Raw genomic sequence first — 72,089 nt, forward strand, 5'->3', positions numbered from 1 at the left:
CAAATAGACACAACATACGGATGTATGTAGACATATTTTAGAGTGTAGATTCACTCATTTTGCTCCGTATGTAGTCACTTGTTAAAATCTCTAGAAAGATAAATATTTGGGAACGGAGGGAGTAATCATGTTCTGTCCTCACAAACAAATTCTTCAAGATAACTAACAGACCATGCATTGTTATATACTCGTGTTCTGTGGGCAAAATTTTTGTGAGGATATTATTCTAGCCATTGATTGCTGAAGGGCGAATATAGGTATGTACACATGGTAAGCATTGCAGGATTTCACTACTTCCAAATATAGAGTTCTCCATATGCACATTTACTTCCCTAATGTATGGTTAGATGAAACCAACAGTGTGGTGCATGTTTCTACATCATGAAAATGAGGAAACTAACATGGCCATTGATACACACTCATATTTAGTAGTAGTATATAGATTACTGTAAAATAAGGATAATATCCATATATTCCTAACCGTTTGATTATTCAGGGTACAAATTGGCTGTAATGACATGGTCACAATCGCATGAATTAACTCATTCCAAATATAGCTAATTTACGGCGTCTCTAATACATTGCCATAGTTCTACTCAAATTCTGCTCAAACAGGGATATGCCAATCATCACAAAAAGTTCAAACAATGTCATGGCGTCATCATTAACATGAGACGGAAACAACTTACACGCGCTGTCCCAGCAATACGTGGTGCCATCTGCTTTGTCGATCGCGTAGATGATGCCATTGTGTTCAATAGCATCACAGAAGTGTGTATCAGCTTTGACGATGATCCACTGCGAGCCAAGTTGTCTCCAGCTAAAGAAGGCACCGGCGTAAAGATAGGCGAGTCCGCGGTCGAACAAGGCAATTAGCTTGAAGTCTGCGTAATTCACATGTCGTGTGGGCACTTGGTAGATTACAATCTTCTGCAAAACAAGGTCCGTCCAACTGACGTAGTAATCTAGATGACTTGGACCGCGATGGTAATACTCTATATAATCCAACGGAGGAAGGATAATCTCATGGGAGGTCTGGAAGTTCACGAGCACCAACTTTTTACCGTCTTCTCTGAAGGCAGCCATCCAGTGGGAGTTCATGCCGACCCAGTACATACCTGCCAAGAAGTTTTGGGCGATGGTGATCGGATCGATGTCGAGGGAAATGATGTACGGCGACCCACTACATACCTGCAAAGAAGTTTCGGCTAATGGAGATCGGATTGAAGTCGAGGGGCATCATGCACGTCTCCGTATCATGGTGACCCAATCTCGCAAGACCAGATAGCAGCAAGTAGGGTGTCTTGAAAAGCTTAGGCCTCGCTTCGACGATGGCTGTGTGCATGTCCCTCGAGCATGCAGCCAGCCGCAGGGCGCTCAACATATCCATACACGAACAACAAAGGTCGAGGATGTCACTGGGGAGATTGCTCCAATCACGGCTCATATGGATGCTGCGCGGTTCGCGTTCGGCCATGGTGGAGTTTGGAAGGGGGCTTGATTTACGGGGGAGAAGGATGTCGGTGCTGGAGCGGCTAGCGAGGGAATAGTGGTACTGGGGGAGGCGAGTGAGGCAATGGTACACGGGGGCACAGTGAGATGGAGACGGAGACGGAGACGCAGAAGGAGATGGAGATGGAGTGGTGCTATGGGAGCGGAGAGGGAGACGAGGCGAGGCGCCAATGTGCTGTACAACGGCGGTGACAGACGGCACAGTGCACAGGGTGAGGCTGACTTTCGTAACCCAAACACGCCGCCTGGACTAGTGTCAGGCGCAGGGTGTTGTCACTTCACTGTGAGGACCGGATGAATAGTATTTTGACCATCAAGTGTACCACAGTTGTACTACTACTACTACTACTACTAGTAGGAACATGAGTACTCCAGTATTGTATAGCGGAAATAGGTCTCCCGTGCTAGCATGCCTGTTCACTTCATCGTTCAGGTATCATCCATATTGCGAGCAGAACCAAATTCTCGTGCATGCCCAATCAACGCCCTGCCGCGATGCATGCAGTGGTCGTTCTGGTGCATCAAGGACGACATGCAGATCGTTCCACACTTGAGAAGAGGAAAAATGGAAAGGTAGAACACGGCAACAGAGGAAGAGAACGCTGGCTAACGAGGCTGGGAGGGGATCGAGCAGGAAGTTAATGCTCCATGCCTAAAGGTTTTGGGAAAACCTGATTTTCATAAGGTGACTTATACTCACCTAAACGGAGGGAGTATTCCTTAACCAGAGAATGTTGTGTCTCCCACTCACGCGCTCAAAAAAAAACCACGACACATTTTTTTATCTGTTTGCATAGGTCCCACCTATCAGGAAGGATGGGCACGTACACGAACAGGTACGACTCATTAGTCTACCCGCATAGCCTTTTCGTTTAGTCTACCTAGCCGTCTAATCAACTGCCTGCACGCCACTTCTCCCATTTACTTCTCCATCGGGAACCGATTCTCCTCGGCTTCTTCACCTCCCCTTCGTCTTCATTTGCATCCAAACCCACTGCGTTCACATTGTTTTAACCTCTTTAAATAATCATCTACTACTTCAGTTAGACTAGCCATCTAATCCTAATTCTCCAAACCATAGCCCTCCGTTCCAGCGGTTCCAAATGGCGAAAGAGATCGAGATGCAGGTTTTTAGCGTCCAACATGTCCTCGTCGAAGGGTCGATGCGCATAGTTGCCACCGGCACCGTCCACCCAAGGGTTGTTCGGCAGTGGATCAACAATGTATCCAACTCCCCCGAAAAGGTAGAGACGAGGGTCATCGGTCTCGACGCAGAGTACACAGAGCGTGCCCCTGGGAAGATCCAGCGCGCCACCGTCCTTCAGTTGTGCCTCGAAGATGATGTTTTGGTGTACCACATCATACACTCGCCCTCCATACCAGGTGAGCTTCACAATTTCTTGTCTCGGGAGGACGTATACTTCTGTGGGGCAGCCATCGAAGGGGACAAACAGAAGCTGGAGCCGTACAACCTTGATTTGAAAAGCATCGCTGACCTACAAACCAGAATCAAAATTCCTGTAGAAGATTGTGATAAACAGACACCATCCCTATTCGACGTAGCAAATTTTGTGCTCGGTACAAATCTTCAGAAGGGTGACGAGACGGTGGCATTAAGGTCGTCTGGATGGGAGAATTATCCCTTGACGTACGAGCGGCTAAAATATGCTGCCCTCGATGCCCGTGTGAGTTTCGAGATAGCTGCAAGGTCCAAAGACCTTGTTGCGAAGCCGTCTCCCACAGAGAATGAGAACAAGAAGAAGAAGAAGAAGAAGAAGAAGAAGAAGAAGAAGAAGAAGAAGAAGAGGAAGAAGAAGAAGAAAAGGCTGCACCAGCAGGAGGGCATTATGGATGGATGAACTATTTCCTCTCTTGTAAAAAAAATTATTCCCTCTCGGTGTATATTGATATAGATGGACTATTTCGATGGTGTGCATGTCTTTGGAACAGAGTAGTAGCATGGGTCCGCTTGACTATAAGGAACTATTTATCCGCATATATAGCTTTCTCTGCTACTCCTTCCAGTGATCGGTATGCAGTGCATGTGTCCGTAGACACGACAGCTTGTCCATGGAAGTTCAACTACGGCGACCATCACGTTTCATCTCGCGATTCCCACGACGCCTCTCCAACCCATGGCACCACGCCCCCCGACGTGTGCCTTACCCCTCTCGGCCGCACCGCCCCTCTGCCTTTGTGTGCATGACATGTGGGCCACCTAAATTGCGGTGAGCATCAAGTTTCTACCACAACCACCCGCGATTCCCACGATGCCACTCGAACCCATGAAACCACACGTCCCCCGACCCGCGGCTCACCCCTCTTGGCCCCACTGCCCCTCTGCCTACGGGAGCATTACATGTGGACCAGTCACCTATAGGGTCCACATGTTATTGACTCAAAGGTAGGTGTAGTAAGGCGCTGAAGCTCAGTCCCGACGGCCCTGAGAGGGAAATGTAACTCCTGCGCCAGGGCTTGTGGTGCTCCCGCAGCACGAACTCGTGCCAAACTCAAGCTTTGTTTCTTTACTATACATGCACGCAACGATTTAATGGACATTGTAATCTCAACATGTGATGGGGAGCTCTAAATTTGAATTTGAAACTTATAAAACGAAAAGATTCAAAACAAATAAACTGGGAGAGAGGGAGTATATCGTAGGATGTGTCCCATACAAAATAAGTCCCCTGGTTTGTCACCGCGAAGATGCGGTTAGAAAGGAGCACAACGTCTTCCTACTCGTACGACAACAAATCGGCCGCAAACAGCATGGTCCGCCTTTGACCGCCATGTGCAAGGTTCGTGCTATCTTATTCAATCTCACCGTGGTTCCATTGTACCAATTCATGCGGTGCCCCGTTGCATGGCTGATCCCAATGTTGGACAAAGGTTCTACAGGAACGGTGTCACCGTTGTAAATGTTGTGCAAATTGATGTTGGTACCCTCCCGTACATATGCAAGCCAATCTCCACTCGCACCGAGCCTAACCTGTGAAACAGTGGGCAGGGGGAGAATTAGGAAATGGACACGGAAGTAGTCTTTAGAATGCATTTACTACGTGATCAAACTCATCTTACCTGCTCATCGGAGGAAATCCGAGTGCCCCTCAACGTCGGCATCTCAAGGGGCGTCAACTTGCAACTACGGCCACGCCGCGCTGGAGAGACCCCCAAGGAAACATCCTCGTGCGTTCCATGGAACATCAAGATGCATTTGTATGAGTAGTTTATATTGTGAGAGAAAAGGATGAACGAGGGAAGGCCTCTAGAGATAGAGATGGACACTACTACTACCAATGTGCTGGCCTGTGCGTTGCAATGGATCCAAAGTAGTAGAATAATACTTGTTCACGTGCTTGAAATATAAACACTCTAGTTTTGATATACATGTGTCAGCAGACATGACAGCTTGTCCATGGAAGTTGAACCACGGCGACCATCACGTTTCTTGTTTCTACCACTGCCACACCCACACGCGATTCCCACGACGCCGCTCCAACCCACGGCACGACGTCCCCCGACGTGCACATGGATCCTCTGACGTGGCTATCACTGCCTTGCCCTGCCTTTCCTTCGGTGATAGGTGGGACCCACGCTTATGGGTCCCACATGTCAGTGACAGAATGGTAGGATTGTTCGCGTCAGGGGATCCTCATCCCCCCGACGTGCCCCTCATCCCTCTCGGCCCCACCGCTCCTCTGACTTTGTGTGCATGACATGCGGGCCAGCTGAACTGCGGCGACCATCAACTTTCTACCACAGACACACCCGATTGGACGCGGTTTGCCTGCTCCGCTGCTGTGCTCCGATCCGTACTCCCGTATCATCGAATTTTCATCCAGCGGCTGTGACACATTTCGTCCCGGTCATCAATCCTCAGCTAGAGTACTTATGTACTACAGGTGGTACCCGCCGGTGTGGCCATCTACGCCTCGTAACGCCCCGACGCCCAGCTGTGGCACCCTCGCCACGGCCACACCACCACCGGCCGGCTCATCTCGAACGAGTGAGTCGCGAACCACGCCACCACCATGAGAATGACATGTGGGCCAGCCGCATTTAAGGTCCGCATGTCATTAACTCATAGGCCGGGCACTAAGCCACTGAAGTTTGGTCCCGTGGGCCCCGAGAGGGAAATGTAACTCCTGCGGCAGGCCTTGTGGTGCTCCCGTAGTACGAGCTCGTGCCAAAACTGGAATTTGTTTCTTACTACTACCAACTAGTACTAGTAAGGTACACGTGCATTGCACGCATGAGATTCTGGTGGTTTGTGCATTATGCTTCTACATGTGGAGCTTTCTGGATTCTAACATGTGGCAAAATCTAGTGGAATGTAAGGTTAGGCAAGTTTGATTAACTTAGGTGAGTGTTTGGTTCAAGCCACACCTTAGGCAAGCCACACTAAGGCCCCACATGACATACACACAAAAAATGTGGCAAGATTCCCTTAGGCTTGCCAACTTGTGGCTCTCATTTTGAAGAACTAATAACTTTGCCTAAGCTTAGTTGTGGCAAAGTTAGTCATGAATTAAGTTCAACCATGGAGTCTTCTAGATTATACATGTGTCAGAATCTGGTGGATGATATCCAACGGCCAGTAGTGCTCGAATTTGCCATCTTTGTACCATCAGATTGGCTTCATCCAACGACCAACTTTCAAAGTTTTTCACACACTATATAGGGGGTATAGATATAGATGTGCCGGTCCATTGCAATGGATCCAAAGTATATCTATCTAGTGGAGTGCACTCTAAACACATTATCTATTTATTTTTCTCTAACCTTCCGTAGCCATGCAACCAAGCCACATAAGCTTCATGGGTGCCCCCCACATCATATTATTCATACTACGTTGATTGAAAAAAAGATAAATCACCCAAAACAAGATCTTCCCGCTTTTTGTTCCTACGATGTTGTGCCGTGCACGTACCTACTAGTTGCATAGTGGTAGTACTAGTAATATAGTATTAGGAGTACAAACTTGGTACTAGTAGGAGTAGTACTAGTACGGAATGCTCCTACTCTATCAACGAGCCCCGTCTGACACCAAATTTCTTGGCTTCCGTGCTACAGCTAGATCTTCCTCTCATTTCTGTTTTCCAACCCGGCGGCGGGCGGGGTGTCGGTTTGCTCAACGGCGGTCCCACATGAAAGTGAAAATGCTAGGCAACATGCCTTCCCTAAGCTATGTGTCATGCCGGACGGGCCGTGTTGTACTCCCGATTCCCGGGCGTGTGGGGGTGCGACGCGAACGTGGCAGGCCTTTTCCTTTTACCAGCAATGTGCCAGTGCGTTGCGACGGATCCAAAGTAGTAGAATAGTAGTATTTGTTCACAAACTTGAAAGAAATCACTATTGTTTTGATATACTCCTAATATATTACTCCCTCCGTACCTAAATATTTGTCTTTTTTGAGATTTCAAATGGACTATCACATACGGATTATATAGACATATTCTAGTGTTTCTAGCAAGATGCCCGCACGTTGCACAAAGTTGATGGAAAAGGTAAGCACAACTTATAAATTGACGGATGGAGTACTAGTTACAGTGATGCATATAATTAAGCAAAGGGATCGCACATGTCGGTATTGACTGGAACGAGAATGCAACAACACAATAAGAATTAAGGCCACGATGATGCGATCGCAGTGGTGGTTACAGAAGGCAAGAAGAAAGATGGATCCACGAACGTACGACCTCCTCCTCCTCAACTTAGTGCGCCGAGCCACCGACCGGCGGCTAAGGAGCGGCGGCTTTTGTGGCGAGGTCGAGGTGCTTCTCAGCAAAGGCATCCAAGGCTTCCAGCCGGTTGAGGAAGGCCAACGTCGTAGCTTCCTCACTGGCCTTGTAGATACCTATGTACACGATTTGCTTGTACACGTGGATGTGTAGGTCGACGAATTCTTGCAGGGCGAGGCGCCTCGCGGCGAGCGCAACCTCCAGGTGGACATTCTTCGTGGCGTTGGCGGGCAGTCGCAGGGCCGCCAGTGCTTGAAAGAGGTTCCGGCCATGGAGGCCGATTACGGTGGCAGGCAATGAGGAGCCCGGGCGCGCGGGCTCGAGGAGTACGGCGATGTCGTCCGCGAGCTTCTTGAGGACGGTGAACTTGTTGCTGGTCGGGAACGATCATCTGGTCCAACTGAGAGTCGTAGTTGGCGTCGACGGCGGCCATCCACCAGCCGGTCTCCAACACCGTCTGGAGACGATCCTCGGCGCCATGCCGCAGGCCGGCGTCGTGGACCATCTGGCGCAGCTGCTGGCCGCTCACGTGCATCGCCGCCATGGGTCTAGAGTGAGCTCTTTTGTGCTTAGTGTAGGTGCTTAGGCAAATGCTTAGGTGCGTACGATGTGGTAGATGCATTGGAATGGAGGGGCGCCTTTATATGAGGGCAATGAGGGCAAACTGCATTGCATTCACATCGTGCAGCCTCTTTTCCCGGACCTCCTCCCATTACTTCCCTCATGCATTAATTGAAGGAGGATGCATTGGTCGTTCGACATATCGGGAACCGCTACTCCCTCCATCGTCTCCATTAAAGCTGTATCGGGAACTGCGCCGCCCGCTGTCAAATTGAATACTCCCTCCCGTCTAGGTGAGTATTAAGTCATCTTACGAAAACCAAATTGTAAACACATAGGCGTGGTGCATTAACTCTCACGTTGTTTCTTATTTTTTGACATAAATAGAGGAATCAACCAAGAAGAGATGTGGGGCTTGTATGCTTTTAATGACTTGAGACTATCAAACATGACATGCAGTGGTCAGTTCATTGCACAAGAACAAATACAACCCACGTCAGCACACACGCATCTTATATAGCATCACATCCAATGGCTATAAAAGATGAATGAGACCAAATTATATCTCATCTAGATGAGTTCTAGCAAAACTGTATTAATAATACTTAGTACTCCTGCGCCATGTATCATATATTAGTATCATGTAGTACTTTATTTACTGCCATGTATGACACATAGTACTCAACTCTCTCTCTCTCTCTTTCTTCATTTAATTCTATGACACCTCATCAAAATTGCTAAGGCTAGTACCATTACAATCAGCCTTAGCAAATACTAAACATTAAGTTCTCTCGTTTTCCTCTCCACCTTGGTCACCTAGACGGAGGGAGTATACTGCGCGGGCTTTTCCTGTGCGGTAGGCGGGGCAGTTCCGCCTAGTCGGTTCGACTGAGATGCGAGAAGACGAGGGAGTAGGCTGCTGCAAACGTTGGGCTGTGTGATTTGACAGCGAGTTACTGCTGGACAGGTGGGGCCCCGTGATTTGACTTGCCATTATCATTTTAACTGCGGCGCTACGACCGGCGTGAGTCTCCCGATTCCTGACCACCTCCATACAGGTGCCTCTCCCAATGCTCCACCATGTAGTAGAGGCTGGCTCTTGCATGAGAGCCCACTTCTCCACTTTTTCCTTGCCTCTCTTCCTCCACATATGCAAAAATGCCATGTAAAGCGCACTATTGTACTTAAGCTTGCCACATAGGCATAAAGTCTGATGTGGCAAGTTAATCAAGAAGAGAGAGACTAGTTTGGTGACCCAAGGAAGAAACGGTGCTAAGCGCATGTACCTAGGTGAAAAGACAATTTTGAGTCTATAGCTAATTAAATGAAGCAAACTTAGCAACACCATTTCATTGGAAGAGGTCACTCCTTGGCAAATGCAATAAATACTAGTACTCCCTGTGTCCCATAATATAAGAACGTTTTTGGCACTACACTAGTGTCAAAAACGTTCTTATATTATGGGACAGAGGGAGTACGAAGAAAGAGATAGAGAGAAGTAAAATAAATAAATACACTTATAGCGAACCTTATAGCCAATCTTATAGCCAAAATCTTGTTGTAGTATGAGTGACTAAGTGATGACTATGTATGACATGCCAACATCAGATAGCCTAACGCACCGTGTTAAATCTCCAAGGGCGCGACTGCACGAGCAATGCAACGGTCATGGTAGGCGCGACCACGATACGGGCTGTTGGCAGCCCTTGGATCTGAGATCAAACGGTCGCATGCTAAGTTGCTGAAAATTTGCGGAATAACCCTCCAGGATAGGATATTCACCCATAGGTCTAGAATCACGCCATGCAACCGTTCCATCTCAGATCCAAGGGCTCTCGGAAGCCCGTATCATGGGAGAATGGAAAGCCACTACCCTGCCGTTCGCACGCTGGCAGTTCGCTCCTACTCGTCCCCGCACGTCCTTCAATACTACGACAGTTCGCTCCTAGTCGTCCCGTCCATTCACATCATGGCAGTTCCACTAATCCTAACCCTCCTCCCAAATCCATGGCGTTCCAAATCTCCCCGATCGGCGGTGAGTACAAGGTTAGAACCATCACCGGCGATGAGTTCGACGTCATCTACACCCGTTCTTCCGCGATGGTGAAAGGATGCCTTTCTCGCTTCAGACGCATGTTCGAAGACTCAGATGATGAGTAGGTCGCTGGGCTAGATGTTGAGTACACCACAGTCCTGGGACGAGAGAAGGATCTAAAGGACGAAGAGAGGAAGAAGCCCGCCGTGATCCAGGTTTGCGTGCATGACTTATGCTTGGTCTACCACATATGCCATGCCGACGTTGAGTGACAGGATTTTAAGGACTTCCTCGAGAGCAACCTAGTCAAATTCGTTACTGTAGACTTTGGTAACGACAAAGAAGTCCTGCGCCGGATAGGCCTCGTTGTAGGCAACACCTTCGACCTCCAGAAGAATCGGCTGGTGTCCTCTCGTCATCCTTCAATGCTGACCCTGGTAGGAGCCATGGTTCATCCTTCGTACGGTAAACTGGAGAAACCTCCATACACGTTTCATCGTCATGCATGGCAGCGGAATGTACTAGATATAGACCACATCCACTACGCTGCAATGGATGGCTACCTTTGCTTCAATATCTACAAGGGTTGGATGAAGAGCAACAGCCAAGTGTGCGGCTCAAGCAAAGAAGTATCAGCCAAGAGGAAGAGGGACAAGGACGAAGTCGAGGACGTGGACGAGGACTCCGAGTAAGGTGGCAGTGTCGTTGCTCATGGTGGTTCTAATGTAGTGTCTACCTGAATAGTTTTAAAGTTTAATTTCAGGTGTGCTTAATTTAATTTGAGGGGTGTGTTGTGCTGAGCCCCCAACAGAACTATGTTATGTTTCTTCTTGTTACTTTAACTCTTCAGTACGTACATACTAGTATTTCTTACATTTCATCTTTTAGTTGGTATAGTACTACCACTCGTTTCTTCACATTATATACGTACAATATATATGGCCAACATCATATAGCCAGCAGTTTAGTTGTCAAAGAATTTCAGGGTGCTTAGTTTTGTCAAAGAATTTTAGGGTGCTTAGTTTTATTTGAGGGGTGGGTTGTGCACTTGTGCTGGACACCATTATTGTGACAAGCCTTTTTAATAGTACTATATGCATAATTTGGCAACGAGCGCTCTCTATATGTACCACCTTTTTTTTAATTTCAAGTTTTGCTCCATGGCGCAATCCATCGATACTACTACTGTACAAAAGTGGAGTATATACATTTTTTTAAAGGCTAGAGGGCGGGGCAGTCTAGCTCGGTCGGTTTCACGAGAGGCGAGGGCCTTTGTGATTTGACGGCTCATTACTGCTGTCAAATCGAATAGTACTGCGCCGCCCGCTGCACGCCCGGCGCCTCCATTAAACCCCTCCGTTAAACCCGCATGCAAACCGAGAATCCTACTCCTGCCACACATCCGTTCATGAGCGGGCCGAAATTAAACGCAACACCGACCGAGTTCCTCCCGTCCGCCCTCAGTTTAAACGAGGCCAGGCGCCGGCCAAGTTCCTACCGTCCGCCCTCTATTTACATGAGGCCAGACAGACAGCGAGCAAGAATCGCACCCCTCCCCCGCTCCCCCATCTCCTCCTTCACCATTTTCTCCACTCTTCCGATGGCTTCCGATGAGATGTTCTCCGGCATATTACCCGGCTGGGTGGCCCGCCGAGCCCTCCGGATACGGGCGAGGCCGCTCGGTGCTTCACCAACCTCGCTTGGCCCGACGGAGCCAGTTGCCGCCCCAAGCAGGTGCGTGGTTCAGCAACTCGCCACTCCAGTTCAGCTCGATGAGGAGTGGCGAGTTGCTCCACGCCGGCACGCCAGTACGGGCGCCGTCGCTGCCGCGTCGTACCGCGCCACCAGTGTCTGCGGTGGCCGCGCCTCCCGTGTCTGTGGGCACGCCTCCCGTACCTGCGGCAGCGCCATGCAGGCAAAGACAGAAGCTGGGTGCGTGGAGAGCGACGAGTCGGTGGCCAGCTTCTCCGTGTCCGCCGCCATCATCGAGGAGAAGTAGAACACGGGAGGCCGCCGCCACTTGGGACCCATGAAGGCCACCGCCGAGGCGACGACCGCGGATTCAGGTGGTTTCTTTGCTGCTTCGTCTCTTCTGAGGACCTTCGTCGACCCCGCAAGTGTCTGACGGACATGAGGAAGACAAAGGGATCCGCAGGCGGCCATTTAGAACTAAAATAAGTCTAGATACATCCATTTCTAGGACAAGTATTTCCGGACGGAGGGAGTATTAATTATACAAGAGAGCTGGATTGGCACCTCTTAGTTCATGTAAATGTAATGAAATCCATCATGTTTATATGAAGATCCGGCTTTTTTATACGAAATCCTTCATGCTTATATCAAATCAGTCCGTGTTTGCACGAATTTCATCTGGTTGGTTAGAGTTGTAAAAATGTATGCCGCTGGCGTTTGATGTCGTCCTCCGCTTAAGGAAGCCGGAGGAAATTTGCCGGCTGCCGTTGGAGATGCTCTTTATGCTGGAAATAATAGAGTGACATCCAATCCATTTGAGTTAATTGCCTGTATGATTGTCCCTCTATAAAAAGTTAATTGCATGTACAGTTTACACGTGACTTGCAGGGTGGCTACAGCTTCATACAGAAAGTTAAAAAGAAACAAGTCCATCCTTAATCTTGTATTCTAAGTACTCTGTGGGTTCCATTGTCAGTACAGTAGCGAAAGAAGTATATATTAAATAAGTAGAGTAATATATAATATAAAAATATAAAGTTAAAAGACAGAATTCGAACTCATGTCATCGCGTTGCGAGCATCCGGCGCTAACCAGCCCAGCACATTTTTGTTGTAGACCATGCTGGAGATATATCTCCATGTCTACTCTTATATATACTCCATTCGTTCCTAAATATTTGTCTTTCTCATATTTCAAATGGACTACCACATACGGATGTGTATGTAGACATATTTTAGAGTGTAGATTCACTCATTTTGCTCCGTATGTCTTTTCAGGAAGGGGTCAGATTTGTCCTTGATTTATTTATGAGGTATCCAGATGGCACTGCACCGCCAAGAAAAGAGGGTAACATCAAAATTATGGACTACTTTTTTGAGTATGTTGGTAAGGTCCGGTCATAGTCACTTGTTGAAATCTCTAAAAAGACAAATACTCCCTCCGTCCGGAAATACTTGTCATCAAAATGGATAAAAGGAAATGTATCTAGACGTATTTTAGTTTTAGATACATCTCTTTTTATCCATTTTGATGAAAAGTATTTTCGGACGGAGGGAGTAGAAAACAGAGTTGGTGATGTTGGTGTGCGTGCCATCCTGCAATATAGGCCGTCGGATTTATATCTAACGGATAGGAAAGAAACTATGACAATTTTGCAAAGTTATACCCACACGTCTCTCCACGTTCGCAAATAAGGCCTTCCCTCGTTCAACCTTTTCTCTCACAAGATAAACTACTCATACAAATGCATCTTGATGTTCCGTGCAACGCACGGGCAGCTAGCTAATTTCTTTTAAAATAGTTGCTGCGATAATTGGGTTGAAGTGATATATTTTATGTCTGCCCCGAATGATTTCAGATTCACTAGTAGTAACAAAGAAAAGGTTGCCTTGTTAAGTAACAGAAAATAGGGTGAAAACTATCACATGAGGCCGGTAAAAACAAGGCACACTGGGTTCAGCGTCATCGTCACTACAGCTGTGCGCGCGCGAGAAGTCTACATATCGAGGGGGCTACCGAGCGAGGCACCGAGACACAATGTTTGAGAGAGAAACCAATTGAAAGATTATGATCAGATCGAGTTGTACCCTTCTGCTATCATTGTTGGGGGGGAGGGAGAGAAAGACGTATCGAGAGTTTGCGCGGTAGGCACAGAGGCACAACTAGTGAGTGTGTGTGTGTTTGAAAGAGGAGTAGATAGATTATTATTATCAAGATCAATGTGCCACCCTACTCCTTCGGTGCCGGGTAGTGTGTGTGTGTGTATGTTTGAGAGAGAAGCCAGTCGATAGATTAGTATCAAGATCGAGGTGTCACCCTACTCCTTCGGTGTTGGGAAGTGTGGGTGTGTGTGTGGGGGGGGCAGTGACACTCACATATCTCTACTCTTATAAAAAAACAGAGTTGGTGATGATGGTGTTCCTACCATCCTGCAATATAGGCCATACGATTTATATTCGACGGATAGGAAGGAAACTATAGCAATTTTGCAAAAAGATAGCATATGTGTGAGATACATTATTATACTTTGAGACATTAGTGGCTGTGGGTGGGCGGAATTAAAGGGGTGGGCGTGTTAGACATAGAGAGTGTGTGTGTTTCTGTGTGAGAGACTTGTAGGATGGGGTAGAAAGACGAATTTAATCCTGACGGAGGGAGCGAAATACACGAAGTGCGCGTGTGTGATTCCGATGCCCACAGGGAAATGAGATATGTATGCGTGTGAGAGAGATTGCACAATTCATTCACATATCACTATCTAGCGATCGTGGACGTGCATCGCTTGAACATAAGTCAATATCTACTTTGTATCGTGGCCAAAGGTACAATATCGATTCAACGCTATAAAGATTGGACACTCACATATCACATTTTTTTCCTATTTAAATAAACCTTTTCAGTTGTGCATGCCAAAGTTACAGTGATGTTTCTTCAAACAACCAATGTAGCTATCATGTATATGCACCATTTTTACTCTTGCATTCAAATTCATTAGTCTTGGATGATTTAAGTTTCTATTTTGAAGTAATATATGTAATATTCATATATGAATTCAATGGGTACGCAATTTATGAAATGGAGGTTATGTAATCATATGAGGTAACACTTTTAAGTAGCTGACTACAATATCCATTTCTTTTTGTGCGCCTCTACACTAACACGTCAATGCATTATGTTTAAAGTAAATAACCAATGGCACTAAATTATCTATTTACACGAGAAATACATAGGCTGAGCGTTTGATCCCTTTTTTTGTGAACGCGCCACTACACCCATACGATTGGCCGCGCCCGTGTGAACGTCCAAGTTATCGGCGCATCATCCCGAGTTATTGTCTTTTTTCTGGGGTGGACTTCACACCAGTTATTAACTGCTGACGTGTGCCCCGTGTACACAGTCTAGCATGACTTTCCCGCTAGCACAGTCCAAAATTAGTTGAAACTGGATACGCACGATCCCGCGGGCGGCAAAATCTCCCACCTCCTTCTAAAATTTCCGCCACCTTAGTCTTTAGCATGCGAAATCCCCCTTTTGTCCTTGGTGCACGGAGACCAATAGTTACAATACCGCCCTCATCTACATGATAGGTCGGGGCTGCTTTGGTAACTTCCGGTTCCCCCACTACACGGCACCCCCATTTCCTCTCCCCCTCCCGCAAAAACGACTAACTCCACAGCACCAGAGCATCTTACATCACGCCGTCCGTACTTCATCGCCCTTTCTCCCCTCCCCTCTCGAAACCCTAGACTGCTCATCCACCGGCGTACCATAGCCCATTCACTGCCAGTGGCGTCCACCTCGATGGATCTGCTTCTGCGGCCGCATCTACCCCTCCCACCTCCCCTAGAAACAAGTAGACTGCTCATCCACCACTGTACCACAGCCCATTCAGTGCCGGCCTTGTCCACGGCGCCGGATCTGCTTCGCCGGTACTCTCGTCAACCGCCGCGCATCTGAAGCGGCTCGTTCGTACTCCCCACCGGAGACGGTTCGTCCACACCCCCCGGAGCCGCCCCACCGACGCCCCCGTCGACGGCCTCTGATCCTCTTCGCCGACACCTTCCTCAACCCTACCGGAGCCGCTTCGCCGACACCTTCCTCAACCCTACCGGAGCCGCTTCGCCGACACCATCGTCAACCCTACCGGAGTAGCTTCGCCTATACCATTCTCAACCCTACCGGGGCCGCTTTGCCAACTGAAAAGTCCACGGCCTCAGATCCGCTTCCTCGCACCCTCATCCAACCTACCGGAGCAGCTTCTGACACCCCGTCCATGGCCGCAGATCCGCATCGCCGACACCACCCTTAACCCAACCACCGGAGCATCTTCTGACGCCCCGTCCACGGCCGCAGATCCGCATCGTTGACACCATCCTTAACCCAACCACCGGAGCAGCTTCTGACGCCCCGTCCACGGCCGCAGATCCGCATCGTCGACACCATCCTTAACCCAACCACCGGAGCAGCTTCTGACGCCCCTTCCACGGAGGCAGATCTCCGTCGTCGACACCATCCTTAACCCAACCACCGGAGCAGCTTCACCTACGCCCTTGTCCACGGCCACAGATCCGCTTCGCCCACACGGTAGTCCACCCTACCGGAGCCGCTCCACAAACACCCTACTCGACGGTTCTAGATCTCCTTACCGGACCCCGACAGCCAGCGCAACGTCATCACCCTCGACGTTTCTAACCCGATTCCCACCGTCTGGAGAGATGCCAAGCACCCGCCACGGCCTAGGTACTTGTCACCTTTAAACCCGTCCAGCATCACCTGCCCGATGTACTTCAAATATACTAACCGGTCGCTGTTACCTATTATGCAGCTGGCAAAAACTACAAGGACAATGTTTCTTCTGGATCTAACAGCTTGGCCAACCAAGATCCTGGACTGAGGCATTGCTATGATCTTGTAAGCGCGTCTCTCTCTCTCTCTCTTGTATTGTTCTGTGCCTGCCAACGTGCTTTGCTAGGATTTTCGACCAGTAATCCCTTTGTGCAGACAATGATTTCTACTACTGGCTGCTAAATTAGATATGTAGATGTCATACATGATACTACCTCGTACCTCCGTTCCTAAATATAAGTCTTTCTAGAGATTCCACTATAGGCTACATACGGAGCAAAATGAGTGAATCTACACTCGAAAATGCATCTATATACATCTGTATGTGGTCCATACTGGAATCTCTACAAAGACATATATTTAGGAACAGGGGCAGTACATTACACAAAATCGTAGGTGGCATGTAGGAATTCCAGTGCACTACATTAGGCTCCCTTAGAGTGCCTGCTAGTCCAGCATACAGAGTCATGGCTAGTTTATGGTACGCACACAATCGTTAATTGGTGGTTTAAATATGTGCAAGGGATATGCAATGTAGTATCATGTAGAGATGTCTGAAATTAGCCGTGTCAACTTGCAGATAGGGTTACACAATGAAAAAGTACAAGATGTATGTGGCAATTTTATGGAACATCGCAAAAAAGGAGAGGCAGCGCTGAGCCTATACAGTGTGCTATGGTACGTCACTCCTCCATTGCAATCATCGTGACATGTTATTTGTATGCCAGTTCTATTAGCCAAGTTTCTTAGGGACAGTTATTATGAGTTATCCTAAGAAAATAAGCACATGTGAATATAAGCTCCACGTAATAAGCCAACCAGTTCTTTTCATTGCGTTTTCAGCTTATCTTTGGCATGATCAGTGGAAAGTCTAGATTGCATTATATTTTTTTCATTTTGCGGCCCATATGGAAATTAATTTAACTTGCAAACATCACAAATTGAACCCAATGCAGTAATTAATATGATAGGAAAACAGACCATCACTATTTGCTCAAAATGCAAATACAAAGATACCATCTACTTGGCACAATCTACTTTGGTCAATGTTTTCCATAGAGATCCCATTGCCTAATTTAAACGAAGAACGCATGACCCACATTTAAATGAAGAACAATTATTTATTGAAATTCGATGGTCCAAGTGGCTGGTTATTATCGTATAGCAGCACCACCTGAAAGCATCATATAGCAGCAGCTCATAGCAACTCATCATACAGCAGCAGCAGTCTGCAATTCATCATATACCAGCAGCAACTCATAGCAATTCATCATATAGCAGCAGCAGGAGCCGCTCATAGCAATTCATCATATAGCAGCAGCAGGAGCAGCTCATAGCAATTCATCATATAGCAGTAGCAGGAGCAGCTCATAGCAATTCATCATATAGCAGCAACAGGAGCAGCTTGTAGCAACTCATTATATAGCAGCAGCAGCAGCTCATAGCAATTCATCATATAGCAGCAGCAGCTCATAGCAACTCATCATACAGCAACAACAACTCATAGCAATTCATCATATAGCAGCAGCAGGAGCAGCTCATAGCAATGCATCATATAGCAGCAGCAGAAGCAGCTCATAGCAATTCATCGTATAGTGGATCAGAATGAAAATTTGGCAAAAAATCAGAGGAGATCCTCACCTTGTTGGATGAGCTCATCCTTCAACATCACCTCAAGGCCATGGCCTGGGAGGAGGGGAGGGGGAATAAGGTGCCTTCTGCCACAGTGTGGCATCAGCCGTAGTTGTGCAGCGCCTACCAGAGTAGTGCGTTGGATGAACCACAGTGGAGCAGCTGCTGGAGACCATGAGAATGAGGGGAGGCGCCAGAGGGAGGAGCAGCCAGGGAGATTTGCCCCTACCCGCCGGCCATGTAGCCTAGCTGGACATAGCATCGTCGAGGACCAGGCCAGATGGGACCAGTGGCGACGGCTTGCTGGAGGAACCCTAGGGCTGTAGGCAGGGGATCGAGGTAGAGGGAGAGGGGAGAGGAGATGCAAGCGGGCAGGGCAATGAATGATTGTGTGTTTGTTTTTACTTGAGGGTCAGGTGTGACACGGGCGTCAGCAGTTGCATTTTGAGTGTAATATAGGCAGACAACAGAGTCATTTCACGATTCCCCTTCCCTTCAATTTTTAGTGAGGTTCTACCTGAAACACCCCCCTCCAAAGCGAAATTAGTTAAGCCCAAGCCCATAACAAAAAATGACTTCTTTACATCTTTTATGGCTTATTTTGACAATATGCCCTGAAAAGGCGGAATCGAACTGGCCCTTAACCTGCAATTCAATTGTGCGTGCAATGATGAATCACTCCTGCCTGCTATCTGTACATTTAGGCATCATCATACATGGCATAACCTAATACATGTGCATTCCATTGTAGAATCTGGAATATGCAATGTTTATGTTAGTTCATACGTTGCACATGATGTTTAAATGCCCCTTAAATCTGGTCAGTCAAGTGATGGTCTTTAAGCCTCCTTCTTTGCTTCTTTTCTTGATATGTAAGATTTGCTCACACATCTGTTCAATTGCTTGTTTGCATCAGCCAGCCATACTAGGACTGTTTGCTTTGATTACTTTCTGTTCTTGACCTAACACTCTAACAGAGCTTGTCAACGATTTTAACACTAAGGGCTGCTGTAGTGGGGCCTTGTCTAACTCATAGGTGACATAAAGGTTTGGCTGTACACTACAGTAGGGTCTCCAAGAGTACCTGGAGATCCAGTTCGAAGGTATGCCTAGTTTTTACATAGTGCAGACATAGTAAATGCTCATTTCATTGTGTGCAAGTGCAAGAGATGTGGCATGTTTCATTATGGGGCGTTGTTTTGTTATAATCTCATCCTTTTGTGTTCACAGACTGGAAAGTATGCATATTTATCTCCCAAGGAGACGAGTAACTAGTTTGTGTCACCTTGCAGAGGGGGTGCAATGAAGATAAGATTGAGGATTTCCAAGTACAAGATGTTAGGAAGGAGCCTTGCAAGAGAAGTAGGAGCTGCGCTGAGCCTCTTCAACCTGCTAAGGTAAGTCACTGTATGCAACTCAACAGTTCAATTCCTTGTTTTTTTCAGGCATAGTTAATTTTCTCTTTTCAATTGCTTTATTTGTCCTCAATTAATGAGATGCCCAAATAATCATGCCTGATGTTTGGTACTTGTATCACTATTAGTTGACATAATTAAAGGCCTTACCATTTAATTACTCTGCCGAAGTGTGCCTGAAGCTTTGAAGTCTATTAACCAACTATTATTGCATGAGGCTCACAATCTAGTTTATACTACGCTAATGATTGCATAGTTTTGCCCGCTGTGGTATGTTTGTATGAAACCCTCTGTTGTTCATTATGCTCCCTAAGACTTTAATTGAGGCACAGAATGGCCAACTACTTGCTTACTTATACGCAACGTGTTGTCTAAATTTGTAACTTGTCTGTGTTTTCGATTGGGCCCCAACATCATGCTCCTCTGGTGAGCTAAGAGGGATTTCTGTATGCAGGCTGCACAGACTATCTTTTTTATAATTTTTAAAATATCACCTGCTTATGCTTCATGACGTGTAACATTTTTTTAAAGTGACGTGTAACATTATTGTTAGTCCTGTTTTGCCATGTAGTACAAAATAGTGTCTTGTTCGCTTCACTGTTGTAACTATATTTTTTCCCTAGTCATGTGTACTTACAGAAACATTTCAGGATGAAGTGACATCAACACAAAGATCTGCGAGCAGTGCGGCATGGCCGTTACCGAATGATTATGGATTGGAATTGGAATGTGCTGATGTTCTCGAGCATCAATTAGAGGTGGCAAGACAACATGTACATGATTGCCAACGTATAATCAACAAGTTGAGACTGGACATGCAGGTATTAGATGCAGGAGTCAAAAAATGAAACAAGACACTGAGGTAACCATGAAGGAATTGGAGATTTTGCAGACTGAAATTTGTGCTATCTGAATCCGGCCAATCCTATTTTCTAAAGAGATTATAGTTCAAATGGAGTTAAGTTGATGCGCGTCCATGATGTATGAGATGTATTTGCCCAGTGTATGTAATTTGATGTTTGTGTATGCTTTATTATCACCTGTGCCGAACCATAATGCCCAGTGGGTATAATCGGCTGTAATTTCTTTATTGTATAGTGTAGGATTATTCTACCTTTCTATGCCTTGATCTCTTTGTTGTATAGTATCGAGTAGGATAATTCTTTGAATATGCTATATCGTTCAAACGGGGGCCAACTCGCCCGACCATGGCCCTTCACGGGCCGTCGGATCCATGGGCCTTCTACGTCTCGTAGGATTCATGGGCCTTCTATGTCTCGTAGGATCCAAGGGCCTTCTACGTCTCGTAGGATCCATGGGCCTTCTACGTCTCGTAGGATCCATGGGCCTTCTACGTCTCGTAGGATCCATGGGCCTTCTACGTCTCATAGGATCCATGGGCCTTCTACGTCTCGTAGGATCCATGGGCCGCCGACTCATTTATGGGTCTTGTACATGCCTTTAATGGGCCGTAGACGGGCCTTTAATGGGAATCGTACATTTTATGGGCTGACCATAACGGGCCGTTAATAGGCCGTATTTGGTGATGCTATGAAAATGGCCCAACAGACTAACGGTCCACAAACGGGCCGACTGTAATGACGGGCTGAATTTGGCCCACAAGCAGAAAATGACAGTAACGGGCTGTAAGTAACCGAATGCTGCAAATGAGCCCAAGAATAAATGGGCCCTCAGAAGGCCGAAAGTTAACTTGGGCTGGAAACGGCCCAACGGAATAATGGGCCGTTAATGGGTATAAAGTGATACACTGTTCATCACGGGCCAGTTTCACCACGGGCTGTTAATGGGTGTAAAGTAATACACTGTTCATTACGGGCCAGTTTCAGCACGGGCCGCTAATGGGCCAAGAGTTACAAAGGGCCTCATATGGGCCGAAAGACATCATGGGCTATACATGGGCCAGAAGTGAAAACGGGCTGGAATCATATTGGATGGCCCAGATGACGCTACTGGGCCTAATTCGAATAGGGCGTAACGGGCCTTGGGTTAGTGGGCTGTAAATGGGCTATATGCAAACAGGCCGTTAACAGGCTTTCCATGGGCTGGCCCGCCAGCTTTTGACCAAGTCAAACGGGCCGGCCTTTTCACAGGAATGGGCCACTGTTGGGCCGTGCCACGTGTCGACGTATCATAGGCGCCTTCTGTCCAGTGAGTGGATGACATCTGTCCCAACGATGAGCCGACACGTGTTTCCTCTAGCCAATGATGATTTTACACGTGGAAAATCCCCATGGGTCGGGGCTGTTAACGGGTTATCGGATCCAAAACCCGACCCAATAGCTTAACGGCGTTCCATTACGGTGGATGCCACGTGTCGGTCACCCTTGACGAAAGCACTTCTGTGACGCGCGATTTATCGTCATGGAAGTGGACACTTCCGTGATGATAATTTTGGTAATGTCATGGAACACTTCTACGACAGCACAGGTATGACTATCTTGATTCTGTCATAAATTTGTCATGGATGTACATGCATCACAAAAAATGCGACCTACTGTGACAAACACGTATCATCACGGAAGTGTATTTTTTTTGTACTGAAGAGCGAGAGCAGCAGCGCGAACAAGAGCAAGAGCAATAGCAAGAGCATACCAAGCAGGGGACCGAGAGCAAGAGCAGAGCAGCAGCGCGAGCGAGAGCTAAAGCAGCAGCAGCTCCTACTAATGTGGACGTCGCCGCCGAGGGAGCGACGCCGTGGAGGAAGTGGCCGGCGACGCCGCCATGGATGGAGCCACGCCGTGTCGGCTCGGGACCAAGCGCCGGCAGCACTGTGAGATCGAATCAAGAAGAAAATGCGGCGATTAGTGTACAACCTCTTTGGTGGCGCCGATTAGGCCTCATCTTCATCCGAGGAAACAATGATGATGATGCTCTTCCGGTGGTGCAGGTGAAGACGGCGGTGTGGGAATGGAGGTGGCGCGAAAGACAAGGGGAACGTCAGGGCAGCTCCTTGGAGGTGGAGGATGGGGTGGCTGAACCGGCGGGACGATGAGATCGACGACGGATCCTCATCCGGTACGGTGGATGAGGGACGTCGAGGTGTTGCTGTGGACGATGTCGTTGGGGAAGAGGCTCCGGCTGGGTGGCAGACAGAGGAGGGTGTGGGGCTTCACCGATTTTTGCGGCCTCGGTGTACGAATGGGTGGGCGGATGGGATGGGAGTGGGGAAACATGGCTTAGGGACGCGCTTGTCCGAAATGTGGGGTAAGTTACGAAATTACCCCCACCGATTTGAGCTAGGCTGTTCTTTCGGTTCAGGGGTATCACGGGCATTTCACGTGTTGGGATTTCACAGGAGGTGGGAGTTTTCGCGCGCGTTGTAATTTTGGAATAGCAAGGCGCGGGTTGAGATGGAGGGAGTTGTCGGAGAACAACGAGACAAAGATATATCTTAAATACTTCGGAGTAACACGACGCGGGTTGAAATTTCTGGACAAGCCCAACGTGTACTGTACCAAATCAATTCGCACTTCCGTTGAAGAAAAAACGAAAAGAAATCAATCCGCAGCACACAAGAGAGTCTAGTCCCGTGTACTGTACCAAATCAATTCGCACTACAACTATCATTCAAAACTTTGAATTCATGTTATGATCAATTAAAATATTTCGCTACGTGTATAATGCATGCAACCTGCTACTCTAATGAACGTTTTAGTGCATTCCAAACGTATATACTACCGCTTCAATATGAACTAAATTTGAATTCGTTTCTCTATTTCAATAAGATCTACAATGATGATTGTTGTGAAGTCAAACCATTTGAATTCATTTCTCTATTTTAATAAGATCTACAATCATCATTATTGTCAAGTTAAACCATCATTTGTGTATTATCTTCACAGCACACCACATGATTACTCTCGAGTTAGATATGAACTATGTGTACTATATGAACTCAAAGTCGATTTTTTGAATCCACTTTATGTTGATTTCAAATCACAGTACATTTCAAGCTCTAGCAAGATCTTCATAATCTAAACCATGTCTCATATGTATAATGTGTTTATCACATAATGTATGGTGCCCCGCCCCCTACGCCTACAAGTATTTAGATGTGAGTTTGATAACCCACAAGTATAGGGGATCAATTGTAGCCTCTTTCGATAAGTAAGAGTGTCGAACCGAACGAGGAGCTAAAGGTAGACCAAATATTCCCTCAAGTTCTATCGACCACCGATACAACTCTACGCACGCTTGACGTTCGCTTTACCTAGAACAAGTATGAAACTAGAAGTACTTTGTAGGTGTTTTCGGATAGGTTTGCAAGATAATAAAGAGCGTGTAAATAAAAATTAGGGGCTGTTTAGATAAAGACACAATAAAGTAAATATAGCGAGTGTGGAAAAGTGGTGGTAGGAGTTGCGAAATTGTCCCTAAGCAATTGACTACTTTACTAGACCGATAACAAGTTTTATGTGGGAGAGGCCACTGCTAGCATGTCATCCCTGACTTGGAATTCTATGCACTTATGATTGGAACTATTAGCAAGCGTCCACAACTACTAACGTTCATTAAGGTAAAACCCAACCATAGCATTAAGATATATTGGTCCCCCTTCAATCCCGTATGCACCAATTTCTATGCTAGGTTGAAGCTTCTGTCACTCTTGCCCTCCAATACATAGTCCTATCAACATACAACTAACCCTATGGTGTGACCCACGCGCGCGCTCATATGATGGGCACCAAAGGACAGCAACATAACCACAAGCAAATTAAATCAATCATAGCAATTCATCAACCACCGATAGGACAACAAAAATCTACTCAGACATCATAGGATGGCAACACATCATTGGATAATAATATGAAGCATAAAGCACCATGTTCAAGTAGAGGGTACAGCGGGTTGCAGGAGAGTGGACCACTGTAGATAGAGGGGGGAAGGTGATGGAGATGTTGGTGAAGATGGCGGAGGTGTTGGTGAAGATTGCGGTGATGATGATGGTGGCCACGGCAGTGTTCCCGCGCCACCGGAAGAGAAGGGGAGAGGAGGCCCCTTATTCTTCTTCTTCCTTGACCTCCTCCCTAGATGGGAGAAGGGTTTCCCCTCTGGTCCTTGGCCTCCATGGCATGGGAGGGGCGAGAGCCCCTCCGAGATTGGATCTCTCTCTCTGTCTCTCTCTGTTTCTGCGTTCTCGTCTGCTGCCCTTTCACCATTTCTTTTATATCCGGAGATCCGTAACTCCGATTGGGTTGAATCTTTCGCCCAGATTTTTCTCATAAAATTAGCTTTCTTGCGGCAAAAGCAGAGCGTCAACCGCCTTACGGGGTGCCCACGAGGGTCCAGGGCGCGCCTGCCCCCCTGGGGTGCGCCCCCTACCTCGTGGCCCCTCTCGGGCACCGTCTCGCGTTGATTTTACTTCCCAAAAATCATAAATATTCTAAAATAATTCTCCGTCCGCTTTTATCCCGTTTGGACTCCGTTTGATATTGGGTTTCTGCGAAACATAAAACATGCAACAAACAGGAACTGGCACTGGGCACTGGATCAATATGTTAGTCCTAAAAATACTATAAAAAGTTGCCAAAAGTATATGAAAGTTGAATAATATTGGCATGGAACAATAAAAAAATTATAGATACGACGGAGACGTATCAGCATCCCCAAACTTAATTCCTGCTCGTCCTCGAGTAGGTAAATGATAAAAAAGATAATTTTTATATGGAATGCTACCTAGCATAATCTTGATCATGTATCTAATCATGGCATGAATATTAAGATACGAGTGATTCAAAGCAATAATCTATCATTTGACATAAAAACAATAATACTTCAAGCATACCAACCAAGCAATTATGTCTTATCGAAATAACATAGCCAAAGAAAGCTCATCAATACAAAATCATATAGTCTGGCTATGCTCCATCTTCACCACACAAAGCATTCAAATCATGCACAACCCCGATGACAAGCCGAGCAATTGGTTCATACTTTTTAACGCGCTTCAGCCTTTTCAACCCTCACGCAATACATGAGTGCAAGCCATGGATATAACACTATAGGTGGAATAGCATATGATGATGGGGGTTATGTGGAGAAGACAAAAAAGGAGAAAGTCTCATATCGACGCGGCTAATCAACGGGCTATGGAGATGCCCATCAATTGATGTCAATATGAGGAGTAGGGATTGCCATGCAACGGATGCACTAGAGCTATAAGTATATGAATCTCAAACTGAAACTAAGTGGGTGTGCATCCAACTTGCTTGCTCATGAAGACCTAGGGCATTTGAGGAAGCCCATCGTTGGAATATACAAGCCAAGTTCTATAATGAAAATTCCCACTAGTATATGAAAGTGATAACTCAAGAGACTCTCTATATGAAGAACATGGTGCTACTTTGAAGCACATGTGTGGTAAAAGGATAGTAACATTGCCCCTTCTCTCTTTTTCTCTCCTTTTTTTGTTTTCTTTTTTTTGGTGGGCTTCTTTGGCCTCCTTTTTTTATTTGGGCTTCTTTGGCCTCTTTTATTTATTTTTAAAGTCCGGAGTCTCATCCCGACTTGTGGGGGAATCATAGTCTCCATCATCCTTTCCTCACTGGGGGGCAATGCTCTAATAATGATGATCATCACACTTTTATTTACTTACAACTCAATATTACAACTAGATACTAGAACAAAGATATTACTCTATATGAATGCCTCCGGCGGTGTACCAGGATGTGCAATGATCTAGCGTAGCAATGACATCAAAAAACGGACAAGCCATGAAAACATCATGCTAGATATCTTACGATCATGCAAAGCAATATGACAATAAATGCTCAAGTCATGTATATGATGATGATGGAAGTTGCATGGCAATATATCTCGGAATGGCTATGGAAATGCTATGATAGGTAGGTATGGTGGCTGTTTTGAGGAAGATATAAGGAGGTTTATGTGTGATAGAGCGTATCGTATCACGGGGTTTGGATGCACCGGTGAAGTTTGCACCAACTCTCGACGTGAGAAAGGGCAATGCACGGTACCGAAGAGGCTAGCAATGATGGAAGGGTGAGAGTGCGTATAATCCATGGACTCACATTAGTCATAAAGAACTCATATACTTATTGCAAAAGTTTATTAGCCCTCGAAGCAAAGTACTACTACGCATGCCCCTAGGGGGATAGATTGGTAGGAAAAGACCATCGCTCGTCCCCGACCGCCACTCATAAGGAAAGCAATGAAAGAACACCTCATGCTCCGACTTTGTTACATAACGGTTCACCATACGTGCATGCTACGGGACTTGCAAACCTCAACACAAGTATTCCTCAATTTTACAATTACTTAACTAGCACGACTCTCATATCACCACCTTTATATCGCAAAACTATTGCAAGGAATCAAACATATCATATTCAGTGATCCACAAGTTTTATGTAGGATTTTATGACTAACCATGTGAATGACCAGTTCCTGTCATCTCTCTAAATAGATATAAGTGAAGCAAGAGAGTTTAATTCTTTCTACAAAAGATATGCCCACGCTCTAACAAATATAAGTGAAGCAAAAGAGCATTCTACAAATGGCGGTTTTCTATGTGAAGAGAAACAGGTAATCCAAACTTCAAATGATATAAGTGAAGCACATGAAGCATTCTATAAAGCCATACTCAAAAGATATAAGTGAAGTGCAATGAGCATTCTATAAATCAACCAAGGACTATCTCATTCCAGCATGGTGCATAAAATAAAAATGAAAACTAAATGCAAAAGATGCTCCAAGATTTGCACATATCGCATGAACGAAACGAATCCGAAAACATACCGATACTTGTTGAAGAAAGAGGGGATGCCTTCCGGGGCATCCCCAAGCTTAGATGCTTAAGTCTCCTTGAATATTTACTTGGGGTGCCTTGGGCATCCACAAGCTTGATCTCTTGCCTCTCTTCCTTCTCCTCACATCGAGACCTCCTCGATCATTGAACACTTCATCCACACAAAACTTCAACAGAAAACTCGGTAAGATCCGTTAGTATAATAAAGCAAATCACTACTCTAAGTACTGTTGCAAACCAATTCATATTTTATTTTTGCATTATAGCTACTGTAATATAACTTTTCGATGGCTTAATCCACTGATATGAATCGATAGTTTCATCGAAACAAGCAAACTATGCATCAAAAACAGAATCTGTCTAAAACAGAACAGTCTGTAATAATATGAACATTAACCATACTTCTGGTACTTGAAAAATTCTGCCAAAATTAGGAAAAATATACAATTTGTATATAAAGACAGTGCAATAAGAATCAGAACCATTTGACGTTCCAGTAAAAAATTAAAAATCGCGCACTACAGCCAAAGTTTCTGTCATGCACCGTACAAACCAACCAGCATTGTGAACATCCTAAAGGCAAACCTTGGCACATTATTTTTATTTCTAAACTTCATAAAAGCACACAACAGAAATAAATGACTCTCTAAAACTTCTGGGTTGTCTCCCTGGCAGCGCTTTCTTTAAAGACATTAAGCTAGGCATATAGTGCTCAAGTAGTGAATCCACCCGGATCCCAAGGTATATCAAAGCCAATTTTAATTAGGAATGATTTGGCATTTAGTAGTGAGCACAGAGCAACATATATCAAGTAATGATGAAGTCTAACTCTCTTCCTATGCATGGGCATGTCATAAAAGAACAATTCATGCACACCTAGTAAAGGCCAATGCATAGTATAAACAGTTTCTTGCAATTTTGTCAAGTGGGAAACATAGAGAGGTGGAGATATAGTTCCTCTCTCATAATAATTGCAAGTAGGAGCAGCAAGCACATGCATATTATATCTATTAAAATCATCATGTGTAGTAGTAAGAGGCAACCCATCAATTTATCCTTAATAAGGGCGAACTTCTCCGATATAGTGTATTCGGGAGAATTCAAAAAGATAATAGGACTATCATGCGTAAGTGCAATAGCAACAATTTCATGTTTAACATAAGGAACTATAGCAAGTTCATCTCCATAAGCATAATTCATATTGGCATCTTGGCCACAAGCATAGCAGGCATCATCAAAAAGGGATATTTCAAAAGAATCAAAGGGATCATAACAGTCATCATAGGAATCATCCTTCGGTAAGCACGAAGGGGAATTAAAACAATGTATGAGTTGAAGAGTTACTCTCATTAGAAGGTGGGCACGGGTGATCAATCCGCTCTTCCTCCTTTTGTTCTTCGCTCTCCTCCTCATCTTTTTCATCCAATGAGCTCACAGTTTCATCAACTTCTTCTTCCATAGATTCCTGCAAAATATTAGTCTCTTCTTGGACAGCGGAGACTTTCTCAATAAGTGCATTAATATCGGAATTGTATTCATAATTCTCATAGCAATATTTGAGGATAGCTAAATTTTCAGGTCTATAAAAAGCATCATCAAAATCATCAAACTCTTTAAACATAGATTCAATTTCATAAGCACCCATAAAAGCAACAAATTCTTCTATTTGTTCCACATCATAGTAATCATATATACCATTAGCATAAGAAGCTAAGGTTTTATTATCATTAAATTTGCATGAAAAGGGAAGGTGTGGAGCCTTCATCCTAGAGCAACAAGTATAATCATAGCTCAAGCATACTTGCCGAGCATACCACTTCAATATATAAATTTGATCCCATAATAGTTTCCCTTTTTGTGAGAAGCGATAATCCCTAAAGTATTCACGTTGATCCAACGTTACTCCCATTACCAAATTGAATGGGGTTTTCTATGGATTATCAAAGTAGTACATAATATCTGTCACATAACGAGCATCGAGGGTTTTAGGATGTTCCTCATCTCCATGAGTAGCAAGTACACCTATTTTTTTTGGTATTTCGTGTTCCATATCCATAACTAAAGATAAAGAACAACTAAGAACAGCAAATAAAAATTACTTAGTGATAAAGCAAACAAGCACACACGAGAATATTCACCCCACACTATTGCTCCCCGGCAACGGCGCCAGAAAAAGGTCTTGATAACCCACAAGTATAGGGGATCAATTGTAGCCTCTTTCGATAAGTAAGAGTGTCGAACCCAACGAGGAGCTAAAGGTAGAACAAATATTCCCTCAAGTTCTATCGACGACCGATACAACTCTACGCACGCTTGATGTTCGCTTTACCTAGAACAAGTATGAAACTAGAAGTACTTTGTAGGTGTTTTCGGATAGGTTTGCAAGATAATAAAGAGCGTGTAAATAAAAAGTAGGGGTTGTTTAGATAAAGACACAATAAAGGAAATATAGCGAGTGTCGAAAAGTGGTGGTAGGAGTTGCGAAATTGTCCCAAAGCAATTGACTACTTTACTAGACCGATAGCAAGTTTTATGGGGGAGAGGCCACTGCTAGCATGTCATCCCTGACTTGGAATTCTATGCACTTATGATTGGAACTATTAGCAAGCGTCAACAACTACTAACGTTCATTAAGGTAAAACCCAACCATAGCATTAAGATCTATTGGTCCCCCTTCAATCCCGTATGCATCAATTTCTATGCTAGGTTGAAGCTTCTGTCACTCTTGCCTTCCAATACATAGTCCTATCAACATACAACTAACCCTATGGTGTGATCCACGCGCGCGCTCATATGATAGGCACCAAAGGACAGCAACATAACCACAAGAAAATTACATCAATCATAGCAATTCATCAACCACCGATAGGACAACGAAAATCTACTCAGACATCATAGGATGGCAACACATCATTGGATAATAATATGAAGCATAAAGCACCATGTTCAAGTAGAGGGTACAGCGGGTTGCGGGAGAGTGGACCGCTGTAGATAGAGGGGGGAAGGTGATGGAGATGTTGGTGAAGATGGCAGAGGTGTTGGTGAAGATCGCGGTGATGATGATGGTGGCCACGGCAGCGTTCCGGCGCCACCGGAAGAGAAGGGGAGAGGGGGGCCCTTCTTCTTCTTCCTTGACCTCCTCCCTAGATGGGAGAAGGGTTTCCCCTCTGGTCCTTGGAGTCCATGGCATGGGAGGGGCGAGAGCCCCTCCGAGATTGGATCTCTCTCTCTGTCTCTCTCTGTTTCCGCGTTCTCGTCTGCTGCCCTTTCACCGTTTCTTTTATATCCGGACATCCGTAACTCCGATTGGGTTGAATCTTTCGCCCAGATTTTTCTCATAAAATTAGCTTTCTTGCGGCAAAAGAAGAGCGTCAACCACCTTACGGGGTGCCCATGAGGGTCCAGGGCGCGCCTGCCCCCTGGGGCGTGCCCCCTACCTCGTGGCCCCCTCGGGCACCGTCTTGCGTTGATTTTACTTCCCATAAATCATAAATATTGCAAAATAATTCTGCGTCCATTTTATCCCGTTTGGACTCCGTTTGATATTGGGTTTCTGCAAAACATAAAACATGCAACAAACAGGAACTGGCACTGGGCACTGGATCAATATGTTAGTCCCAAAAATAATATAAAAAATTGCCAAAAGTATATGAAAGTTGAATAATATTGGCATGGAACAATCAAAAATTATAGATACGACGGAGACGTATCAGAGTTGCAAACACCACACATTACTACAAATTCAAATAAAATGTGAGATTGTTCGATATTTAGTTGTAAGCTGCAGAGGCCACACATTATCACAAATTCAAATAAAATGTGAGATTGTTCGATATATAGTATGGTTTAGATTGTTTGATATTTAGCTGTGAGTTGCAAACGCCATGCATTATCACATTATGGTATAACATGTGCAAAACCACAGCACGCGTTTCACCGCTATATTCATGCATGCATATGTTTATAACACTATGATCTCCTATTCAAATATATGAATCCACTTTCATATCAAATTATGATCTTTGTTAGTCTCTTACACCCACACAATCCTCTAACCTTTGTAGCTAGCACTAACTTTCTCTCGTGCATGCACACGCCCTCCTCGCCCTCCCCCTCCCTCAGCATTCTATCCATCGCGCACATTCATTTTTTTTCTTTAGATCATTCTCCCACAGTCTCCACAACTCCTTTCCGACACACAACGATCGATAAACCTCTCCAGCGTCTGCCTACAACATACATACACACGCACCTTCCATCTCCTCCTTTCTGTGTCCATGCCTCGTGTCTCTCATACGGTCCCACACACGTGTAAACTCTCGCCCCTCTTTTCATCGATCTCACAACCGCACACTCCTCCCCCTATCTAGCTAGTAGCTCGGCCTCTCGCACCACCTCCTAGCTCCATTCTCTCTGTCTATCCGTCTCGCAGGGCCTTATTTGCCTACAAGAAATGGATGTACACCGACCGATCTCCCGTTATACATATATCTAGCTAGGTCCTTAATTATAACTCGTTTTTTCCCACGCGTCGATCAATCTACCTCATTAGTTATGTCTCTCCCTTCCTCCGACAAACAACAATTGATCTACCGATCTAGTTAGGTTTGCTTAGCAAACACATGGTTCCCCCTCATCATCCATGCATGCGTCCCAACAGATCTATCACGCACATGCACACACATAAACACATCCCCACTCTATTGATAATATTGCAGTTCTACCCTCAGTTTGTCTAGTAGGCCTCTCCCACCATCTTCGAGAAGCAACTCCATCACCCATCCAACACTCTACCCCTCTCCCTCCCTCCCTCTCCTCTCTCTCTCTCTCTCTCTCTCTCTGTCCCAACCTATTTCCCGACCTTCAGTTATGTATGGATGTCGACCCATATCCCTCAAGACATAGCTCGGTCTTTCCTTCTCAACACATATACGAGTCGTTCTACCTCTTTAGTTAGGCCTCTGCCTCCCCCCTCCCCCCACCCCCCCACAAACACCGATACATCGAGCGCTCTAGTCATGTCTCCCTGCCACACACAAACTTGCCCTGTGCCCTCTGATGTTCTGGTAGGTCAGTCGCCCTATATCTTTGACTTGCACACACACAATTTCGATGGCTCTCTTCATCCATCTCGCACCCACCCACTTGATCCTCTCTTCGACTCTATCGATATCTATGACCCCTCCCTCTCTTCTCGTGGACCGCCCCCTCTGGCCCTCTCTATATGATATGTATATGCCTCTATTTCACGCACATTGCATGCAAAATTTTGTTTGAGATGTCATCGACACATATTACCACAAATACATTCACGAAATCACCACCCCCCCCCCAAAACAAAAAACACTCACGAACGCACACGCCATCTGTCTAGGTTTGTATCTCTCTTACACGCACCCACGTAGGTGGGGGACGTGCACGAAGAGAAGAGGTGCACGCACGGCGCACGTACTCCCATCTCTTTCCCAACCACACCCGCGCGGGTACACGATGGAGCTCATTTCTGTACGAAAAGGCAGCCCACGTGGTAATTTGACACGTGTACTAGTTGTCCACTTGATGGAGGATCGTCTACCACGGGTGAACAAACAAATTGCGACTTGATGCGTTATGTTAAAAAAGAGGCAAACCGTGTGGGGCCTACCTTAGAGGCAAGGCTCTATACACTGGAGTTCTTTTGATGTGTCCCGTCAACTCGCAGAACGAGGAGAAGCTTGCTTAGTACACCATTTCCCCAGCCCACGGGCACGGTGGCTCGTAGGATGAGGTGAAGCTTGCTTACTAGTACGCCTTACACCCGCTCCCTCGCCCACGCGCGCGGTGGCTCGCAGGACGAGGAGAATATTTTACTACTCCCTCCGTTTACTCCTCGTCCCTACCTTGGTTAGAGAGATTATCATATTGTTTGGAATATATGTCCTTTAGTAGATTTCAATATGAACTACTACTCTATTAGTACATACTCCAAACACTGATGTATATAGACATATTTTAGAGTGTAGATTCACTCATTTTGCTCCGTATGTAGTCCATATTGAAACGGACGTAATAGTACGCACTCTCCCTCGCCCCTCGACCCTCGCCCACGTCGTGGAAGTGCACAAATTCATTCGGTTTCATATAGCCAGAACGATATATACTGCAGCACCATTATTGCTCGACTTCCCGAAGAGGCGAAGAGCCAATCGCAAGGTTAATATTTTGCAGATGCCAAGCGCAAGGTTTATAGGAGAATGAGTAGTAGGTGCCGCGTCATTTATAAATAAAGTTTTTTTCTTCAGTGGCACGTACGCAATATAAATAGGTTCATATGGAGAGAAAAGGAAACCGCTCCACTATATACATAGGCAGGACGATCCTACACGGTTGCTTGCTGGGGTTGCTCTCTTCAGTCTTCACACTCTCGCACAAAATGACTGTGGCCACATCTCTAACATCCCGGCGGATCACGTCCGCCGGGGGAAGGGGTGGATGCTTAGTGTAGATGCGGTCGCCGTCGCCGACGGCGAAAACCCACTGTCGGCACGTCCCGATCAGGGGTCCCCGCCGTTCTCTCTCACAAAGCCGGTGAGGTTGCCTTCGTCCATTGCTCACTGCCGCGACGTGGGCAGTTGCATCCTCCAGCTGCCCTTCTCTAGGTTGAGCTACGTCCCGACATCCCTCAGGTACAACTGCCTTTAGAGCCGGCTTGCACCACTGCTCCAGCTGCCCACATCACTCCATGTGGATATTTCTCTACTTCTTTGCCCCGCACATACCTCTACTAGCTTCTACGTACTGTATTTGTGATGAGTTTATGTCTCATCAACTAGTCCCAGTAATCTTATTCTAATCACGCTTCTTCAATTTCTTTGCCACAGGGATGCTCATCTCGATTTTGGTGAAACTGCACAAAATGATCCGATGGTCAAAGGGTTGCAAACTTCATTTCTTCGGAAGCTCCACCGTTGCCCGCAAATTAAAGCCTGGTTAAGGTTTACGGTTCAAGGGCTAGGGAGTGCATCGATCGTTTTTTTCTTTAGCTGTCTCTGTTCCAAAATAAGTGTCGACTTTAGTAGTAGTACAAATTTGTACTAAAGTTTGCATAAAGTTGAGACACTTATTTTGGAACAGAGGGAATACATATTGGCTATGATCTGCCAATCATTGAGATGCAATAGCATGCATGTTATTCTCCTATGTATTTGATAAAATGTTGCAACGGGCAACCTTGGACGCAAGATACATGAAACAGGAGCTGGAAGCTTCATAGCATTGTACAAATTTATCTCGCTGATAAATTACAGTACGTACTATACTAGTACTATGTAAAGAGTTTGGTGTTGCACGGTGTCCAGAAAATATGGTGATAGTGTGAGGTGGGCCATGTAATCACTGAGCCTGCGTGTTTTCACTGCTCTCGCACTCCACCGCTGAGAATGGAGAAAATTTTAATCTAGTAGTACCTCCTTTCGCCGAAAGCATGGGACATCCAGCAGTCCTACCACCTCAGTAATAATGACCAATGAGCCGTCAAATCACATAGACCTAGTAGTAAGTTGGACGGACGAAGCAACCATCACTCTTGAATCCGCTTCTCCCTTCAACGCAGGCGCTAGTGAGAGGTCGCGTCCGCTCTGCCGGGGCATGAATGCGGCACCGATTCTTTGGAGCGGCGTTGACCGTTTCGGGCGAGAAGCGCGCACGGGCGATGGAGGAGCTTTGGGTGGGCCAGGCTGGTCAGGAGCGGGCGTGGCAGCTGTCCCGCCTGCCCCGACCGGACGCCCGGAAACGAGAGGATGCACCGACTCTCGCGGCTAAATCGTACACTACACACCATCTCTCTGTAGGAGTTGGTCGATGTGTCGCTCTCTCTAACACACACATGTTGTTTAACACACACACACACACACACACACACGCCGAGGTAAAATGACTCTATATCTCAATTAATGAAGACTTGCATGTTACCCTCCATATGTTACTACCTACTATGAAAGTAGTAACATAGACTAGTAACATATGCATGTTACTAGTCCAAGTTACTCACCACTATGACCAGCCTAGCAATGTAACCAAACGCTCCTTACTCTGCCTTGTTACCTCCCCCAGAAACCCAATGCACGGAGCGCAACTACGCGTTGATGCATGCGAGTTAATACGTGGCCTGCATACGAGTTAATACGTGGCCCTGCATGGAGCGCAACTACGCGTTGATGCATGCGAGTTGTTGTGATTAATTGTTGCGTTTAGAGATAGAAATCAGGGCTTTGATTGGAGGAAGGATCGGTCAAGTTTCTCCCTCTCCTCCAATCTGCTTGCACCTCATTTCGAAAAAAAATCTGCTTGCACCTTGGTCCCGCTGCACCTTCTAACATGACTTACTACACCTAGACGGAGGGAGTAGTACGAGATACGGTGGCACACTGACTTAGGTCGAATACAAGTGCCCAAAATTGTGAGCATGTTATAATACGAATTCACTTAAAACAGTACGTGAGCGAACAGAGGGATCAATTGGATAGTGTTCATGAGCAGTAGCGAGATGTGTGAGGATACACCACTGGCGCTTTTAATTTTTCTTATTAATTTGTTTGTTTCACCCTCTGACTGGTGGGACCCAATATACTACGTGGAGAAAAGTAAGGTGACTAAGGCTGCATTATTTCTGTACTACCAACACTGCTTTAAATCCCAAAACACCTTACCACCAAAGCCACATGACACGATTATGATTTAAATCCCAATGACTCCCACGCAAAAAAAACACGGCATGCTTGTCACACGAATGCAGGAATGTATTAAAGGTTGTTTTCCTATCGTTAAACATAACGTGGGGTTGGTGTAGCTGGTTAGCCTGTTCGCTCATCAAACTTGAGGTCTCGGGTTCGATAACTACACTTGAGCATAATTTTGTTTTTGTTCGACTTCTTTCTTCCACCAAATGACAGGTAGGCCCCGCATGACAGAGAGAGAAAGTGATCTGGGGCGGTGCTAGGAGGATTCTTTGACTGGTCAAAATGGATGGATACGGAGCTATACGATCTTGTAGTGACCGTATAATCACATCATCACGTATACGTTGCAGCCTCAGCGCTTGTTTTCTAGGGTTTGCACTCTTCACACTCTCTCTCCAGTATATATATACACACTGGAGCCTCAGCGCTTGTAGTTGCTCTCTTCACACTCTCTCACCCTCTCCAGATATAAACAAGACTTCGTTGGCCTCTCTCTCTCCCCTCACTGCTGGTCAAAGAGCCGGCAGGATCCGTCCGCCGGGAAGGGAAGGAGGCTTAACGTTGTCGCCGTCGGTGAGGAAGGGAATCCAGTACCGGCGCAGCTGTTCTCTTTCACCCAGCGGCGGCGCAGGAGAGCCTCCGACCCCTTCTTCCTTGCCGCCGTACATAGTGTGTGCCGAACGGCCTCCGGTCGCCCATCGAACCCCACCCCAAGAACCTTAAGGTATAATTTACTTATTCCACATGCATTGCTCTAGTTGCATGTGGGCTTTTTCCGCTTCTGCACTCGAATCTAGGTGTTGGATCAAAAAGGAAAGTAGTGGGGAAAGTTGTATAGCATGAATCTAGGACGTGGTTCAAAGAGGAAAGGAAGGGGAAAGTACTAGTATACACTGGCTATCCAGCACCTACGTTGGTCGAAAAGGGGAAACAATGACAAACGCAGTACGCACATCTGTAACGAACTGATCTTTTGTTTTGGGGGACAAGGCTGTAGAGTTTGAGCGGGACTAGATTTGCTGCACTCACATAGGGAAAGGTGTCTAAAGATAACAAAACTGGGACGAACACATATATGCTCCTTGGTTGTTTTTGTTCTTTGTTGCAACAGACTGTGCATCACCCCTTCATACATCGGTAGATGCACATGGTGCTGGTCCGTCCACTGTCCCGTGCAACTCTTTAGCTGTTGTTAATCTAAGGCCCTGTTTGGTTAAAAACTCCCTAGTCCCTACCTGCTTGGTTCCAGGGACTAAACATGGACTTAAGGTTATTAAATGACATGCTAAAAGACCATGTTACCCCTAGTAATGAACTAATAGGGACAAGCTGTGATGCGGGGCAGGGGCAACTGTTGGAAAAAGTCCCCAAAAGACTCTCCCTCGGGGTCTTCTTTCTCTAGTCCCTAAAAGTCCCTCCTGTTTGGTTTAGATGGGACTGACACTGACTTTTTTAGTCCCTACACCAAAATGTCCCTGTAAACAAACACCCTCTAATAATGCCGCTGGAAAATTGGTGCAATGCCACAGTTAAAAGCAAATTAGATGTTTAACGAATTTTATTGTTAATATAATCTCTCTGTTAATATTAATCAATGCCACCGTTTGAGAAATGCTACTGTCTTGCTTTCTTTCCCATTTAGATATGTTAGATGCTTCTTTTTGTTGGCTTCTGTGTCATCCACCGTTATTAACCACTAGTTGTTTCCTTTGCACCTCTGTGTAAACAGGGTTATCTACTTCACCTCGTTGCTATTGTGACCTTTTGTTGCACTGCACAAAACACTTTTGTTTTAAGAGTGTTTTGTGCAGTTCAACCAAAATGTCACACCAACAACGTTGCTTGATTGCTTAATCTTAGTGGAACTGCACAAGAGGAGATCTTACATCCTATCCGTGTTGGCAAATTTGGTTCAGATCTTCTTCTTGTGAGTTGTTTGAATTCCGCGTCATGAGAGGTCAGTACTAGCCTTCTTTCACATGATTGTGCAGTGTGCTTTCATATGTTGTGCTACTTGTACGCTAATGTTGCTTGCTTTTAGGGAACTGCACAAATGGAGACAAGACTTCCAATCTGTATGTGCACGGTAATATCCCGTTGAGGCAAGATAAGGATATTTCACAACTGTTGGCCTGTATTTTGCCACTTTCATCTGAAAATTAACATCGTTGTTTAGTGCTATACTTGTGCTCCCTAATTGACATGCCAAATCTTACAGTGAAGGCGAAGCTTGTCTATTATTGAACCACGTGATGAAGGGGAAGAACAAGCGGAAGAAAAACAAAAATCAACTCCCGGTGTTGTAATGAAGCACTGGAACTGTGATGACACAAGTAATGATATAGTTTTGCATCTTAATTTATTGCTATGGCTGGAACGAGCAATTGTTTTGCCACTGATTTGATGCCACTCTTAATGTAATATGTAATTATCTCTACTTGTGCAAACAGGGATCTTCTTTGAAGATACCATCTATTTTAGTGGAACTACACAAGAAGATGTTGGAAACATTAAACTAATTGAGGAGTATATAGTAAGCATGGAAACCACAGTTGATAACAACAGATGGTTCTGGAGAAGTGCTTGATCTGTATCCTCTACACAATAAGCCTCCTAACAAAGGTTGGTACTCGCCCATGGATTTCATCCATATGATTGAGCTTTGTCATCTCTATTGGTGTTGTGCTACTGTTTAGATACTGTCATGAGAAAGTGGTATTGTCCTTGAGAAGTGCTTCATCTGTGTTATTTTAAATAATTCCTTTCCTTTTCTTTCGAGCAAACAGGGATGGTAGCATTTAGTTGTCCTCTTGTCTTTGCATAACAGGATCATCGTCCTCTGAAGAAGAATATGGAGTACGTGAAGTGCCTAGTTCCAATTATGCCAGGATAAAGAAGCCAAGCCTCTCTTCTTAAGAAGGGAGCAGTTGAAGGATGGTTACATTATTGCCCACAAGAACAAACTAACTTCAGCTCAGAAGGACTCACGGATCTGCATCTTTGTTGCTGTGATGGCCAGTACAATGTTGTTTTACGATTCCTTCTGGTGAGTTCCATTTTTTTAAATGTGTGCTCTGCACGGATCATGTAGGTTGACTGTTTAAACTGTCAATTCATAGTACAGTTTGCTTTATACTAATCACTTTTTTGTATTTATGCAAACAGGGATGCTCAGCTTGATTTCAATGGGAACTGCACAAAATGTTCACGAATACATCGAATATTCTCGAATCATTCATTTCCACCACAAGAAAGGAGGTGCCGATATGTTCAAGGCGTTGCAACATATAAAGGCGAAATCATACAAGCTACGCACGAATTTGGTTGATTTTGGTGGAACTTCACAAAAAGAACAGTTGGTTTATTTAGCACGAGGTGCCATGTCAATGTCCGAACTGATGGCAAACCCTGCCCATTCCACAATCGTAGGGATTTGATATTTTGGAATGAGAAAACCTTTTCAAAGTTTTCTCACTGATGTACGCAAAACAACACGCATTTGACATTTTGGAATAGGACAGCCATGTCAAATTTTGCTCATTGATGTTAGCAAGAGGACATGCGTTTGATATTTTTGAATGGGATGCCCTTTGCTGTTAGCAGCATCTATCGATTTTTCTTTATTCTTTAGTTGTGAAGTAAATATTGGCTCTGACATGTGAATCTCTCAGATGCATAATCATCGATTGTTTTGAATGTCCTCTATGAATTGCCAGGCCTGTGTGTTGATTGCAATGTACAGGAACGCTAAATTTTGTACTCCCTCTGTTCCTTTTTACTTCGCATATTAGATTTCTTTCAAGTCAGTTGATTTTACATTGTGAATGTTGATACTTTTTCTGTAAGATTGGTCAAGTAGAGATACTTTGACTTCAGACAAAACTTATATGCAGACTAAAAAGGACCGGAGGGAGTACATGTGAAATTGCTGCAAACAAGGTGATCACCCTGGGAATAATGCTAGTAGTATTGTTTTACATGTTCATCCAATGCCAGTGATACAAGAATTCAAAAAAGTCGAACTAAATTCATCCATACACTACCGGATTTCATATAAACATGCCGAATTGCATTACATTTCATACATTCTTCAACTAAAAAGGGGTGCGCTGGAGGTATAATTAATTAACCGTAGCACCCGTGTCCAGCTGAGCCGAACAGAAGCTTCTTCTCCAGCGGACTGAGCTTCAGTGACATAACAGCAGGTGCAGTTGCGTCACTTACATGTGGACCAGATGCCTCTTGGGCCCACATGCTAGTGACCCAACTGCACCTGCAGTTAAGTAACTGAAGCAGCGTCCTTCTCCAACATAGCTCTCCGACTCCATGTCGCCGCCAAGAAGCTAATCGGCCGTCAATGGTCAACCCGCCTAGCTTGGCTTCAACCAGAGGGTAGCAGCGGTGGCCTTACTTGGACCCGAGCGGCGGCGACCTACTGTGTTCTACTCTTCCTTGTTTTCTGTGTGGCGCGGCCTCGTTGGCAGCGGGGTGGGGCCTTGACGGAGCCGGCGATGTCCTCTGTCTCGTTGCTGGCGGGGCGGCGCCTCGGCAGAGCGGCGGAAATCCTCCCCCTCGTTGCCGGCAGGGTGGGGCCTCGGCTGAGCCGGCGATGTCCTCTGCCTCGTTGTTGGCGGGGCGGGGCCTCAGCGGAGCTGGCGGTTTCCTCTGCCTTGTTGTTGGCGCCACGGGGCCTCGGTGGAGCCGGCGGTGTCCTCTGCCTTGTTGTTGGCGCCGTGGGGCCTCGGCGGAGCAGGGCCTCGTCGACGCCCGCGGAGCGGGGACTCGTCGGAGCCGGCATTGTCCTCTGCCTCATCCTCGGTCTCGCCAAACAGCGCCTCGCCCGCTTCATCGCCCTCTTTGTAGGCGACCGCAGCCTCCGCCACCCGCATGCGGTACCGCCAGCGCTCGAGGCGGCCCTCGCGGGCGGAGCGGTACGAGTCGAGCAGCGCCTCCTGCTCCGCCCGCTCCGCGGTGATCTGCTCCTCCGCCTGCAGGTGCTCCCGGAGGAGATGGTGGTTGTAGGCGGCGTCAGCCTGCGCCTCCTGGAACTGCTCCTGACGCTTCTGCCTCACTGTGTCCATGTATTGGGCACGGGCCTCGCCGATGGTCATGGTGCAATGCACCGGCGAGGATGGCGCGCAGGAGGGGGTTGGCGCCGGATCGTTAACTACCATGTTCTCCATTGAGACGTCGTCGTCCTCCGGCCAGCCAGTCGGCAGCAATGGCTGCCATCTCCTTGTGGTCCGTCGTCCGCCAGCCCCGAAGAGCGCTGGAGCGCGAGGAAGCCATAGTGGGAGTAGTGGTGTGGACAGGAGAAAGGGAACGGAGGCGGATGACTGCGGCTATGGACGGCGCAGCAGTTTATATAGCAATGGTGGGCGGCGGAGGGACAGACGTGTGGCACCGGAGTAGCCGCCTCGGCAACCGCGTATCATTAATGTGGGCGGCAGACGGACGGACGGCACTTTTGTCGCTTGAAGGCGGAGCAATCGCCTACACCGGGAAGCGGGGCAGGCGGCGCTGACTGTTTCAGGCGGAAAGCGCACGGGGGCGAGGGAGGCAGTCTGGGTGGGCCAGGGTAGTCAGACTCGTGCTTGGCAGCGGGTCGATCCAGCAGCCGGGACATGATGAATCTCCAACGAGCTCGCCGAGTTGAGCGACGACAATCAGACGATGGACGTAGCTTCCGACCAGGAGCCGGCACCACTGTGCAAGCCGGTTCATGCCATGTTCACCATAGAGCAGGTGCGGCCCACTTTGACGCCCTAATGGTGGAAGAGCTACCAGCACAGGAGGACCTGTGTTGCAACCTCCGTCTCCTCAACGAGCACCGGTGAACAAGCGAACGACAATGCTATCACGGACATGTGGCCCTATGATCCTGGCTTCCCGAATGAGCAGCGGGCGCTGTATCAGACCATCCGTAGGGCCCGCGAGGCCCTCTCCGTCGTTCTTTGAGTTGTTGCGCTCGTCGTGGCGCCGCCGTCTCGCGTTGTCAACATGGTCAATGGCATCAAGAATGAGGAGATGACTTTACTTGGAGAGGATGACAGTGGGGACCCACCAGGGCCATAGCTGCACGTACGCAAGTGCCTCCTTATTATATACAACTGTAATATTTTTTGCTTCCTCCTGGTTTCCTGACATCACGGTCCCACACCATTGTCATCCTATGTAGTTAATAAACAAGAGAATTGCGCAAGGAGCGGCCGACAGATGGGACCAAGCAGCTCGAGCAGTATTTGTCTTTTTGAGGTGTGAGCACTGCAGAGTTTTTCTTGAGCGATGTTTTCATTGTTGTTCAGAGGAGAACAGGGTATTAACTGGGCAGGCTGTGGCCCGTCTAGCCCAGGCCAGATATCCAGTCCAGATATTAATTTTTTCAAGCTGAAAATGGCTAGCGCAACTATACTTTTTTTCCAGGAATACCCAGTCAAGGTCAACTTGTTATTCTCCGTCCCGCTGGGCTGCAAATCTTTCCTAGGAGGGATGCATTGGGCTTAACAAGAAAATGGGCTTTAAGAAATAATAAATGGGATGTAATTATAAAAACTGGGCAGTAACTATAAAAAAATGCACCAAACTGGTAATTACTTTATAAAGTAATATTTCTGGATTTTGAAAATTTTAATTTCATTAATTGTTGCGCGTGCAATGTTTCGTTGGATTTTTACGTAATACAAATTTATATTGAAATTGTATTTAATCTGACTAGAAATTTTGGGATAAAAATATTTTAGATCCCATCAAAATGTGAGAAATTTTATTGAATTCTGTTTTGAACGGTTGGTTGAAATTATTAATCGTTGTCGTAGCTAGAAAATGGGTTGTACTTTTCACAAACTGTAAATCGGTTGTAGTAAATTCCATTAGAATTCAAAATGGGTTGTACATTCTTACAAATTGCAAATGGGCTATAAGTTCTCTGCCACACACTTGTGGGCCTACTAAGTTGACGCGTATGCAAGGCTTTGTCAACTTATAGTCAACACACGGTTCTAGCAGCAGTGTCCGTTGGATGTCCATCCAACGGATGTCGTGCTTCTTCTTCAATCTCGGATATTCTAGCTTCAGGCACCCAAAAAATGATTCCTCCCCCTGACATCTGGGGCGCACCGATTCGGAGGCTGACCCGTGGGCCTACTAAGTTGACGCGTTCCAAGGGCTTTGTCAACTTAGTTAATATAAACAATTCTAACTGCAGTGACCGTACGATGTCCATCCAACGGCTGTTGTGATTCTTCAATCTCTGGTCTTCTTGCTCCAGCCGCCCAAAGCAGCACCGGTCCTGCCGCTTGCTCCTGCCTCCCGTGGTCGGCTGTGCTGCCGCGGAGGCCTCACCTCCCCCTACCACTCCCACCGCTAGCCAGGCCCTGCGGCGACGGCATCCTCACACCGCAGCCGAACCAGTGAACCCTCGTACTCCTCTCCGCGTGGGCATCCACTGCCGTGTCTTCCACGGCTCCGCGTCGTCCCCTTCGTAGGCCTCACCGTCGTCCACCGCCTTGGTGCTCTCGGCGCGGCGTGGTCAATGTGGTCAACGACCGACTTCCATCGGAACAGTACTGTACGTGGAGAGGCTGACAGCTGGGTCCACGGCCGCAGCAAGGAAGTGCCTCCTTATTACGCAGAAAATAATTATTCCTCCACCTGGCAGCAGGGACCCACCGGACGGGCCACCGTATTTCTTGAAAAAAACGTTTGCCCCTGACTGCTGGGACCCACCAGCTACATCTTCGCACGCAAGGAAGTGCGTCCATATTACGGGCAAAAAAAATGATTCACCCCCTGACTGCTGGGACCCACCAGCTACATCTTCGCACGCAAGGAAGTGCGTCCATATTGCAGAAAAAAACGATTCGCCCCCTGACTGCTGGGACCCACTAGCTACATCTTCGCACGCAAGGAAGTGCCTGACAGTCGGGACCCACCCGGTCAAAGCGTACGTAGCGTTGTCATTCTGGTCACGAACGTGTACGTACATACTGGTCGATCGGTCTATCTGCAGGCTACAGCGATGAACCGTGGCCGTGCAAGGAAGGGCAGGTGTCATAGTAGAGGCGCACACGTGTGGTAGTAGAGGCGCGCACGTACCATGTACACGTACGTACAGCGGCCAGGGTGCAAGAAAGAAAATACGGCCACATACGTACATACGGGCGGGGTCTCGAACGCCTACTCACGCGTACGTACGGCCAGGGCTCGTGTACATGGCTGTGGCTAGGTTGGAACGGAGAAACTGCGTCGTCGTCGTGTTCATGGGGAGGCAACGGAATGCGTCGTGTTCATCGGGAGGCAACAGAACTCGTGCTGTTCATCGGGAGCCAACCGGCTTGGACGGAATAGCCGATAGAAACGAGGCCTGGCGTACCGCAGAACGCAGGAAACGGCCTTGTGTTCAACCGGCCATGGTGGAAACAGGATCCTGTTCATCGGGAGGGGTCTGGCGTACCGCAAAATGGAGGAAACGGACCTCCTATGGTCGAAACGGGGTCCTGTTGATCGGGAGGGGGGTGGCGTACCGCAAAACGGAGGAAACAGACTGGTGTTGGAGCGCTACGGTCGAAACGGGGGTCATGTTCATCGGGAGGGGTGTGGCGTACCGCAAAACGGGACTCCACGGGATACTGTTCATCTCCACCGTCGACCTCCTCCAGCCTCCACGGGCTCTTGTTCATCCACCGTCAACCTCCTCCAGCCTCCACCTGCGACTGTTCATCCACGGGCTCCTGTTCATCCAGCCTCCACCGCGCGCTCCTCCACCGGCTATTGTTCAACCAACCCTCTCCACGGGGGTCCTGTTCAACCACCCCTCCACGGGCTACTGTTCATCCAGCCCTCCACCGGCTACTGTTCAACTAGCCCTCCACCGCCTACTGTTCAACCAACCCTCCACGGGGTCCTGTTCATCCAGCCCTCCACGGGGTCCTGTTCATCCACCTGCTCAATCGACCGGGGTACTGTTCATCCAGCAGCAACGGCCTCTACTACCACGGGGTCCTGTTCATCCAAACCCCCACCAGGAACTGTTCATCCAAACACCCTCAACAACGCTCACTGTTCATCTAGAGGCAGCATCGATCGGCTTCAGTTAGCAGCAGTAGCAAAGGAATCACACTCGGGTTCAGTTAACAGAAAGGGATCGATCGATCGCTCGGGTTCAGTAACGCGTAGCCTGCAGTGCAATCGCCCGGGTTCAGTTAGAGCCCAACGCCTCGCTCGGGTTCAGTTAGAGCCCAACACCTCGCACACACACGCGTATGTACGAGAGAAACGCGCATCGCTCGGCCCCCGACCACCCACCGTAACCGGGAACTCCTCGATATTTTCCTCGCCCTCGCTTCTACCATGGTTTTTTCCGTCATGGACGGCCCAAAGAATGTCATGCAACTACGTCTCCGGCCCGCCCAGGACGAAAAGCCCATTTTCTGTCATGATTTTTTGTCATAGAAGTAGGACCCCACCACATCTATGATGATACCGGGTTTTGTCACAATTATCGTCATGGAAGTGTCATAAGTATGACAGAAAAAAATTCGTTCGGCCCAAAATGTCACGGATGTGTCTTTTTTTTGTAGTGCATCAGCACCGCCACTGAGACGGAGATTCGTCTACACCGTTGCCGACATGGAGCCCACCCCATGGTGAGGTGCCGTCTACATCACAGCTGACACAAGCCATTGTCGGGTGGCGTTCGCGCCGACTCTTAACTTGACAAGGTTGTTGGTTACACCGACACCGTAATGTCCTAAACAACTCATCATCATTGACTGGGCCGTCTTGCATGGTTTCGGCATGCCAATCATGTGTTTCCACTTGTTGTGGTAGTGACATCTCCCACCTATACACCAACATCCACACCGATGCACATCACCAACATCGTCTTAGCGCCGTCAAGGCAAAGCTATACTCCATCGACATGTCTTTTTCCAATGAAGCAATCCATATCTTGCCACGCACCGACAAGGCGAAGACAAGTCATCCAGTCTGACACCAACAAGGCGGACACCACCAGGCCGGACACCGACAAGGCGAAGGCCGCCCACTTCATCATCGGATAATCGAAAAGACGGATGGATATGGCTAATCATGGCCAGAGCGATGGGCGTACCGCTCTCCACTTCACTTCATCAGCACATCCCCACCATCTACACCAAGCGAACGGTGCAATCGAAGCCTTCAACAAGACACCCAGCAAGATACTCAAGAAGGCGGTTACAAGGAGCAGGAGAGACTGGCATGACCGTCTCTTTGAGTCCTTATGGGCATACCGCGTCACAGTCTGTACCCCAACACGGGCGACTCTGTTTTCTCTCGTTTACAGGAGTGCGGCGGTCCTACCACTGGAGGTCCAGCTACCCTCTTTGAGGGTGGCTATCCAATATGAGACCACCCTAGATGAACAGGTACAACAGCGGTTTCAGGAGCTTGAAGCCCTTGAAGAGGGGTGACTTCATGCCCTACAGAACCTGGAGCTTTACCGCTAGAATATGGCGAGAGCTTATGACAAGCTCGTCAAGCAACGCGTCTTCCAAAAAGGCGAGTTGGTCCTCATGCTCAGGTGGCCCATCGTCGTGACGCACAGAACGAAGGGAAAGTTCGAGCAAAAGTGGGAAGGACCATACGTCATCGAGCAAGTATAACGACGGGGGAGCATACGAGCTCATCGATTCCCAGGGAGTCTAACCTATGCCCCCAATGACGGAAGGTTCCTCAAAAAAAATATTTTTTCTTAAAATTTTGCCTCTTTTGTTTCCTTTAGGATTTTCATTGGGGAAACTTTTTCTGTGGGCTTTTGGATCCATTATGCATTCTCCTTAACATTTCGTGGATATATCTAGTTTTCCTCAATTTTTACGGACTAAGTCCACCAAAAAAAGTTTCCCCCTATCATACCATGTTGTTGATTGAAGTTTTGGCTACCCTAGGACTTGTTGGAGGGTGGCACAATGTGTAAAGTTGCAGGTGGAGCCGCTCCTACGCCTACAATGTACGACACGTACCAGGTGTATGCTTCTGGAGGCAGCGAAGATGATTACTTGGGCACTTCTGAGTATTGAGACCCGCGCTCTTCATGTTTCCTGGCATGCCTCGTGTTCACAGAGGCTCACACTCCAGGGAAGACTATAGGAAAAGATCATGGATGGCTGCCTGACCCAACACAAGTTGGTTTGGTGTATAGTCACATGGCAACCCTGGGGTGCGCTACCAGAAGCTCCAAATAAAGTGCTAGAGGGTTTTTCCTAGTCCACAGAGGTGAACAGTTGCCTTCCAAGTTCCCAAGCTGGGTCCCTGAAGAATCCTGGAAGAAGTGTCCCCAAGAAGTTTGAGCCGAATGTCAAAGCAAGTCCATGAAGTCTGCGGCCAATCAATCATCTGCGTGAGCAATCATAATAAAATTCCAAAAGTCGAAGAAGCAAATTCAAGAAAAAAATCCCAAGAGTCAAAGAAGCTATCAAGTGTTCCCAAGCAGTAAGGAACCCACTGGAAGGAAGGCGGGAGAGAACTGTTCACCACCCCTCAATATGCACGAAGAAAAATCGCCAAGCCTTTGTCCCAAAACCATTTGCCCTGAACCTACCATACCCAAGTCTCTGGGTTCATGGGGTATGTGCAGGGGGCATGTCGAGCTGTGGGGCCCTCAGTATGATGATGGGCTAGAGTATGAATTTCTGTTGCCTCTCGGAAGCATCCCGAAACATGGCGTGTTCATACATGAACACCGAAACTATTTAAGTTGTTGAGTTGCAATCGTCAAGGTCTTTCGACGTTTCCCAATGACAAGTCCTTCATTAGCCTTCTCGGATATCACGTCTATAGCTGGTGTATAACGGGAAAGCCAACATTTTAAAAAACCTTTTTTGCTTGCTTTGTTTTGTTCGGTGTTTCTTTTTGTGTCTCTCCGATATCTTTGCAGCCATGTTGACACCCTTCATGATGTCGTGATACACATCCCGGCGTCAAACATCTACATCAACCTACAACATGGTCGTTTGGGGTGCAGCGATACCGAAGCATCCATGACAACGCCGGCGACACCCTGGCAACCAATCTTCTACACCGACATGTACGATGGCCGCTAGAAGATGACATCTATACACTTGTGAAGGTGGCGCCGATTTGTCTCCGCAACCCCGTCTCCAACAACAATGAAGCATGGGGGCAACGTCAACCCCTCAATTATTCGTAAGGCCAATGGCGTCCCGGCGCACCACCAGAATTGTCACACCATGGATGGTGTGACGGTTCGCTCAACGAAGGGGAGCTATCGATGGTCTATCGACGCCTCGCCTACATCAACACACGGAGATCATGGGAGCAGTGCAACACGCCAGTGCGGCCAGCGTGAATATGTGAAACCCTCCAATCAAGTCGGCTGGCACCAAAGCAGCGTGACGGTCGTGACAAGATTGGTAAATTCTGTTTATTTCTGTTTTCAGGACAAGGCATGTTGTTTCGCCATGGAATGAAGATGGGATAGGGATGCTTTGTTGGTTGGCATGGTTCATGTTATACGATCCAACGAGGTCCCTAAAGAACACATGTGTGGATGGACATACCTACACTAAGACACATTTTTACTAATCAATCATCTTCAGAATGGAACTCATGATTGCCATGAAGATGTCAACTCCAAACTTGTTCTTCAGGCTGCACATGAATCATGCATGCGCCAAGGAAAGAGGAAAGACATATTTGCCGAGTCAAGCTCAATTTGCTTCGCACTCAAGCTCAACTCGGCGAGGGGGCATTTGTTCGATGAGATTTTTTTCCACTACAAGTAGTAGGAGTATAGAGAGAGGATAAAATACGAATTTGTCCAATAATAACTTGTGCAATTATTTTCTGCCCATAGTGCATACATGCATGTAGTAAGGAGTGCCCATGAGTGTAAAAAAGAAGAAAAAAGAGAGAGAGAAATATGCATGCACGCACAGTGCACATCTCTTGGGTTGATGGACTAGTTGTGCACATGCATGTGCACACCGTGTCACGTATCAATCTCTGCATGCAATGTCAAATACATAACGACATAGTATTTGTATGTATTTGAGTATCTACGGCTGGCCGGCAGGCTCGAGTATGTACGTACCGAAATACCATGAGTGTACATAAAAAATACATACGTATTTGAGTAACTACGGCGGGCCGACGAGCATGCGTATATATGTTCTTGAATACACACAATGTTTATTTGGCCCAGAGCTGTATTGAAACCGTATGGGCTATATCACATGGGTCGACTTGTGTTCGCCGTGATGAGCCAGCCGGCGTGCTCCATTGGTTTAAATCCATACACATATACATGGAATATACATGGAATAAGGCAAAGCCAGCACGTTCTTGCGCAGTACGTTTGGAAACAAAAGAAAGGAACCGGAAAGGCATACATAAAATAACAAGGTATGTGTTGAAGTTTTCCTTTTAGTTGTGCAGCTTGGGCGTCAAGATGAAGAACGATACAAGGAAAGAAAATCGGCAGATGCCTCCAGCACCCTAGCGCCTCCCATCCAATAAATACCCAGCCAGAGGAGGCCCCGAGGGATCCAACCACCAGGTCACCGCAATCACGTAGGCACCAAAAACCCAAGCACGCAGATACAATCACGCACAAAGAAAACGCACGCGGCCGGCGAGACGCAGGAGAACCAAAGATCGGGAGGCCACCTCGAGGCACACGAGGATGCCGGCGAAGCGCACGTAGCTAAAGACAGACCTCAACAGTGACATGGACGCCGCCAAGCTGATGTTCCCGGACGGTAAAATTAACATCTAATGTCTCCTTCGTCCTTTACTTTTTTGCATGCATATACAGCACGGTGGCGGCACGGTGGATCTCGTAAGCTTGCAACACTTCGATGGTGCTATCATCTTCATCAAGCTCACCAAAGATGAGGCTACTCCCACACTTCACAAGGCACCACCCACGGTGACGAGGCAGCCAACCTTCCATCAAGCAGGGGCCATGAAGAATCGGAGGTCGCCGCCGTGTCACAGAGGATGGCGTCGCAGAGCTCGTTAGGACGACACCCGTCATCTACTTCATAATGCTTGGGCCGGAGGACGGAGGCGTGGAGCCCGTTGGGGATGCCGCCGCTGTGCCATGGAGGACGGAGGCACGGAGATCGCCAAGACGATGCCATCGTCAACATCATCAACCCGGAGCCACGGAGGATCATGGTGTGGGGATCGCAAGGAAGACGAAGGCACGGAGCTCGCCAGGATGATGCTCGTTGTCTTCTTCATCCAGTCGACGCCATGGAGGGAGGTGTGGAGCTCGCGAGGTGGTCGCCGCCGTGCCACGGTAGATCGCGGCATGGAGTTCGCCAAGACGACGCCAGTATCAACTTCATCAAGCCAGTGCCATGGAGGACGAAGGCGTGGAGGCTCATGAGGATGGCACCGCAGTGGATGGCGGCGTAGAGCTCGCCAAGACGACGCCCATCGTCAACATCATCAACGCAGTACCACGGAGGATCATGTGGCAGAGCTCAGAAGGAGGATGCCCCCAACGGAAACATCATCAAGCTGGACCCTGGAGGCATGGATCTCGCGGGGATGCCACCGCGTGCCGTGGAGGACGATGAGGACATGGAGCTCGCCAGGATGACGTTCATCATCAACATCACCAAGCTGGTGCCGCAATGGATGGAGGTGTGGAGCTCGCGGGACATTACCACCAATGTCTACCTCGTCAAGATGGAGCCCGCGACCCGGAGCCATGAAAATGACACACATCCTCGGTGCTGCCCGCAACACGGAGCCCATGATGCGAAGAAGACGGTGCTACACAATGATGTGGCTTCACCACCTCTTACCACTACATGGTGCTATTTGTGGCACGGAGCCCATGAAGACGAGGCATGGTGGCGAGGAGGCGACATTACTTCACCAACACTAACTCCCGATGGCCCCGTGAGGTGGTGCCCTTGTCTTGGTGGACCGCCGTAAATTCGGCGTCCAGCCGAGACGAGGCGCCAACCACACCGGCAACGCCGCCACGAGCGTGCGTTGGTTTTACACCGACGCCGGTCTCCATAAGAATACTCTCGCGAGACGAACCCCTTGCGTACCTCGATGAAGCTGCTACACCGTCAAGAAGTCCGAGCAGGGAAGGACCCATGCAACTTTAACATGGACTACATCAACGCTATCAAGATCGACGAGGCACGACAGTGAGGGCGGACATGGCTAGCATAAATCCATGTTTAGAGTGGCACGTGTACCGATGAGGACACGGGCTTTGCCGCGGCCCACACCACACACACACACACCATCATCATCATGCATGGAGATTGTGAAGCAAAGACGACGAAGACGACCACACAACTTAATTGGAGGTATCTCGCGGAGCAACTCGTGGGAGTAATTAACCAGGAGCTTTTCGAGGCCCCAGGAACTAGGAGACCGCTCATCGCCATAGTCAGGCTGGCCGCGCTAGTAGGCCACGAAGCGCATTCATGTTATGGGATCTTGTAATTTTATTCATCCAAAGACATAAATGAAATACTTGTTTCCCGTACCACTTTTCTTCGTGTACTACGGTACACTGGCACACCCGCACACATTTCTTTTCCCCGGCGCATGAGAGAAATCAAACTCCCGCTCTTCCTTTCTCATGGAGAGACATATAAGATTTTTCTCTTGTCAAACACGCTTCCCTTAATTTCAAGATAAAAGCGTTCTCCCTGAGTATGCACCGTTGCTAAAGTTTGTCGTTTTGAAGCACTTCGTGATGATCGGGTGTGATCGACTCTACGTTCACATACAACGGGTGTAAGCCAGTTTTACACGAGCAGAATACTTGGGTTAAACTTAACCAGCCTAGCATGTACAGATATGGTCTCAGAACACTAGAGACCGAAAGGTCGAACATGAGTCATATTGTAGATATGATCAACATAGAGACATTCACCATTGATGACTACCCCATCTCACGTGATGATCGGACATGGGTTAGTTGATTTGGATCATGTATCACTTAGATAACTTGAGGGATGTTAATTGAAGTGGGAGTTCATTCGTAATTTGATTAATTGAACTTAAGTTATCATGAACTTAGTCTTAATAGTTTTTGCATATCTATGTTGTAGATCAATGGCCCGTGCTACCATTCCCCTAAATTTTAATGCGTTCCTAGAGAAAGCTAAGTTGAAAGATGATGGTAGCAACTACACGGACTCGGTCCGTAACTTGAGGATTATCCTCATTGCTACACAGAAAAATTATGTCCTCGATGCACCGCTAGGTGACAGACCTGCTGTAGGAGCTACTGCAGATGTTAGGAACGTCTGGCAGGCTTGATCTGATGACTACTTAATATTTCAGTGTGCCATGCTTTACGGCTTAGAACCGGGACTTCAAAAAATTTTTGAACTCCACGGAGCATATGAGATGTTCCAAGAGCTGAAGTTGATATTTCAAGCAAATTCCCGGGTTGAGAGATATGAAGTCTCTAACAAGTTCTATAGCTGCAAGATGGAGAAGGACAGCTCTGTCAGTGAACACATACTCAAAATGTGTGGGTATCATAACCACTTGACCCAGCTGGGAATTGAGCTCCCGGATGAGTATGTTATTGATAGAGTTCTTCAGTCACTGCCACCAAGCTATAAAGGCTTCATGATGAACTATAATATGCAAGGGATGATGAAAACGATTCCCGAGCTCTTCGCGATGCTGAAATTGGCGAAGGTAGAAATCAAGAAGGAGCATCAAGTGTGTATGGTTAACAAGACCACTAGTTTCAAGAAAAAGGGCAAGGGAAAGAAAGGGATCTTCAAGAAGAATGGCAAGCAAGTTGCTACTACCGTGAAGACGCCCAAAGCTGGACCCAAGCCCGAAACTGAGGGCTTCTACTGCAAGGGAAATGGTCACTAGAAGCGGAACTTCCCCAAATATTTGGCAGATAAGAAGGATGGCAAAGTGAAAAAACACTATTGCAGGATGCTGCTAGCGCGATACTACGATCACAGACCCTTTGACGAAATTGTGTGCGATGCATTAATCGCAAACAGTGATGTAAAATAACCGTAAAAAAGATGCAAAACGTTTGCGATGAAGGATACATCAAACACAGTTCAGATTTTAGTTGCGTGTGCAATGAGGGGCATACGGTTCAGTTCAATGAACTGTTTGCGATGAGGCAAAACAAAAGAAACGGGCAGCCAGATGAAGGCGTGTGCGATATACGGCATACCGTCCACTCGGATAAACTGTTTGTGATGAGGCGGAACAACAGAAACGGGCAGCCAGATGAAGGCATGCGCGATATACGGCATAGGGTTCACTCGGATGAACTGTTTGCGTTGAGCCAGGAGAACAGAAACGGTTCAACTTAAAAAGATGTGTGTGATACGCGGAAAATAGGTCTGTAATCGGAAACATGTGGGAAGACCGATAACAACACAGACGATTCCTGTTAAAATGCCGTGTGTGTTGTGAGCAAATGATTGCTGATATACAATTGTCAATGATTGATGAAATCATCACCGACGGGTTCCATTGTTTAATCAGTGTGCGATGTGATTTGCTGTGTCTACAGAGCATCAACATATATACTGAAAAAGACAACATTGCAAAACCAAATTAAGCATACAATTACACAAGTGACTACACACATAACATACCCACAGACCAAAGTAAGCAATTACATGCATACTAAACTAGGAGAAATGAGGATCTAATCATCTACTTATTGTTGCGATGATGCTTGCCATTGCTCTGCTTCCGGCTGGATCCCTGGCCGTTTTGGGGAAGGAGGCACTCACTACAAAAAAATACACTTATGTGATGACACGTGTTTGTCACAGTAGGTCACGTTTTCTATCATGCATGTACATCCATGATGATTTTATGACAGAATCAACATAGGCATACCTGTGCTGTCGTAGAAGTGTTCCATGGCATTACCAAAATTATCATCACGGAAGTGTCCACTTCCATGACGATAAATCGTGCGTCATAGAAGTGCTTTCATCACGGGTGACGACACGTGGAATCCACCGTAACGGGTCGCCGTTAAGCTATTGGGTTCCGGTTTGGATCCGATAACCCGTTAACAGCCTCGACCAATGGGGACTTTCCATGTGTAAAATCATCATTGGCTGGAGGAAACACGTGCCGGCTCACCGTTGGGACAGATGTCATCCACTCATTGGACCGAAGGCGCCTATGATACGTCGACACGTGGCACGGCCCAACGGAGGCCCATTCCTGTGAAAAGGCCAGCCCGTTTGACTTGGTCAAAAGGTAGCGGGCCGGCCCATGGAAAGCGTGTTAACGGCCTATTCGCATATAGCCCATTTACAGCCCGCTAACCCAGGGCCTGTTACGGCCGATCCGAATTAGGCCCAGTAGCACTATCTGGGCCGTCCAATATGATTCCAGCCCGTTTTAACTTCCCGCCCATGTATGGCCCATGACGTATTTCGGCCCATATGAGGCCCTTTGTAACTCTTGGCCCATTAACGGCCCATGGTGAAACTGGCCCGTAATGAACAATGTATCACTTTATACCCATTAACGGCCCATTATTCCATTGGGCCGTTTCCAGCTCATGTTATCTTTTGGCCTTCTCAGGGCCCATTTATTCTTGGGCTCATTTCCAGCATTCGGTTACTTACGGCCCGTTACTGTCCCTTTCTGCTTGTGGGCCAAATTCAACCTGTGGTTAGAGTCAGCCCGTTTGTGGCCGGTTAATCCGTTGGGCCGTTTTCATAGCGTCATCAAATACGGCCAATTAACGACGGCCCATTATGGTTGTCCCGTGAACGGATGATTCCAACTCTAGCCCGTTTATGGCCCATAATGCGGTTTGTTATTGGCCCATGTTTGGCCAATCGATCATACAGCTCGTAGAAGGCGCATTGATGATACGGCCCATAGAAGGACCATTGTTTCTATGGCCCGTAGAAGGCCCATTGTTTCTACGGCCCGTAGGAGGCCCAGGGTCACTACAGTAAATATAAAGCCCATGGTTATTGTGGCCTAGTTTTTAAAAATAGGTTATTGCAGCCACTAGCAAACCGCGGAAAAAGAACTGCACTGAGTACAAGCAAACAAATAAACAAGACTAGAAGGAAACAAATAAGCAAGCAACTGACGCTACGCTATCACGACTATTACACATATTACATCCATTGGGCATCAAAGTTCGCCACCAATGCAAATATAGGGAACAAAGCAGCATTTCACATACACTGGTTGTCAAAGTTGGCGACCAGTGCAAATAAACGCCACAGCAAAACAAGTCCAGAACTGAAACCACTTCATAAGAGCTCAAGAAATAATATCCTGGGTACCCATAATGCTGGCAAGATGCTCAGCAAGCTTATTAACTTTCTCTTGTTTGGCGCTTAAATCCTCCAGCACTTGCTGTTGCACCAGAAAGTATGCATCTGAATTCTGTAGGGACTTCCTCAGTCCTTCGGCTTCCTGTCGCATAACATCTGATCGATGTCTTTCGAATTGAAGTTGAGACTCAAGAAGCCGAACTGATTCAGGCAGCGAGTTCGAAGAGCTGGGGCCAGCAGTAGTGGCCAGTAACTCGAACACTACATCAAGACAGGACTTTGGGGTTGTCTTAGTGTCTTCAATATAGTCTTTATCAGCTTTCTTGGAGACCAACATGGATGTCTCACTATCTTGAACCTTACCTGCATTACTTCCTTTACCATTGCATAACGGGGTACTCTTCTCCAATATTTTATCCGCATTCTAAAAGAGAAACAAACGGACACATCACAGGTTTACCATGTTGTATATGAAACTCATTTTGGTAAACCAGTTCAGTAGTAAGGTGGACAGGATAACAGCATGAAACAAACATATATCTATGTAGTATGGTCATTGTATGGTCTATATCATTCTAGTTTATGTTGCCAAATCAAGATAGAGACAGTTAAAAACATATCTATTTAAGACAAAGTAGCACAGACAGAATATAATTGTGGGAAACTACACAGCAATAACAACACTTGTAATGTGCATGGCATGAGAACATAATTGTTTAGTCAATTGAAACTGAAATCAACATAGAGCAAGTTACAACAGCAAACATGTTAAAGAAACACGTTTAAAACATACCTGTTGCACCATTGGAGTTTCAATTGCATCCTTCAAATTTGAAATTAGTTGTTATGAGTAAATACAGTGATGCAAGAGCAAAGGAGTATGAACTGTCGTGGTTCTAAGTCTGACAGTAGAATGGGGGTAGGGATGTAGAGGCAAGATTCTAGCTATGGAGAAGCTGTACGCACGAGTTTTACGAGTTCAGGCCCTTCTCGGAGGAAGTAACAACCCTACGTCTCGGAGCCCGGAGGCGGTCGACTGGATTATATGCGTGTTTTTTACAGGGGGTGCGAACCCTTGTGCATGTGGAGGGGGTGGCTTATATAGAGTGCGCCAGGACCCCGGCCAGCCCACGTTACAAGGGATTTAAGGTACATCAAGAGGGGGGCGTTACTGCTAACGTCCGTAATAAAGTGTTATAAATGGCTATTAAGTCTAGGAGTTAATGCTCGACCGTTGCTGTGTAGAGTGACTTTAGGTCTTCTGTCCGTCGAGTGTTTCTTGTTACGGTCGAGTGATCTTGATTCCTCCGAGTGGAAATGTTTCTGGTCGAGTGCGTGATGGTCCTTGGGGAGGGTATTTAGGTCAGGCCTGCGACCCTACCCTAGGTACATGTCCTCATCATTAGCCCCTGAATGGATCAGGGTTTGAGTGGAGAAGGAGTTGAAAATACTTCTGACTCATTTTTCGTGCTTCGGGTGTGTCTTGTTTTGGATCAACGAACACTAGTAGAAAACAGGGCTTTGGTTCAGCCAGAAAAGAGCATTAATCCCGGTTGCATTACGAATCGGGACTAATGTGAGCATTAGTCCCAGTTCGAGCGGCTAGGGCACCGTACAGGCATTAGTCCCGGTTTAAATGGGACCTTTAGTCCCGGTTGGTGCCACGAACCGGGACTAAAGGGTGTGATGCCCATTAGTACCGGTTGGTGGCACCAACCGGTACTAAAGGTTAGACCTTTAGTCCCGGTTCGAGCCACCAACCGGTACTAATGGGGTTTGAGGCATTAGTACCGGTTCGTGGCACGAACCGGTACTAAAGGTCCCATTTTCAAACTCTACCCCCCTTGTGGATCGCCTTTTCAGTTTTGTAAAAAGCAAAAGAAAATGATAAAAACTTCAAAAATTAAAATCCTTCCAGACGTAGTTATGTTACTACATGTACTAGTTAGGAAAATTTAAAAACTTAAATTTGGACATGTTTTGCAAAAAGTGTAGGGAAAATGTAAAACGGCTATAACTTTTGCATACGATGTCAGAAAAAACGTATAATATATCAAAATGTTTAGCACGAAAATCCGTATCCAATTTTGACAGCCTACGACCTGTTTGCAAATTTTTAGAATCCTCAAATTCTAAAAGGAAAAAAAGTTATGCTCAAATTTCTTTTTTTTTGATTTTTTGTTAAATCTGGTCAAACTATGGTCAAACTACTTATTCGAAGTATTAGTGTTACTAAATAATTATTCAAGAATATTAGTGCTACTAAATAATTATTTCAGTTTTTTTGAATTTTGGTCAAATCTGGTCCAATTGTGGTCAAACTGTGGTAAAATTATGGTCAAACAATGGTCAAACTAATTATTCAAGAAATATTAGTGTTACGAAATAATTGTTTCAGTTTTTTTGAATTTTGGTCAAATCTGGTCAAACTGTGGTCAAACTATGGACAAACTACTTATTCAAGAAATATTAGTGTTACTAAATAATTATTGTTTTTTAGAACAATAGTTTCAAACTCAAACAGTGAAATGTGTGACTTCATGCTCAAGCTAAATTCCTAAGGGTTAATAGGATTGACATCTTACTATTGTCAGGAAAACAACAAGTGCAGACTTGGAAACGAGGGAGAATAGAACCCGAAAGTTAATTTTGCTCAGGTTGGAGTAGTGAGAGGATGGGTGACCGTCCGGGAAGTTAGATGATTTGGAATGATGAGGGGTGATTAGAGATTAGAGGTTAAATTGAGCAGTGATGAGGGGTGATTAGAGATTAGAGGTTAAAATAATTCAGAAATTTGAAAATATAAAAAATATAAAAAAATTCAATTTTTTTTCAAAAAATAAATCATAAAATTTCCTTTAGTACCGGTTCGTGTTACCAACCGGGACTAAAGGTGGACCTCCAGGCAGCGGCCACGTGGAGGGCCTTTAGTCCCGGTTCGTGTAAGAACCGGGACTAAAGGGGGAGGCTTTAGTACCGACCCTTTAGTCCCGGTTACAGAACCGGGACTAAAGGCCCTTATGAACCGGGACTAAAGGCCCTTTTTCTACTAGTGGAACCGAGGTGGTGACACCAACTTCTTTTTCAGTCGCCTTCATCCATTCCTGGTTTTGTCGAGTGAACTTTTGCTGGAAGAGGTCCGAGTGCTAATGTGGTGGGGATCTTCCGTCTGACAAGTTGCTCTGCTGCCCGCGGATCTCGCGGGATTCTAATTTTGGGAAGCGCGCAGGGCGGAGGAGGCCGCAGTAATCGGGCTGGATAAGGCAAGGCCGCCTCGATTCCGTGCCGCCTTTTTTGCCACGCATCACGAGCGCGACTGTTGCGGGATTGGATAAGATTGCCCGGGCCTATAGGTCAGTCACTCGGAAGCAACCCCATATAAGGCGCCGGACCGGGGTTTTTGAACAGTGTGTCCTCATTCTTCTTCTCTCTTCTCAGTTTTCCCTACTGCGCCTGCTCCTCCTCCAGCGCCGCCGCTCCGCTCGAGCTCTGTTCACGACGATGGGGAAAGAAAAGACGGTGGCTCTGGAGCGCACGAAGAAGGCGACGGCGAAGGCGAAGGGGAAAAAGTCCAGCCGGGGCGGATCCTCGTCGCGGTCCGGTTTGCCCCGCGGCTGGATCCAGGGTGACTGGATCCGGTCGACGATCAGTCAGGATGACCTCGACGATCTGGCGGAGGAGGGGCTGATTCCTCACGGATCGGCGCAGCTCCCGGAGGATGAGACGGAACCTCGATCGCGGGAGGGTGAGTGCGTCCTCCTTGCCACTCACATCGACTGTGGATTTTCTCTGCCTCCGCATCCTTTTTTCCGGGCTTTCTTGAATTTCTTTGGAGCACAACTTCATCACTTTTCCCCCAACACCATCATATATCTTGCTGCTTTCGTGTCTCTGTGCGAAAACTTCTTGGGTTGTCGACCACACTGGGGTCTCTTCAAGCACATTTTCATGTGTCGCTCCCAGTCGGTCAAAAAGGCTAACCCGAGTGACGAGAGGACTCAGGTGATCCAGATGTGTGGGGGTCTTGGGATTCAGATGAGGGGTAAGAGCTCTTTCCCAGCCATAACTCTTCCTGAGTCAGTACGAGGATGACAGTCGACCTGGTTTTACTGCAAAGACCAGCCGACTCCAGGTCAGTCGACTGGAATTCCTCCTTTTTCTATGGCTCGCGTAGAGAAGCCCTCCGCCTTGAAAGTCACTCTAGGGGAGAAAGCGGAGGTGAAAGTGCTGGTTGAGCGAGTGGTCTATCTCATCCGTGAGGGTGTAACTGGAACGGATCTGCTGGAAGTCTTCCTCAGACGACGCATTCAGCCACTTCAAGCCCGCGACCATCCAATATGGATGTATTCGGGCATTGAAGATTCCACTCGGGTGCACCCAGAAGAAGTCGACGAGGATACGGTGGAGAAGTGGTTGAAGAGTATCACTGGCAACAAGGATAACCCCAGAGGAGCCAGGAGAATCCCTCCACTTGACCAATCCTACGAACCAGACAAGGTCCGATTCTGAATTACCGAGTGTCATCTTGATTTAACATGCAACTGTTTATGCTTCACCGACTGACTTTGTCTTGCTTGTTTTCTTCCAGGCCTTTACTGAAATGTATTCGATGCCCAACGGAGAGCAGGAGCAGGACCCGGAGGGGGAGGCAAGCGGTGGTGAAAGCGGCGGGTGGCACTCCGACGGAGAGGGGGACGAGGAGAGCGACCACCCGAGTGATGAAGAAGAGGTCGACTCTCCTCCCCGCAGGGAAAGGCGATCCAAACTTACTCACGACCCGGCGAGCGCCCGTGACAAGGCGACCGTTCAGACCGGGCAGTCGTCAAAGCGTCCTCGGACGTCCTCTCCGGCACCAACTGAAAAAGCTCCAAAGCAGTCCAAGGTTGTAGTGCAGAAGACTCGGAAGGCGTTGCCGAGAATCAAAATTGACGTTCCTGTTGCTTCTACGTGAGTGTTCTTCTTTCGCTTTTACTCGACGTTCTGTGCTGTTTATTTTTCCCTTGGTTTGACCGAATGAATCTTGAAACTGGCAGTGCCGCTACCTCTGGGACCTCTGCTTATAAGAACGAGGATGAGGAAATGGAAGATGCGGTGACCTCCAATCTGGGTACAATCCTCGTGATTTTGTCTTTGATTTGTCGATTGAACTGCGATATATCCAATCGGGTGATGAAACTTTGGTGACTGATCTTTTTACAGCCCTCAACATCATTGACCTCCCCGACGCCGACGAGGACGAGCCATAGAGGCCCTTGGGGAGAAGAAAAAGGAAAACGTCCGCTGGCAAGACGCTTCAATCGACACCGGTGGCGGAACCGGTAATTCAGGACGCCGGCGATGCCAATCAGACTTCTGTCTCCTTCGCCATACCGCTGTCGAGTGCTCGGCCTTCCTCGTCAGCTGCACAGACTCCCGCCGATCCACCTTCACTTTTTGCTACACATCACGTCCCAGAGGACCAAGTGGGTGCTGCAAAAGAGGCTATACGCCAGGCGGGCATTATGATGGAGAAGATGAGGATGGTGCAGGAAGCCAACCAAGCTGCTTATGATGCCAGCTCTGCTCTCTAGAGCAACGTCTAGGTTAGTAGATCATCGACTGACTCTTCTGGCTTGTTCTGTTAGGATATGGTACCTGAAAACTTTCTTTCCAAGAATCTTTGCATCTGTCTGCGCCTTGTATATGTACACCCACTCGGTGTTTTGATTTGTCACTGAACGGATTCGCACTTTGAGCTGATAATGTTGTTGCCGATTGAATCTTTTGACCAGTGGGGGCAAGCAGAGTGCACCCACTGGGTGTAGTCCCCGAGACCATAATTGACTGCGGGCAGTCGACTATGGTCTGAGCATGAGAATTTGAATTTCTTCACTCGGTCTGGTCGGGCCATGTCGAGTGGAACTTTGAACATGTGGGGGCACGCTGAGTGCACCCACTGGGTGTAGATCTTTTGACCAGTGGGGGCATGCTGAGTGCACCCACTGGGTGTAGTCCCCGAGACCATAATTGACTGCGGGCAGTCGACTATGGTCTGAGCATCAGAATTTGAATTTCTTCACTCGGTCTGGTCGGGCCATGTCGAGTGGAACTTTGAATCAGTGGTTTTTTTTGCACTCGTGCTGGAAAGGCCTTGTCGAGTGTAAACTGAACTAGTGGGGGCACGCTAAGTGCACCCACTGGGTGTAGTCCCCGAGACTACTGTTGGATGTTTGATTCGGCAGTAGTCTTAGAATTTGTTGGCTTTATCTTTTTACCTCTTCGAAACAGCCAATCTTTTCACCAGTCGACTGGCCTGTTCTTTGGTTGCAGAAATCTTGTGATCTTGGAGCTCGTTTTGCTGACCTGGAGAAGCAGCAGATTCAGCTCAACCTCGATCTGGAGCTGGCCAAGACAGAACTGCAGAAGGCCAAGGATGACGCCGCTGGTAAGGAAGACCTGTCGACTGAGTTTTCCCTGAACCGGATTTCATTCTGCTTTTTCTGAATCCAACATTATTTCTTTCAGAGAAACTGAACCAAGCTCTGGTGAAAAAGGATCAAGATCTAGCGGCCGCGCAGAAAAAAGCTAATGAAAAAACTGCGCTCGCTGAACAGAAGTTGGCTTCAGTCGGCAAATTGGAGGAAGAAAACTCCAGGCTGAAAACTGCCCTTGACGAAGCCAATAAGGAAGCGACTCGCCTGAAGAAGGACAAGGAAAATCTAAACGAGAAGATGGAAGGTGTTGCCCGCAGGAGGAACGATCTGGAGAATTATCTGGGAAGCCTTGCTAAGAAGTTGTTCGTCATGCTTGAAGGTGTTTCCTTTGATCCGACTGGTTTGTTCTTGTCGACTCGACATATGATCATTGGCTTACCCTTGAATTGTGTATGCAGAGTTTTTCTGGGACTTCTAGGAAGAGACCGGGCGAATTGAACCAAGCTTGGACCCCATCAACTCTCCAGTGAAGGATGAAGCTGCCATGAACGTGCTGCAACTGGAATGCCGCATCACTGGTGTTGTCGATTATGTCGCCCGACTGAAAGTCGCGATGTCGCGGATTGACACAGCTCTCTGGCCCATGGCAACACTTCAGAATGACCTCGAGTCTATGATGGCTCGGCTCAATGAAGCTCCCAGTCGAATTCAAGAATGGAAGAAGTCTTCTGCCCGGTGCGGCGCTGATGTGGCTCTATCTCTGGTTCGCATCCACTGTCGAGAAGCTCGGGAAGAGAAGCTGCCGGCGATTAAAGTTGCTAACACCAAGAGGCACGACTTCCAGTCCTTCATGGAGACTTTCATTGCTGCCGCCACTCGAATTGCTGACGGGATCGACCTGGACGAAGTCGTCGAGCTTACCAGCCCTCCTCCTGCGGAGTGAACAAACTTTTATGCTCTGCCTTAAATTTGCCTCGGAATGTCGAGTGATTTTGTAACTGTTAAACTCCTTCAGGCTTAATGCCCGAGTACTTTGATCCGTGGTCTTGAACTTTAGGATTTATCTGAACTTGATTTATCTCTGAATATGCTTGTATTTGTCTTCGAGTGGAATTTGTTCTTCACATGGAATAATCTTTGTGCTTGACATGCAACTCTGAGGTTGATGTTCCAGTCGACCCGCACCTCGTCGTCCTTGCGGATAAGGGTGGAGCGCATGTTGTACTTGTGGCGCAGCTCTGAAAGAGAATGTTGCAGTCAACCTGCACCTCGTCATCCTTGTGGATAGGGATGGAGTGCACGTTGTACTTGTGGCGCAGCTCCGAAAGAGAAGGTTGTAGTCGACCTACACCTCGTCGTCCTTGCGAATGGGGATGGACTTCGAACTTAGGAGAGTACTAGACTGCAGCTAAGCCCCCGAGTGGGAGGGTTGCTCACCACTCGGTAGGATTTTTCAAACTTAGGCGAGTACTGGACTGCAGCTAAGCCCCCGAGTGGGAGGGTTGCTCACCCACTCGGTAGGATTTTTCAAACTTAGGCGAGTACTGGACTACAGCTAAGCCCCCGAGTGGGAGGGTTGCTCACCACTCGGTAGGATTTTTCAAACTTAGGCGAGTACTGGACTGCAGCTAAGCCCCAGAGTGGGAGGGTTGCTCACCAGTCGGTAGGATTTTTCAAAGTTAGGCGAGTATTGGACTGCAGCTAAGCCCCCGAGTGGGAGGGTTGCTCACCACTCGGTAGGATTTTACAAACTTAGGCAAGTACTGGACTGCAGCTAAGCCTCCGAGTGGGAGGGTTGCTCACCACTCGGTAGGATTTTATAAACTTAGGTGAGTACTGGACTGCAGCTAAGCCCCTGAGTGAGAGGCTTGCTCACCACTCGGTAGGATTTTACAAACTTAGGCGAGTACTGGACTGCAGCTAAGCCCCCGAGTGAGAGGCTTGCTCACCACTCGGTAGGATTTTTCAAACTTAGGCGAAACGGATTCGCGGCTAAGCCCCCGAGTGAGAGGCTTGCTCACCACTCGGTAGGATTTTTCAAACTTTAGGCGAAATGGATTCGCGGGAAAGTCACCCACTGGGGAATTTCAGACGCAAAGAAAAGCAACAACAACCATTTAGGAAGACTGTAAAGCTCTTGTCTTTGATAAACAAACTACAAAGGTATTTCTTATTACATCTCATCCGTATGAGTACTTCAGTATAAAAGGGGCGGAGCAGCTCCGCGTTCCAAGCCCGTGGCTCATCTTTCTGATGCTCGACATTGTAAAGATGGTATGCTCCATTGTGGAGAACTCTGGTGACAATGAAGGGACCTTCCCAAGTAGGAGCGAGCTTGTGTGGTTTCTGCTGATCAACTCGAAGAACCAAGTCTCCCTCTTGAAAGGCTCGACCTCTCACGTTTCTGGCGTGGAATCGACGCAAGTCTTGCTGATAAATGGTCGACCGTATTAAGGCCATCTCTCTTTCCTCCTCTAGGAGATCGACTGCGTCCTGCCGGGCCTGTTCTGCTTCATGTTCAGAGAAGAGCTCAACTCGGGGTGCATTGTGAAGCAAGTCACTCGGTAGAACAGCTTCAGCTCCATAAACCAAGAAGAATGGAGTTCGGCCAGTCGACCGATTGGGAGTTGTCCTCAATCCCCAAAGAACTGATGGAAGCTCATCGACCCAGGCGCCTACTGCGTGCTTGAGATCACGCATCAGTCGGGGTTTCAGTCCTTTGAGAATCAAGCCATTTGCTCTTTCTGCTTGTCCATTCGACTGGGGGTGGGCGACTGAAGCATAGTCGACTCGTGTGCCTTGGGAAGCACAGAAGGCTCTGAACTCATTAGAATCGAAGTTCGACCCGTTGTCAGTGATGATGCTGTGCGGAACTCCATATTTGAATGTCAATTCTCTTATGAAGCTGATGGCAGTACTGGCTTCAAGATTCTTGATAGGCTTGGCTTCAATCCATTTGGTAAACTTGTCGACTGCTAGAAGCACATGAGTGAAGCCGCTCCTACCAGTCCTCAGGGGTCCAACCATATCCAATCCCCAAACAGCAAAGGGCCAGACGAGTGGAATAGTCTTCAGGGCTGACGCAGGCTTGTGGGACATATTGGAGTAAAACTGGCAGCCTTCACATTTGTCGACTATATCTTTCGCCATTTCATTTGCTCGCGGCCAATAAAATCCAGCTCGGTATGCTTTGGCCACAATGGTCCGAGAGGACGCATGCTGACCATAGGTCCCCGAGTGGATGTCGTTGAGGATCACTCGACCTTCTTCTGGTGTTATGCATTTCTGGCTGACTCCGGTTACGCTTTCCCTGAACAGTTGTCCTCTTATCACAGTAAAGGCCTTGGATCGACGGACGATCTGTCGAGCCTCTTCTTCATCCTCTGGGAGTTCCTTCCTAAGGATATACGCAATGTATGGCACTGTCCAGTCGGGACTGATGACCAAAACCTCCATGATCAGGTCGACCATGGCTGGGACTTCGACTTCAGTCGGATCTGTGGCACTCTTAGGCTGCGGGGTTCTTCAGTGAAAGGATCTTCTTGAACTGAAGGTGTATGAATGTGTTCCAAAAACACGTTGCTGGGAATGGCTTCCCTCTTGGAACCTATCTTTGCCAAATCATCGGCTGCTTGATTTTTCAGTCGGGGTATATGATGGAGCTCTAACCCCTCAAACTTCTTTTCCAACTTCCTCACCGCATTGCAGTAACCGGTCATAGCTGGGCTTCTGACGCCCCACTCCTTCATCACTTGATTGACTACCAAATCTGAGTCGCCGTAGACCATGAGGCGATGGACGCCGAGTGAGATGGCCATACGCAACCCACATAAGATTGCTTCATATTCTGCTTCGTTATTGGAGGAATCAAAGTGAATCTGGAGAACATATCTGAGCTTGTCTCCTCGGGGGGATACCAGTACCACCCCAGCACCGGAACCATTCAACATCTTGGAACCATCAAAGAACATGGTCCAGTGTTCAAAGTGAACTTGAGTCGGCAGTTGCTGTTTGATCCACTCAGCGAGGAAATCTGCTATTGCTTGGGAATTGATAGCTTTCTTTGCCTCAAACTTAATATCCAAGGGAAGGAGTTCAATCGCCCACTTTGCCACTCGACCAGTTGCATCTCTGTTGTTCAGAATCTCTGATAATGGAGCGTCGCTGACGATTGTAATGGAGTGGTCAGAGAAATAATGTGCAACCTTCTCCGTGGTCATATAAATCCCATAAACAAGCTTCTGATAATGTGGATATCTTTGCTTTGATGGAGTCAAAACTTCAGAAACATAATATACTGGGCGCTGAACTTTATAGGCTTTTCCTTCTTCTTCCCGCTCGACCGTAAGTACTGTACTGACGACTTGTCCAGTGGCTGCAATGTAAAGCAGTAAAGGCTCTTTGCTGATTGGGGCAGCAAGCACCGGCTGGGTGGAAAGCAGGGCTTTGAGCTCTGCAAAAGTTGCATCAGCTTCAGGAGTCCACTCGAACTTACAAGACTTCTTCATCAGTCGGTAAAGAGGCAATGCCTATTCACCGAGGCGAGAAATGAATCGACTTAAGGCGGCCAAACAACCTGTAGCTTCTGGACATCGTGCACACGCACAGGGTGTTTCATTTGGAGAATGGCACCAACTTTCTCCGGGTTAGCGTTGATCCCCCGTTCGGAAACGAGGAAGCCGAGTAATTTGCCGCCCGGAACTCCGAATGTGCACTTTGATGGATTAAGCTTGATATCATACCTTCTGAGGTTGGCAAAAGTTTCAGCAAGGTCAGCCAACAGGTCAGAACCTTTACGTGACTTCACCACAATGTCATCCATGTATGCTTCCACATTCCGACTGATTTGAGTGAGTAAGCACTTCTGAATCATCCTCATGAATGTGGATCCAGCATTCTTCAGGACGAATGGCATGGTGACATAACAAAAGCACCCAAATGGAGTGATGAAAGCTATTTTTATCTCATCGGGTCCATACAGTCGGATCTGATGATACCCGGAATAAGCGTCCAAAAAGGACAAGCGCTCACACCCTGCAGTCGAGTCGACTATTTGATCGATGCGGGGGAGAGGAAAGTGATCTTTCGGGCAGGCCCGATTGATATGCTTGAAGTCAATGCACATGCGAAGTGAGTCGTCCTTCTTGGGGACTATGACAACATTGGCTAGCCACTCAGAGTGGTAAATCTCTCGGATAAACTCAGCTGCTAGGAGCCGAGCCACTTCTTCACCGATTGCTTTTCTCTTCTGTACGGCGGACCGTCGAAGATGTTCTTTGACTGGTTTCACTTTTGGGTCAACCCGCAAATGATGCTCAGCCAGCCCCCTAGGAACACCCGGCATGTCAGAAGGTTTCCATGCAAAGATGTCCCAGTTCTCACGGAGGAATTGGATGAGCGCTTCTTCCTATTTGGAGTCGAGTGTTGTCGAAATGTGAGTCGGAGCAGCATTGGGATCGGTCGGGTGAATATAAATCGGCTTCGTTTCACCAGACGAATGAAATGCTGAATCCGTGGCAGGCTTCTTAGCTCGCAACAAATCACTCAGATCTGCATTTTTTTGATACTCCTGCAATTCCACTACTGCCATTTGCGCATCGGCGATCTTTGAGCCCTTCTGGAAGCACTCTTCTGCCTTCTTCCGATTGCCAGTGATAGTGATCACTCCTTTAGGACCAGGCATCTTCAATTTGAGGTAAACGTAACATGGTCGAGCCATGAAATGTGCATAAGCCGGCCTGCCCAGAATAGCATGATAAGCACTCTGGAAATTCACAACTTCAAATGTCAACTTTTCTTTGCGGTAATTCTTGGAATCACCAAAAACCACATCGAGGGCGATCTGGCCGAGTGACTCAGCCTTCTTGCCAGGAATAACTCCATGGAAACTCATATTGCTTTCACTGAGTCTGGACATCGGAATGCCCATTCCCTTCAAGGTCTCCGCATACAGTATATTAAGGCCACTGCCACTATCCATCAGAACCTTAGTCAACTAAGTGCCTTCGACGACTGGGTCGACCACCAATGCTTGCCTCCCAGGGGTGGCTATGTGTGTTGGGTGATCAGACTGGTCGAATGTAATGGCAGTCTGAGACCACTTCAAATAACTGGGCGTCGCCCGAGCGACCATGTTCACTTCTCTGTTGATGACTTTCAGTCTACTTTTGCTCTCAACATCAGCAAAAATCATCAGAGTTGAATTGACATGGGGGTAACCATCATCGTCCTCTTCCTTATCCTTAACTTTGTCTGATTCTTTCTCCTTCTCTTTGGGTTGTTTCTCTCGGAATTCCTGGATTAGGAGCCGACATTGTCGAGTGGTATGTTTCGGGTAAATGAGATTACCCTCCTCATCTTTTTTGGTGTGAATGTGGCATGGTAAATCCAACACATCATTTCCATCTTGATCTTTTACTTTCTTGGGGTTCCATGGCCCTTTGGGCTTCCCCTTGAACTTTCCTTGAGTCACGGCTAAGGCTTCTCCGGGAGCAGTTGGCTCGGCTTTGCGCTTCTGCTTCCGACTGGAGTTCCCTCCCCTGGTTTCGTGGGCGACTGTTTTGTGCTTGCCACTCCGGAGCCGATCCTCCTCTTCACCATTAGCATACTTGGTGGCTCCATCATTCGACTCAGAGACATATCTCCGGTCCGACCGAACTTCAGATTCAATTCTTGATACTTGACGCCTTCCTTGAAGGCACAAACTTCTTGGTGATCAGACACATTCTCCACCGTGTGGTGCAACGTGATCCATCTCTGGATATAATCTCTCAAAGTTCCATTCGACTTCTGCACATAAGAGTGTAGCTCTATTAGCCCTGCTGGCCGTTTGCATGTACCTTCAAATGTTTTGACAAACACTCGGGCCAGCTCTTCCCAGCTATAAATACTGCCAAGTGCTAACTGATTCATCCACGCTCTAGCCGAGCCCTCTAACATCAGAGGAAGGTGCTTCATGGCCACTTCATCATTGCCACCACCAATCTGCACAGCCACTCGGCAGTCTTCAAGCCAAGTGTCAGGCTTGGAATCACCAGTGAACTTGCTGACTCCAGTCGCCAACCTGAAGTTGGGAGGAATCACTGCTGCTCTGATGGCTCTGCTGAAACACTCGGGACCTGAAACATGCACCTGCTGCCGGTCGGGTAATCTCTGTCGTGGCCATCTCTGTGTGCTCTGTTCGTGTCAACCAGACCTTGAACAAGAATGGATCTCACCACAAAGCCTGGCTCCCGGGGGTCGACTAGAATCCTTCGTCCACCACTGTGAGGGCACCTGTCATCGTGTTGCCGAGGCGCGTATGACCCACTCCTTGGGAGAGGACTGGGTACTCGACGACGATCATACTGCTCACGGTTTCTGTACTGATCCTGTCGATCTCCACGTCCCTCACGCCTTGGAGGTGATCTTGGGTTGTGAGCCGACTGAACTGTGTCTACCATTACAGATCTACTATGAATCCTATTCCGAGACTGTGACACTGCTGTGTTCTGCTCCCCCGCCGCCCGGAGCAAAGCCCGGATCTGCATCAAACCCCTACCAGCCTCTGACTGGGAAGGCTGAATCGACTCTGCTATTCGGGCAGCAGCTGTGAGATTCTGGATCGGAGTTCGATATACCTGGGTTGGAGGCGGAAAAAGTTATCGTCGACTGGATTCAGGAACTCGCTGCCGAGCACGCTCATCGAGTGCGTGCTGGAGATTCTCCAGTCGAGTGCGCTCAGCCAAGTTGGCCAGGCGCACCTCCTCCAAGGCCCGGGCCTCGGGGGTTTCTCGAACGATAGGAGTGTGAAGTGCATCCATGTTACGGCGGCGAAGCTCTTCCCTCTGCTGCAAAGAGAGAGGCTCGGGGCGGTACTCCTCGTGGACACGCGGCGGATCGCCTCCGCCATCACCACCGTCATCGCGGGGGAAGCCAGGAGGACTGCGAGGTCCGTTGACCATCAGGACTTCCACTGCGGGGTCACTGCTGTCGCACTCGGATGCGGTCTCAACGGAGCCAGTCGAACATGCCGTAGAGAGTTTCGTCGGGCTTGATTGCCGTGACTTGGGGGGTGGCCGACTGGCGAGCCACCGCGTGCCTCACCCACCGCTGGAGCCTTGGCCGACCGGAACGCTTGTGCCGGCGGGCAGCAGGGAGTGAAGACGCCACCGGAGCTGACCGATACTGGGTCGACGGCTGCCGCAGGAGGACGCCGCGGACGCACGCGCGAAAGTGCGTTGCCCCGCGGATGGGGAGCGCCTCGACGTCGAGTGGAGCTTCTTGGAGCCAAGCGGAGTCGTCGGCGATGAACACGAGCGCGCCGAGACGGATCTCGCGGCCCTCGGCCAATCCTCTGCCTGAAACCATGCTGATGGGGATCTGAAAAATTGCAACTTCTCCAACAAGTCGCTAAGACACCGGCCCCACGGTGGGCGCCAACTGTCGTGGTTCTAAGTCTGACAGTAGAATGGGGGGTAGGGATGTAGACACAAGATCCTAGCTATGGAGAAGCTGTACGCATTAGTTTTACGAGTTCAGGCCCTTCTCGGAGGAAGTAACAGCCCTACGTCTCGGAGCCCGGAGGCGGTCGACTGGATTATATGCGTGTTTTTTACAGGCGGTGCGAACCCTTGTGCATGTGGAGGGGGGTGGCTTATATAGATTGCGCCAGGACCCCGGCCAGCCCACGTTACAAGGGATTTAAGGTACATCAAGAGGGGAGCGTTACTGGTAACGTCCGTAATAAAGTGTTATAAATGGCTATTAAGTCTAGGAGTTAATGCTCGACCGTTGCTGTGTAGAGTGACTTTAGGTCTTCTGCCCGTCGAGTGTTTCTTGTTATGGTCGAGTGATCTTGATTCCTCCGAGTGGAAATGTTTCTGGTCGAGTGGGTGATGGTCCTTGGGGAGGGTATTTAGGACAGGCCTGCGACCCTACCCTAGGTACATGTCCTCATCATGAACCAAAGCTACGGAACCTGACCTGAGAACAATTCGTCTTCTGCTTTAAGCGTTGACTTGGGGTTCGGAGTGGTGGTCCTCGTGCTTTGGGCACTACAGTTGCGTTACTAACTGCTCTTGTATGGGTGCTCTATGGTGGAGACGGTGCTGTGTCAACTGGAACTGGGTTACTATCTGCAGGGGTTGGGGTTAGAAGGGGTGTAGCTGGTTCTCTATCCAACTGGGTAGGGGTACAATCTGCGTGAGTCTGGGTTATGTGTGGTGGGGCTGGTTCTTGTGCAAGTACAACCGTGGTTCTATCTGCATTGACCGGTAGCACGATCTTTTCTGAAGATCGTTTTTTTACTCCCATAGATACTGCCATCACCCCCTCGAATTCAAATGGCTGATAAACAAGAAAAGTAATTGAATGTATAGACATTGTAAGATAGACAGGTGCAATGGATAGTAGGGAAGAAAACATGGCATGAAATAATTCACATTTATGTTGTCTAACCAAATAGAATAGCATGACATAATTTCACATATATGATGGCTAATTAAACAGGATATCATGACACAATTTCACATGTATGATGGCTAACTAAACATGATAGAATGGCATACTTCAAAATATGATGCTATGTAAACAGGATGACATGATATAACTATATGATGTGTCTATTAAAGTGGTTGGCATGCCATAATTCACAAACATGCCGTCGATGGAAACATGATTGCATGATATAATTCAAATAGATGATTTATATACTAAGCAAGTGAGCGGATGGCAATCGCATATACGATGTGTCAACTAAGGAGACGTCATTCAATATTGTGTATATGATGTAAAAACTAAGCATTGCAATACAACATATGCATGATATAAGTAATATAACCCTGCCAAGTTTGAGCATACACCTCAGGGGGATAATAGGACTGGTCATCTGCCTCTGAATCCTCCTCTAAGGAGCTATCTTTAACCAGCAAGATATCTGCTTCAGCAGGTAGCATTGTTTGCTCTGAAGACCTTGTTTTCACTCCAGATTTATCCATCACCAATTCAAATGGCTGATGCACAGCAAGAGCAGTTGAATATACAAACATTGTCAATAAATGCAATGAGAAATACAAAAGAAGGACGACATGATATAATTCACATATATGACGCTTGGCTAAACAAGATGGCATTGCATAATTCACATATATAATGCCTTGCAACAAGATAGCATAGCATAATTTACATATATAATGTCTTGCAACAAGATGACATTGCATAATTCACATATATGGTAATTAGACACTAAACAGGTGGCATTCACACAAAGCATGTCTAAACTAAGCAAATGACATAGCAATGCAAGACACCATAGACACGACATGAACAACATAACCTTGCCAAGTTAGAGCAAGAACCTTTGGGGTGGAATAGGACTGGTCATTTGTCTTTGAATCCTCCTCTGAGGAGCTACCCATAACCAGCAAGACATGCGCTTCGTCAGATAGCATTGTCTGCTTTGA

The sequence above is a fragment of the Aegilops tauschii genome, chromosome 3 (assembly GCF_002575655.3).
Source record: "Aegilops tauschii subsp. strangulata cultivar AL8/78 chromosome 3, Aet v6.0, whole genome shotgun sequence".
Classification (NCBI taxonomy): Eukaryota; Viridiplantae; Streptophyta; class Magnoliopsida; order Poales; family Poaceae; genus Aegilops; species Aegilops tauschii.